General features: G+C 44.1%; 3 protein-coding genes across 4 annotated transcripts in view; 1 reads left to right on the forward strand and 2 right to left on the reverse strand.

Annotated features, from left to right (window-relative positions):
* Positions 1-6,366: 6,366 nt before the first annotated feature.
* On the reverse strand, positions 6,367-25,836 carry LOC137299576 (protein FAM174C-like). Of its 2 annotated transcripts, none has more exons than XM_067968420.1 (3): positions 25,469-25,835; positions 14,357-14,479; positions 6,367-9,885 (listed from the first exon to the last, which is right to left on the reverse strand). In XM_067968420.1, the coding sequence occupies exons 1-3, from the start codon at positions 25,735-25,737 to the stop codon at positions 9,882-9,884; spliced, it is 396 nt and encodes a 131-aa protein (XP_067824521.1). In that variant the 5' UTR covers positions 25,738-25,835; the 3' UTR covers positions 6,367-9,881. The 2 variants fall into 2 exon arrangements, with proteins under 2 accessions (XP_067824521.1, XP_067824520.1); XM_067968419.1 differs by lacking the exon at positions 6,367-9,885 and adding an exon at positions 12,729-12,810 and having other exon boundaries at positions 25,469-25,836.
* Positions 25,837-37,009: 11,173 nt separating this feature from the next.
* On the reverse strand, positions 37,010-42,071 carry LOC137299789 (WAP, Kazal, immunoglobulin, Kunitz and NTR domain-containing protein 1-like). Its single transcript, XM_067968727.1, has 2 exons — positions 41,802-42,071; positions 37,010-38,500 (listed from the first exon to the last, which is right to left on the reverse strand). The coding sequence occupies exons 1-2, from the start codon at positions 42,069-42,071 to the stop codon at positions 37,010-37,012; spliced, it is 1,761 nt and encodes a 586-aa protein (XP_067824828.1).
* Positions 42,072-68,313: 26,242 nt separating this feature from the next.
* LOC137299790 (WAP, Kazal, immunoglobulin, Kunitz and NTR domain-containing protein 1-like) overlaps positions 68,314-71,848 on the forward strand; it is a 4,620-nt gene continuing 1,085 nt past the window's right edge. The window contains exons 1-2 of the mRNA XM_067968728.1: positions 68,314-68,580; positions 71,368-71,848. The exon at positions 71,368-71,848 is cut by the window's right edge and continues 1,085 nt beyond it. Coding sequence (XP_067824829.1) covers positions 68,320-68,580; positions 71,368-71,848 — 742 coding nt within the window. The 5' untranslated portion in view covers positions 68,314-68,319. The remainder of the gene's footprint in view (positions 68,581-71,367) is intronic.

Raw genomic sequence — 71,848 nt, forward strand, 5'->3', positions numbered from 1 at the left:
ATGTCAGTTGCTGAGGGGTACTCAACTCCAAATAACTTCTAAAAGCTGCTGCCTGAGCGACACCACAGCAGATCACCTCATTTATAATCTATTGAAATCCTTGCGTTATTTTTTTTGGTTTGCTGCAACCGTGACATCAGTTCACCGAATATCAACACAAGACACTGCGACGCCCTCGCGGTCCATTGAACGTCATGGGTAAACGATGTAAAGGTAACGCCCGTTAATACGTGCTTACGCCAGGAGGTGGCGCTGTAATCTCTCGGCCTGTTCAACATGGCTGACCAATTTCCTCCAACTAACTGCGAGCAACGCCACAGGGGATTGGCGAGTCTAACTAAACACATGGGGTGACAGCATTAAGTTGAGACACATGAGACCGGCAGTGAGGCAGCCCGTCAGAAATTGGTATTAAAAAACCCAATGTCTTGCTTTTAATAAAATAATTTATTGATCATGGTTGAAACTCAGTTACCGAAACACATTATATACATTTCACAGCTGATAATTTTGTTGGTTCATGTTTATAATATGCTTTTTTCCAATCACAGCCCAAGAAATAGTCTGAGTACATAAAAGAAATTATTCATTTAAATCAAGGAGGGGAGGGGAGGCTGAAATCATAACACGTGATATTAGTAGCAAACGTGTTTGAATGATGTTCCTTTGTCTGCCATTTTAACAAACGGTAACCCAAAAGTCTTTGTTAAAATGGGGGACAGAGAGTTGATATGTTCCCATTAACACCTGTTATTCATACACAATTTCAGACCCAAGGTGTCATTTAGCTCCACCCAAGGCTGGAATATCTCAAGAGGTTTCAATGAGGAAGAAACGCATTTCAGCATCCTACAGACCTGCAGACACGGGAAGAAAGCCGCTGGAGTCAAGTTTCCAAAAGGATCCCGTCGGAGAGCCAGAAAGGAAAGTCCAGTAGTCTGACTGGGAATTTCATACAGTATGCTGAAGGGTATATAGCTGGAACGTCCTGGTGCTAACCCCTATATGCATTTGACTAAAGAAGCAGCAAAGTGCTAATGGCCAATATCCAATGAGAATCCAAATATCGACAAAAAAAAACCCATCAGAAAATACGCAGGTCGGTCAGGCAGCATCTAATACATAAAATACTTTAAGTGGATAAAACTTTTTTAGTGCTGGGGCAATTAAATCGTGAACTTGCTTTTCTGTCAGACGCTGACCGATTGGCCTTTGGTGTAATTTCTACCATTTTGTTTTTTTTGGTTAAGGATTCAAGTATAACTGATCTTATATATAAAAAGGTACATTCAGGAAACCTGTGTTTTCAGAACAAATAACTGAAATGAAGTTAACTGCTCTCATTGAGAGTAAGTGAGAATGAGAGAAAAGAGAGCAAGTGTGATTGAGAGGGAGATAGAGAGAGAGAGAGCGCGCAAGGGAGATTGAGAGAGAGAGAGAGCGATGACTCTCACATGCTCTTAAGTAGACAACAACAGAAAACATGACTGAAGGAACTCAGTATAGTACTACATAAAGACTATAATATATAAAAGGAACCAGCCAGCCGTCACAGGTTGTGGTGACAGGAGCTACAGCAGGTGAATTCTAAACTGAGAGGAAAAGGACAGGTTGACCATAAGCTTCAACAAACCCTCAGGGACAAACCGATGAGTTCTCACAATTGGGCTGCTGGTGTCAACCGGGGGAACTTGTCCAGCAATGGCACTTCTGTATGTGGTGAGTATAAATTATGTCAAAGAGTGACCTGGTCATGTCTATAACCTGGGGGGAAACCCTGAAACCTGTCACTTAATAGTGCCATGAATACCTTGCTGAGTCAAGAAACATCAAACTCCCAAAAGATGTTCTAATGATCGAAGCAACCTGCAGCTGCAGCAAAAAGACCATTTTCCACACAAATAGATACAGATGAGGGAGGTCATTTGGCTCCTCCTACTGCATAGAGCCATCCATCCTATAGTTCCCCCCTCTCCTCTCCCATCAGAGCATCCAACTGTTTCTTGACCGAGTCTACAGTTATCAGCTCCACTAACCTACCCAGGATTCCATGCCACCCATTGCCCACTCGATGAAGAGCTGCCTGACATTAGTCCTGAAAATGCCTCTCACCAGTTTCAAGCTGCAGCTCCTTGTCCCCCTCTGTCTTGGTTTAGCTTGAAGCTGTGTTCCAGATTTCCCTTTTCTGTACCAGTTACTTTCTAACGCGCAGTCAATTGTTTTCATAGTTCACGAGTAAATTTGTCGGATATTGTAGCAGTAAGGTGATTAAACACTTCACTGCTGCAGATCGAAGCCTCACCAAGCTGATTTTCACCTTACCTGTCATTTGCGTGGAATTTAGAAAGGGAAGGAGAGGGGGAAAGTGGGGGCTTTTATTGAAAGTAGCATCCTCACATTGGAAAAAAAAATTCTACTTTTCCATATAAATACAGAGACTCTCTTAAAAAGTTAAATCTTTTGCACTGAGTTCTATTGAGGTCGCCTCTCCTCACTGCTGGAGCCTTTCGGGGGTCAGGGGAGGGGAGGGAGGAGGGGGCACTGATTGGCTCCAAATGCAATTGAAAAGTGGCGAGGGGAAGATCCTAACTTCGGACCATTCCCAATCTGGAACCAGGAGCAGTCCGATCCCGCGACAGCAGGGTGCTAGCTGGTATGTGGAGCACCGAACCTGTAAAGATTTGGCTTTTGAAGAGTCACTCGGTATTTCTGTGCTTTATTTTTTCTTCTCCCCCTCGTCCACATAAAATGTAGGAATACCTCGGATTAAAAAAAAATACTGCCCCAAATTTTCCTTCCCCTTTAAATAATTTGCAGGCTACTGCTGATAGAATGACGGTGAATCAACCTGCTCCCAAAATATCAGACAAGACTTCAGACCCCATGGTGCCCACATGGGTTGTTGATCAGTGGATTCTACCTTGTTGCCATTCTTCAGCGCTAGTATTTCAGGGAGGCAGGACTGCTAGAAACTGGGTCTGTACAAGTCCTACACAGGTACTGGTCATGACAAGCCCATGAAGGTACACTTAAGATTTTGTCTCCTCCGGTGGTATACTGGTTAATACATTAGAGTAACATTCTTTCGTGCACTACTTAGCACTGCCATTAACAGATTAACAACTGCATTAAACTGAGGTGTTTAAGATGATTAAAGGATTTGATAGGATAGATAGGCAGAAGCTATTTTCTCTGGTGGGGGAATCCAGAACACGGGGGCATAACCTTAAAATTAGAGCTAGGCCATTCAAGAGCGATGTCAGAAAGCACTTCCTCACACAATGGGTAGCGGAAATCTGGAACTCTCTCCCCCCAGAAAGCCTTTGAGGCTGGGGGTCAATTGAAAATTTCAAAACTGAGATTGCTAGGTTTTGTTAGGCAAGGGTATTAAGGCAGGTAAGATGGAGTTAAGATACAGAGCAGCCATGATCTAACTGAATGGCAGAATGGGTTCAAGGGGCTGAATTGCCTACTCCCGTTCCTATGTTCCCATTAAAATGTGACAGCAGTACGCAGTATTCCATCAGTAGAAATTAACCCCCAATGTGATTTTCATTCTATGCACAACCTCTTGAAGCACTGCAGTGAAAAGGTTTCACAATTCTTGTGGTGGAAAGGACTTGGTCCTATTTGTCGTTAGCCTTCCAATCCTGTAAAAATGCTAAACAAAAAAAAAAAGTTTGAATAAAATAGAAATGCTGGAAATCAGGAACAAAAATAGAAAATGTTGGGAGACACTCAATAGGTCAGGCACATCGGTTGTGAAAAAGGAAGTCAGTTGATGTTTCAGGTAAAAACTCTTCCTTAGAACGGAGTGCTTACACAAAAAACGTTTGTTCGAACCCTGATTTCCTACCATCTCAGATTTAAGATCAGTTTTAAGCCTTCGCTGCTTATAAAGCGACACTTCACCAGACTTCTTTTGTTTGATTCCCAAAGACAGCCTTATGGAAAAGGGGCATCTATTCTATTTTATACACGCTCACACGCGGCCCTGCAGATGAAGATCATTTACTTTCTAAATGTATATCTCAGGCCCCAATCCTTGCTCACTGTCCGAATCTGAAATAGATTCGCACACGAACAATTAAAAAGTAAAATGCCTATCAAATTTATCCACGGATTTCTCTCGACTCTCCTGCTTTGATCAGGGTGTCTCGACGTTACACAGTGCCGTTAACCAAAGGAATGACAGCGCACAAGGCTCCGAAACAGCAAAAACACAGCCGATTCTACAGAAAACCATGCTTCCCCACCGGCCCCCCCCCCCAAACCCCTACAATCCAAAATACCAGCTCTTCAATACACTGCAACTCGACAAGTACACTGCCAAGTTGCAGACAGATCTGAATTTGATAAACCACTGGGGCATCATATGGACTACTTAATGTCCGAGATCACTTCACCCCAAGGCCATAACATATTCTTATTTATATGACGTGACTTTTGCTACCCCAGTTTCAAACACTATTCCTCCTACAATGTGGAATGATTATAACAAATGCACCAGAGGGCAAAGTATTCAAACCTACGGTGTTTACCTCACGTGCCAGCACCCTCAATGATTGTTGAGATGTTCAATCACTATTATTAACGTTCTTCCTTCTTCTCACTGAAGGGATACATCCTGTTCCACATGCATCCTCCTGCATTCATCCCAAGTGACCATTCTAGTGGAGGCTAGCAACTGCACCAACCCAGCTGTTCAATCAATGGGTGAGGGGAGGAGGAGAGGGGCCAGGAAGTCGCAGTCAAGCCTGGTCCTGTCCCTCACCCAAATGAGCACACAGGCACTTCCCAGCAAGAGTCAATAGAGAGCAATCAAGAGCAGGAACCTCAGCTGATATTGCCCCTCCTTAACCTAAGGGGTTCTGAGCCCAACAGTAGCAGCCATATCATTACACCAGCTGAGATCAGCTAATTCGTGCATTAGCATAAGAACATGAGACAGCGTTTCTATCCAAAGGCTCTTGCTGTCGACTAGCATTCAGGTTCACAACAGAAGAACATTTTCCCTCTGAACATAGACAGCATTTTACGCATCAAAAACAAAAAATAAATTATTCTATGCATACTGAAAACAAACATCTGTCTATGCTGAGTCCTATTATATTCTCCAAAACTCAGCATTAGGCATTTCAGAATTACACAGGCAAACACGAGAGTAGAAACTGGTATTGTCTATGTGCCTGAAACTAAAACTGCTTTGGTTCTCTGAGGGGGAAAGTGGCTAATGTAGCATAAAAGTGATCCATTATACAAAGTGATTTACTCTTCTGTCAAGTGCTCAGATTTTACTTTTGTTTTTTTTCCCCCTCAATTAGTACAAGGACATAAAACAATCCATAAATTTTTAAGACTGACTAATGTCCCCACTCAAACACAATGCGAATGCTTAACTGCATCCATAATGTCGATGATATTTACTGTAGCTCACATTTGCTGGTTTTACACGGTCAACCGATTGCAAGAATGGAATGTACCACCTGGGACCAAGTGCTGCAATTTTTGTAAATAAGCATATAAATGAAAGAGCAACCCGACGTGTGTTTGTCCATCTTGCGCTTTTCCCTGCTCCTTGCCGGGGTACCGGCAGCTCTCACGGTGCCTCGGCCAAGGTGAAAGAATTGCGCTGCTCGCTGTAAATGCGTTGAAAATGTGCTTACGATGTCACTCCACAAAGAGACCAGAACGATTCCACTCTCTCTTCCTTTTCCTCCCCTTCCACCACTGCATCCGATTGACCAATCTTCTTATGAGCGCTTAGATGGCGAGTACAGGCAGGCTATTCAACCATAGAAGTCATGACAGTCACACTCATTCCTGTCCCCGTTTGCACGCTATCCAGAAGAAACCTTGGCTAAGTTTTCTCCTCTATTCCTTTTGCCCAGACCTGCTAAGGTCGACTGTACCAGTCTACTGTTGCCTCAGCTAGGATCAGCTAACTGCTAAATCTATTACAACTTTGATGTGGAGATGCCGGTGATGGACTGGGGTTGACAAATGTAAAGAATCTTACAACACCAGGTTATAGTCCAACAATTTTATTTGAAAATCACAAGCTTTCGGAGGCTTCCTCCTTCATCAGGTGAATGTGGATTTCCACATTCACCTGATGAAGGAGGAAGCCTCCGAAAGCTTGTGCTTTTCAAATAAAATTGTTGGACTATAACCTGGTGTTGTAAGATTCTTTACATATTACAACTTTACCATGGGTGTATCCTGGGAACTGTAGAGAGGCTTTCGACATCTCCACACGCAATGGTTGGTCGTACAATTAAACAAGATAAATATTTTCCAGCCACAGACTTCTCAATGTGTAATCAAAAAACTCAAATTAAAGTCGCTTCTCCATCCAAAAAGACATTGGCATTTACAAAGTTTAATCGATTAACAAAAAAAAACTACACAGGAAAAAAAAAGGAAAATTGGCATTGGTGTTACAAAGTTTGTTCCAGTTATAACAGGTTCTACAACACAATACAAGTAAAACAATGTCAGGGGCTGGAAATAGGAACAGAAAATGCTGGAAATACACAGCAGGCCAATCAGCATCTGAAAAAACGAAGAGAGACAGGCCAAAATGTCAGTCAGATGCTGACTGACCCGCCGTGTGGATCTAATAATATCGAGTTGCGATACATATTTTGTGATTAATGCGTGCCCAGCAACAATGCGGACTAATTCACCTTGACTGTCCGTATCTTTGGAAAGCCAGTCTGGATATATCTGTGAATATTAGTATCATGAGACTGTCACGTTTCAAAAATGATGGTCAAAGACAATAAAGTTGTGCTTTGGCTATAAAGGAAACTGTGCTACACACACTGGCTCAGCAGCACCAGACACGTGGTGCGGAATGGACTAGCCCCGGTGCTTCTCAATCCAGTGCTGCTTCCTCACAGGGAAGAGGGGGAGAAACTGGAAAGAGAATTAACTCAGCTAACGTCGTGGGAATTGGACAGCTGCCTGCCTACTTGTCTGAAGGATTCTGTGACCAGAGGGGAAGAGCAGAAAATGACATCATTGCAATAATTAATTACTTTAAACACAAGAGTACACAATAGTCAGTTTCATGGGGCATTTGTGGACTGATCTGTAGGACGTAAAGTGACACTTTAACCAGCTGCTCTCCCCTACTCAGTTTTGAGCACGACTATACTCGCTATTTTAAACTATGTGGGGATTTGAACCTAAAAATGACTGCTTCTGGTATTAGTGAACAAACACGCAATGCATTGGCAGGTGTTACTTTGGCCCCTATTTTAGCAGAGGATCAAACCCAATTATGGGAAATGGGTTAGGGACGTCATTAAAACAGCAGACAAAAGCAGAGTGATCCGGACATCTTAAAAGCACTTGTACCTCTGGGCCCCGGGTTTAAATCCAGCTCAGAAAGATGGGATTAAAGATTTCCTCTGTTGGCTGTAAAGGGTCCTGTGTGGAATGAGCTTGGGCCGTCTCAGTCCAGTTCCTAGTACATACAATAGGCCCACTGCACCAAACTATCCCTAATTTGGCACCGGCAAGCGATTTCACTCAAGAGAGGTCACAGGGATGGCTTGTGTGTGAAATGGGAAAAACAATGTCACACTGGTGCACTACGGGGGTGCTCCTCTATAGCAGGGGGCTGGGGCTCGTTGTTGGGGGGGGACAGATTAGAGGGCGCTTTACTCTGCGTCTGGCTGCGGCCTACCCGACTTGGAAGTGCTTGATGCTGCCACTGGATGCTTGAAATGGGAAGAGTTCCATCCTTCAGAACTAACATCCCTCCCCTTGAGCACAAAAAAAAATTAAGAAAAAAAAAATCAGTACATGACGACAAATAATTATGAGGCTTTTGGTCCCTTAAAAATAGTTATGAAAGAAATAAATGCTATTTTGTATTTTCAAAATTCCCGCACCCATTGCTGTTTTCTTTCTATACGATATAACTTTATGCTGCATTTAACAGCTTGGTGTACTACACCGTGGCCTGAACCAACAGCTACCCGTTCATACAGGACAGCTTTCTACGAAATGGATTAAAAGAAGCACTGCCAGTTTTCTTCCCTCAACCTACATTTTGAGAGGGAGCTGTTTTCCAAGAACTTTTTTTTTTTAAAATGGCAGCGGCAGTATTTTTGGTTTGAATTCAATTTCTTTCCCCCACGTTTTTTTTTTGAAACATCAATTTTCCTGCAGCGCAAAACAATCAAACCCAACCCTAAGCTTAAGCAAAGACAGACTACAAGCTCATTTTGGCCATCGCGTAAAATTCAAAGTAACATCGGCTCTTTGGTACGCTGCTCTAACTGTGCGCATTTTAATATAACTCCCGACTTAAGTTGAAATATCTAGTTTCTCGTGGATCGGAGAGATAAGTTACTTGTCCTGTCCAGGGCTGTAATCTTGGAACCACTCTAAGCAAGTCTATTAATCATACCTTTTAAGAATGGCTTCGCTGTCTCTAAAAATGCAACACAGCCATTCTCCTTCCAACAAAAAAAACCTTTTACTAAACCATTAAACAAAATGGATGGCATTCAATTGTATCTTTTTTGTTGTTGTTGCTTAAAGGGCATATAAAAAGCTTCACAGTCCCGACAAGCTGGCAATATGTACAAGCATGGCACGTTGGCCTGAATTCAACTCCCTTAAGCCAACAGAGATCTGAGCCTTTAGTCATGCTCTTATTGCATAGCTGATGCCCACACACTGGAGGATCCTTACCATCTGTAGATTTTAAATGCAGCGTTTACATTTTAAAACCTGCCGCCCAACGGCAAACCGACGGTTCTCTCACCGCCGCCTGAAGTTAGTCGCCTAAACTCGCTGACTTGCCACGTTCGGCAGCAGCCGAGGTACACTTGTCGTTTTTTTAATTTGCGTGGGGGGGGGTCTCAGGAGTTGCCGCCAGATTCACCAGCTTTGCTTCTACTGGCGCCGGCGGAGAAGTGCGTTTGTCCAACTCTTTCTTCCCACGGAAGCTTTGCGGTGTACAGAAGCGGTTAGGACTGCGAGTGCAAAAGGTTAAGTAGCATTCAGTGTTAAACAATAACCAAAGACACCAGGTTAATTGCTCCCCTGCCTGGTTTAAACGAGCGCTGATACACGACAACTGTGTTTAAAAATTAACGTTCCAGTGAGCGGTTAGCAGAGACTGTCTAAGTAAAAAGGTGCTATTAACATGATAGTCGGGCACAGGGGAGGGGGTTGCAGTGTGCTGTGGGTCCCTATCGTCCTGTTGTTGGGAGGATCAATGGACCACATTTTACCCTGCCTCTGAGGGCTGCACTCAGGACCCACGATACATGGGGTTCTGGGTGCCGCTGGAGGAAAGATGGTCTCATTTTTCGTAGAGTACTTGGTGCCTGCCGGCCATGGCACATTTATGTAACGTTCACCATATCAATGTTGTATGTAAATAAGCTTATCCGCTTAATGTGGTTTTAAGAGCAATCATTCCACTAAGTATCTAAATAGCAACAATGTCAAGGTAAACACTTTCATTACAGCAAATTAACTATGTACGTTTTTAAAGTTTGCAAGCCCGACTTGCTCCGAAGCAGAGCTTTGTGAAAAAACGATTATTCCAGGCGATCTTTAATTCATAACCCGGAACTTCTTTCGGAATGATTCGCAGGAAATGATACAGAAATCACAATAACGCTGAAGTAAAATTTCCCCAAAAGCGAAGAGTTTCAGCAGCTTCTGCTGCACGTACAACGAAGAGTTTGGGTGTGCTGGAATTATTACCTGTCCAGTTGCGCACACACAAAATTGTACAAATATATTCAGTCATTGGAAAGTAATTAGCAAGTGAGAGGAAGATTGAAGCTTCTGATAACTGCACGACAGATAACACGTCACATTCACCGTATGTCCTTCACGTGCTTTTATTATCTGCAAACAAAAATAAATAAAAGAAAGTTAATAATGTAATAAACTCAATCTACCATTTTGCGATCTCTGGTTAAGTGGCTGCAGCTTGCCTAACAAAACCAGATTCAGATTCTAAGAGTTTGGACCATACGAAAAGGGACAAGATTAGACAGTTATTGTACAGATACTGACGCAGAGCGGCAGATCAGAATCATACTGCCGACTCCGTGCCATTTAACTGGTCAGAGAAAACAGCTCGTGTATGAATGCAAGCAGGGACAGAGCCCGATCACAGCACAATGGACTCGCTAACATTATAAAAAGGTGAAAATGAAGTTCAGTTAAGTACCCAGGTTGACTGTTGGGCCTTCTGGCAAATTGTTAAAAGTTTGCGTTGCACTGGTTGCAGCTATACAGCAGTCAGTGCAGAGCTGAACTGGTGCGAAAGACGATCTCCTCGAGTTTGTTCTCACACCCCTCGCCTACATTAGACTTGGGAAACTTGGCACCAGAGACATGCTCATCATCAATCTGGAGTCAAAACCAATAAAACATGCAGTACAACTGGCTGATTGCATTTCCCAAAAAACTGGCATGTCTTTTCACTCCGAAATCTAATCTGTTTGAATAAAATGAAAATACGCTAAGCAATGGAACGTTTTTAAGGATCTATTGTAGGGGTGCAAGAGAAATGCATACAGTATAGAAGGTTAGTGTACAAACACTTAATTGATTGAACAGGGAGGTTAAAATTGCATGAGAAAAACAATTAAGATTTAAGCAAGACAAAATATATAAAAAGGGAGGAAGGAATCTGGGATGAAAAGGAGGGAAAACTGCCAGGAATGTTTAAGAGTTTGTATGAGCATTCAGTAAAATATATTCCATTTTAAAGCTGTTGGTCCCGGCATTAAATGTTCAGTGAAGAGACATTATTTAAAGTGAAGTCGGGGCAATTTCACTTAGGAATAAAAAAAAAATCAAAAATACTGGGCATACGCAACCTCTGAAAAGAGAAACTGTTAATGTTTTGGGTGTACACCATAAACATGAACCCAGCCTCTCCCTATCCAGAAGCTCACTGACTCGTGTACTTCCAATTTCTTCTCCTTTTTATCTGTACTGCTATTTAGCCCAGTTGCTACTGGAGACCTGTATCAATGTCACTTCAACACGGTGGTGGCTTCTGTCAAGGACCCACTCGTATAATGCAGGGTTGGGGCCAACTCGTCAGCAGAAGTGTTCTCCATGTAGCGCAACAAGTGGATGTTTGTGGCTGGAGACTGTCCTGTTCTCCTTGCTGAAACAGAAAATGTGTTGCAAAGCAGTAGAAGGGAAAGAAAAGAGCAAAGATTGATGAAAAAAAAACTCAGTAATTAATTTTATGCCACATTTGCAACAGCTTTGTGGTTCTAGGTCACAGTGACTGAGACTCTGTCCCTGGATGGTAAACAGTAACCTATGCTGAACCACTAAAATCAATATCCAGGAATGAGACGGATGTGGGTCCTCGCTGGGTTCAGTAGCAACCGGCTGGAGACAGACCTGTCGGAAAAGGTCTGCTCAGGTGCAAGTATCCAAGTGGGAAATCTGACATGGTTTGATTTCCTGGGGAACAGAGGGCATCTCATTTAGACAGTGAGGAAAAGGAAGTTATCTGTGACTTTATATTCCCCAGCTTCACCTGTGGATACGTTAGATAACAGTACTTTCCCCCACTTCAGTGTCATTCTTCTTTAATTTACCCAGTGTATTAAGGTTTTTAAATTACATTCTCTAGTATTATACTTCACCTCTTAACATTTATATTATTTTAATTGGGTTTGACCATCAGCGCCCATTATCACTGTACATTTTAAATACAGTATATGATTTTGTTTAAACAGCAGGAAATGACACTATCAAGGGAGCTCAGTAATCCAGCCATAGAGCTCTCCACGTGGACCAGCCAAGAGCCTCCCACTCCTTTCCACTCCCCGCCACCCCTCTCACCGCACAGACGAGCACTATTCAAATTACAAACCTGCCCGCAGGAACTGATCTACTGGATTTTGAATTTAATCAAACAGATAGCGCTGCCAACTCTCTCACAAGAGTGCATGTGACTGATGAACAAGTCCCATGTGCAGATGGAACGGCAGAAACATTTTCTGGGACAGGTTGCAATCAGATTTTGAATGAACGTTCTTAGATTCCGATTCAAATTATACCATCTTCATGCATTGCGCAGTGTAAAACCAGGAGGGTCCTGGGGTTCGATCGCAGAGCTGTGCTGAATCAGCCAGGGCAATGGTCGGGGCACTACAATTTTCCTCAGCACCCCTGAGCTTGGGGGGGGTGGGGGGTGACAGAATTGAGCTCAGCTGTCTTACCTTCACACAATCCAACAGACTGCCCACACTTGCTGCCTAGGTTCATGTATGGACACTTGAAAAGGTAATAGGAAAGAAAGACTTGCATTTATATAGCACTTTGCACAACCTCAAGGTGTCCCAAAGCGCTTTACAGCCAATTAAGCACTTTCCAAGTACTGACTCCTTACTTCATGAACCTCTTCTCTCCTACTCTTTGTAACCTTGATACCACTCTAGATCATTGGCCTGACCCTTCACCCAGGTCTCACCATAAATCAAAAGTCAAGCTTCCCTGCTGTCTGTTATTTTTTCTCTCTCAACAATACAACACTCTAAAGCCACAGAAGAATTTCCTTCTGAATTGCATGCCGGCATATTTACAGCAGGGCCAGTTGAGGAATTGAGAAAAGGGACTGCATTAATGGCGGCTGACAGAAGCTGGTAACAAGGGGGAGGAGGTAGTTCAGAGGATTGCGGGAAGAAGGATGGGAACACCTATGAAAACTCACAGCGAAGCGGTGGAGAGAGTGTCTCGAAGCATTTGTAGTGGCTGGAAAGTCAGCAAGATTGTGAGGCGGTGTAGTTAATGCTCCTGTGAAGATTGAAAGAGAAAGCAGGAGAACAGCATGTCAGCTCACTGTAATTAAAGCAGACTCACCCTTTTATCTAAATGTTAAGCTAAGCACCGATACAATTTCGCTGTGACTCTGTGCTCAACTGTGTGAGGGGAGATTAATACTTGTAAACAGAACCCTTTCCATTTCAGGCATCCAGTGTCAGCAAAAACTTTTCAGGTCAGGTACAGGAATATCGGATGGACCATAAAGCTCCCTCTATTCTATCCCAACCCTAAGTGTACCCCTAATTGCACCAGTGTGACATATTTCCGTTCCTCACACTAGATGTCCTATAGCCTCTTCAAGAGAGATTTCCCCTTAAGTCAAAATCCAGGGGCAGAGTTGTGCTGTGGGTCACTGCCCACTAGGAACTGGGCTGAAGCTGCCAAACTCATTTCACAAAAGGCTCCTACAGCCAGGAGAGATTATCATCCCATGATTCTGGACTGGAATTAAGCTTTGTCATTTATAATATGAAAACTTTTAAAAATCAATCTGTGCGTACCTCTGTAATTTTTGCATAGAAGTGCCTGTAAGTCAATTTATCACATCCATGCACACAGGAGGCTACAAGGGCAGGTGTAGTGTGGCATCACCAACACTCTCAACCAGGGAAATTTTAACTCCCCCCTCCCCCACCCCCCATAAAGTATAAAATACATCACAAAAGTATTGCAGACAGATATATGCATCTGAACAGATTTTAAATACCCTCTGAAAGTGGGACAAACTGTTCAGTGTGTCAAAAGTCAATATTTTTAACACTTTCAAAGATGAGGTCAGATGATTAGTTCGGATGATAAGGGCCTTTCGGCCCATTTGATCTCATCCTTCTAGAACGTCAACACCATCGTTTCAGCATCTGTTTCTTAAATGAGTCTAATGTCCTGGCCTCTGGCACCCACCCTGGAAACCTGTTGATCAAGGTGTAAAGAAACACCTGGTGGCATTCATCTTAAACTGTTCCCTTCACAACCCTGAACCCGTGCACTCTTGTCCTGCTGCCATGGCAAATCTGAAAGTATTGTTCTGGGTTTAACTGTCTCTTGTCCCATTAAGTATCTTGTATACATAGCTACGGTCCCCTCGGAATTGTCACTGGTAAAGAGTCTTAGCTCATTGCAACTCAATCCCTCTCACATCACAGATCAGCCTCAATACTCTCCTCTGCATCTACTCTAGAGCCTGGATGGCCACTTGTGTCACAGCGAGCAGAACTGAACACAGTAACCCAAATGAAGCAGTACAATAAGAACACTACAAATGCTCCAAAATGAAAGGAGGAGGTGAGTTTACGAGACTTTGTATTTGTTCAAAAAAAAAAGTTGCTGTCTCTCACCATCTTTATAATCTTGCTTGATATGTGCAGCATTAGGAGTGTTTAGAGATGAGAACACTTTGAAGAAAGCACACACTGCACAAGTATTTGAAGGGTCAACCCTACAGGGGCTGGGCAGACCATAAACATATTACAAACACAGCGGGTGAGGACTGAGCACTGCGCGCCCCCACAATCCTCACCTCCTAATGCTCTTCGCTTCGAATAAAGTTGTATCGTCATCGTCAGTATCCATCGGAGCCATCTCCACATGGTCGTCGTATGAAGAAAGCAGGCCGTACTTCTTTCTTTGAGTCTTCTTTAATCTAAGAGGTAAGGTTTTTAAAAGTTATGAATGAAGTGACATCACTGGCTTTCTGCTCTGAGATGACATTGGACAGGATATCCTGTGATGGAATTTTTCACTTTTTTTTTGCAGATGGATACTGAAATCTGTTAGGATTCATTTGGGTATTTTTGCTTTAATAGAATATATACACATACAAAGCAATGTCGGTATTGCTGTAACATCAATACCATCTACAAATGTAATGAGTAAGAATGTGTCATTTAGTCACATTTATTCCAAGCTCCATATCACTCTTACTCCTCTTGGGGATTGAAATCAACACATCACACCGTATCCTTTTCTTTCCCAGGAATTTCTTAGCTTCTTTCATTTTCCCTACTTCCTGCAATCAGCCATGTCTCAGTGGGTAGTAATCTCACCTCTTAGTCAGAATGTTGTGGGTTCAAGCCCCACTCCAGAGACTTGAGCACAAAATCTGGGTTGACACTTCAATGCAGTGCTGAGGGAGTGCTGTACTGTTGGAGATGCCGTCTTTCGGATAAAACGTTAAACCGAAGACCCGTGGCACTATTTCAAAGGGAGTTTTCCTCAGTGTCCTGGCCAATATTGATCCCTCAACCAAATAAATTTGATTATCGGGTCATTATTACATTGCTGTTTGTGGGACCTTGCTGTGCGCAAATTGGCTACAGTGTTTCCTACATTACAACAGCGACTACACTTCGAAAGTACTTCACTGTGGGCTTGGATTTTGGGACCTGAGATTGTGAAAGGCACTATATAAATGCAAGTCAGTCTTTCTTTTTACATGATGTGGAGATGCCGGTGATGGACTGGGGTTGACAATTGTAAACAATTTTACAACACCAAGTTATAGTCCAGCAATTTTATTTTAAATTCACAAGCTTTCGGAGGCTTCCTCCTTCGTCAGGTGACATAATGTCACATCGTTCACCTGACGAAGGAGGAAGCCTCCGAAAGCTTGTGAATTTAAAATAAAATTGCTGGACTATAACTTGGTGTTGTAAAATTGTTTACAATTTCTTTTTACAGGCTTTTTAAACTTAGGCATACCATCACCCAACCACTTAATCTATCTTTCTGTTCTTTCCTAGGCTTTTCAAACATAGTGCTGTCCCACACTATGGGTCTTGGCCTCTCACACTCGTTTCTCAAGTTAAAAAACCCCGAGAGATGCCAGCAGTTTGAGATAAGAGTACCAGATGGCAATGTAACGCATGACCGGTAACATTATGCTACCTCCGTCTCCCTGTCTCGCCCTGATAGAGCAGCAACAGAAGTCTTGGCAATAGATCCAGTGTGCTGCATTACCTTCTTTTGCTAAATGCAATGCTAATGGCGTGGACTGCAGGTTAAAACGCAGATGTTAAACAGGTTATTTAAGTGCTTCAATTGCCTCATTAGGGGCTTCAACACTTGGGGTTACTTAAGCCAAATGGGCTCTTAATTCATTTTTAAACGCTTTCACAAGGCAATATAACAAATTGAATAGAAATGCATTGTTAGACAAGGTAAATTAAGGCAGTTCCTCTCAATTACTAAAAAAATGCAACACAAAGTTAAAGTGATGATAGCTCTTTCAAAGGTCCGGCACAGGCACAATGGGCCGAGCGGCCTCCTTCTGTGCTGTAACATTCTATGATAGTAAAATCTGATATAAAAAAAAATTGTTTAAGATGTTGTGAGTTACTAGGCCAGTGAAGGCCTACTTTTCTTTTACTATAAATAAACAAGCTGTAATGCCCCAGTCCATTGTAATAGTAATTGATGTCTGTTCTTATTTTCTCCATAGCTGACACAGCCACCTCTTAAAAACAATGGGGCAAGAATGTCTGTTATTCTTACTTGTTCCACAGGGGGTGCTGTAAGCTCCCTCAGCCTGTTACAACAACGCAGCTAAAAGACATACCATTTCCTGACTAACCATGAGCAAGTCCATGAATCATGAGCTTCACTAGTGTTATAAAAGTTCTAAGAAACATCAGTTACTCTTCAGGTGTCACACATGCAAACTTCTGCAAATCAATTCAATAGGAACTTCCTTACCCAGAGAGTGGAGAGAATTTGGAATTCGCTACCACAAGCAGAAGTTGAGGCGAATAGCATAGATGCCTGTAAGGGGAAGCTAGATAAACACATGAGGGAGAAACGAATAGAAGATTATGCTGATAGGGTGAGATGAAGAAGCATGGGAGGAGACTTGTGTGGTGCACAAACACCTGTTTCTGTGCTGTAAGTTCTATGTAATTCTATATATAAAGCTGTGTGTCACTTTCAAAGAGTAAATTAAAAATAATCTTCAATGTACAGAAAAGCAGCCCAATTATACCTTCTAATTGAGGAGTCTTACTTAAAAGTATTAAGTAAAAAAAAGTCTGATCTCAAATTGACCAGATCAAAACAAACAGCCTCTAACTGATCCAGGAAGGTGCAAAGATTACACCTTGTGGCCTTAAAAGGGTTGCATGAGGATGATTTCACAATGCAGCTACTGGTCTTGCTCCAGATTCCAGCCAGGCGAGTCCCATTTACATTGCTTCGCTCCTGGCTGGCTGTAGCTTTAACTGTCCTGTTTAGGAGGGAGCGCTGGACGTGCCTGGGGCTGCAGTGTCTCCCAAAAGTTAGAAATTTGAACGTCTAGAGTTCTTTCACGGTCAGGTAGGTTTACAATAACAACTTGCATTTATATAGCGCCTTTAACGTCGTAAAACATCCCAAGGTGCTTCACAGGAGCGCTATCAGACAAAATTTGACACTGAGCCACATAAGGAGATATTAGGACAGGTGACCAAAAGTTTGGTCAAAGAGGTAAGTTTGAAGGAGTGTCTTAAAGGAGGTGACAGAAGCAGAGAGGTTTAGGGAGGGAATTCCGGAGCTGAGGGCCTAGGCAGCTGAAGGCATGGCTGCCAACGGTGGAGCGATTAAATCAGGGTGTGCAAGAGGCCAGAATTGGAGGAGCGCAGAGATCTCGGAGAGTTGTAGGGCTGGAGGAGGACATGAAGTGTCCAAGGAATCAAACTCTGCTTCCACCCCCTTAGCACTCCATGTTCTGTCAAACCAACACTAAGGAGTCTCACACCACTTCTCTCCGGATCCAGGTCAGGGCGGCTTTGCACTGATACCAAACTTTCAGCGTAAATGTATGCAGAGTTACATGCCAGCTGCACTTTAGCGGTACAGTAACACATTGTGCTTCAGGTGATATAATGTTCCTGTCCTTATAAAATAGCACACTGTCCAAACTAAGAGCAGTAGTGAGGGAGATCCACTAGTATTTCAGTAAAAGGCTGCACTGGTGCGTTTCCCAGCTCAACAATTTAGATATAACATATCAAATTAGAGACCCAAAGTTCTTGTGATAGCCTCAGGAGGTAATGGGCCCCTTGGTAGTGTAGTGGTTATGTGACTGGACTAGTAATCCAAAGGCCTGGACTAATACTCCAGAGAACGTGAGTTCAAATCCCACCATGACAATTTGAATTCAGTTTAAAAATAAATCTGGAAATAAAAAGCAGATATCGGTCAAAGTGACCATGAAGCAGACGGACTGTCGTAAAAACTCAACTAATTCACTAATGCCCGTTCACTTACCCAGTCTAGCCTAATGTGACTCCAATCCCACACACACCACAGTGTTTTACTCTTAACTTCCCTCTTTTGTGGCCCTCTGCAGCACTGTGGAAGCACCTTCACCACACGGACAGCTGCGGTTCAAGAAGGCGGCCAGCCAACACCTCCTCAAGGGGAGCCAGGATGGGCAATAAATGCCAGCCTTGCCAGCAATGCTCACATCCCGAGAATATGTGAACAAAAAACAGAAGAGATGCCCAGCATGTGTTGAGTTAGCTGACCTTTAGCCAAGAGTAGCAGCTGGCGCACTACAATTAGTCTCAGAGTCCATGGGCTAAGGATGAGAAGGGAGAGAAAAGAAAAAAAAAAAAAAATCGATTAGGGTTTCTACAGTGAATCTTGCGGGAAGGTCCATATTAGGACTTCAGGATCGAGCTTGGACGCGATGCCCACTGTGACTGAATAGCCAGCTGACACGAACTGTCCCGGATCACCCGAAAAATGGCTACTTATAGTCAAGGTGAGCTGCTGCTGTCTATGGAAATGTTGTAAAGTGAGGAAAACTGAAGGAAGAAAAGAGAAGTTGGAGATCTGTACTGGGGGCACAAGTGTCTCTCTTTGATGGGACATTTCTTTTGGAGTGTAGATGCAGATGTGGATGTGTAGAGCAGCACAAGAGCAGGCTTCAGAGTTCACTTCCTGATTCAACCAAGGACTTTGAACAGAAGGGCGATCAGACAACTGTGGCCATTCACTCCCCCACACACTGCAAGTAGGCGTGTGATTATTTGTTTACTGCTGGCCAGATACACATGGGGAAATTCAGATTCTCAGGTGACCCTTCTCAGTAGTGGTGAACGGTTGTTTTTCGGACTGGAGGGAGGTGTACAGTGCTGTTCCCCAGGGATCGGTGCTGGGGCCACTGCTTTTCTTGATATATATTAATGACTTGTCACCTGCAATTTTAAAATTTGCAGGTGACACGAAACTTGGAAGGGTAGTGAACAGTGAGGAGGATAGTGATAGACTTCAAGAGGAAATAGACAGGCTGGTGGCACGGGCGGACACGTAGCAGATGAAATTTAACGCAGAAAAACGTGGTGATACATTTCGGTAGGAAGAACGAGGAGATAAAATATAAACCAGAGGGCACAATTCTAAAAGGGGTACAGGAGCAGAGAGATCTGGGGGCATATGTGCACAAATCGTTGAAGGTGGCAGGGCAGGTTGAGAAAGCTGTTAAAAAAGCATACAGGATCCTGGGCTTTATAAATAGAGGCATTGAGCACAAAAGTAAGGAAGTCATGATGAACCTTTATAAAACACTGGTTCGGCCACAACTGGAGTATTGTGTCCAGTTCTGGGCACCGCACTTTAGGAAAGATGAGAAGGCCTTAGAGAGGGTGCAGATGAGATTTACTAGAATAATTCCAGGGATGAGGGACTTTAGTTTCGTGGATAGACTGAGGAAGCTGTGGTTGTTCTCCTTGGAACAGAGAAGGATGCGAGGAGATTTGATAGAGGTATTCAAAATCATGAAGGGTCTAGACAGAGCAGATAGAGAGAAACTGTTCCCATTGATGGAAGGGTCAAGAGGGCATAGATTTAAGGTAATTGGCAAAAGAACCAAAGGTGACATGAGGAAAAACTTTTTTTTAAACACAGCGAATGGTTATGATCTGGAATGCACTGCTGGGGGCAGGTGGTGGAGGCAGATTCAATCATGGCCTTCAGAAGGGAACTGGATAAGTACTTGAAAGTAAATAATTTGCAGGGCTTTGGGGATAGGGCGGGGGGGGGGGGGGGGGGGGGGCGGTGGGACTGGCTGGATTGCTCTTGCATAGAACCGGCATGGTCTCAACGGGCCGAATGGCCTCCTTCCGTGCTGTAACCTTTCTATGATTCTATGATCCAACTCAAACTGTACAAACTTCCCGATATGCGACAAGACAGTTAATAATCAACTTTATGTAGTACTGTGTGACTCAGAATATACGACAGTTTGGTAAGTCAAGGGCAACAGCATGGATTTCTCCGGGTGCAGATACACTGCCACTTTGCTATCGATGCGATGTGGTTTTAAAATCAGGTCCTGCTCTCAAAATTGGGCTTGGCTCAGTTTGGAGTATAACCAGGTTTATGAAGTGCTTGGGGAGTCCGCTGGAACTCTCCGGCATTTTATTAACATTTTCCCCAGAGATTTTTACAAGGAAACAAATGCAGCTAACTGCCAGTCCTTAAAATATTAATAGTTCATCGGCCAGGAGCGAAGTGCCCATTTAGGCACCAAGCTCTCTCTGGCAGGCAAATTGCGATTCACGGCCTCTTGCCGGAATCAGCAGTATGGTATAACTGCAGCCTTTATGAGTGACAGTAACATCTATACCGACTGGATGCAGAACAGGCCTATGTTTGCAATGACACGATAAGGAGGTTCTTGCAAAACTACCGCCATACGTCCTCTTTAAATGAACATCTCAAGACTACCTTTGAGGGGAATTAGTTGCTTGGAAAAAAAAGGACTATTACAGGATATGGGGAGCGAGCAGGAAACTGTAGGTTAGACGAGGAAGCTCATGGAGAAAAACACTGGCTCGATGGGCCAAATGGCCTGTTTCTGTGCTGTGAAATTCTATGTTCCTAACTCAATATTTTCTTCTTACAATCTCATTTAAAGATGGATTTGTGTGACTATATTCCAAGAATTGGTTTTTGCGCTGGACGAGCATGATCTGGGTTAACAGTAGAGGTCAGAAGTTTTTACATTCATTTTCTCCCCTTCCACTACTGGAATCCCCCAATATCAGGAGGCGGCTACAGCCAAGGGAGCAGCAAACCTACTCACAGGCCTCTGCCAATCCTATTCTAATGGGCACTTTGACATTTAAGCTTGGGATCACAGGAGCGTGCTGTGCAAACGGAGGCCCATGACTTGCGTGTGCTGCTGCCGTGCCTTATCTTTACCTCCTGCTGCCATTAATTGGTAAAAAAGGAAGAGAATCAGTGGGCCTGCTCACCTCCCTCAGCCTTTCGGTGTTAAGTGGAGACCTGATGACAGTTGGCAGGACCCATGGCAATGGGGGCCTCTGGAGTTCGTTTTCAACAATGGAGGCACCCCACATCAGGAGGAAAAACAGCCTTAAAAATCACCTCTGGAAGACTCAAAAAAACAGATCATCATTGCTGGCCTCAAGCGATCCAGCCAAGATCTCAGCTGCTTAGGAAAAGTTGTGACTACGAAGCAATGCTCCACAATGCACCCATTCCTGCTCCAACATGCTCAGGGTTGTCACAGACTGACCCTTTCAAACTGTTATCGTATTTATCTCAGTGACTGAATGAAATGAAGGGCAGTCCAATCCTCGTCTGTGGTCCTGCTGCGCCCCTTCATTCCCCTATAGGCCCAGGACTCAACCCGACCACAAGCCCTCCGACAGCTTCCAGCCTTTCCGTCCCTTTTCTTTTTGGTACACGTTGAGAAAGCAGAGCCAAAGTCCTCTGCGCAGTCAGCGCCAAGGCTGAAAACATCAAAGCAAATAAAAAAAGGTGGCTGCTAAATAACAACAAGCTTGGGACTGAAAAGTATGAAGATTGTAAGAGGAAGGAAAGGCTGAGGGAGGTGAGCAGGCCCACTGTTTAAAGAACTTGGATAAAAAGGATTTAAAGTAACACATGGTAAGCCTTGCTCAGGCCCTCCTTCACCTGTACTAACCCCACCTAAGACTGGGAAACAGACCAGCGACTTGTATCAGCTACCTTCTGGCTCTTGAGCAGTACGTATGAAATAATGAACTACATTTGGATTGCTCTGTATGAAATATTTCAGTTCCCTTTTACCTAAACTCTGATCTTCCTTATTTGCACAATACAATATGAATGCAGAACTTAATTGGTGCAAGGTAACAAATCCTATATTTCACTCTGAAATCAAGTTTCTCCACTGAGACCCAACACAAATGAATGTTCACATGAGCACAAACACTCAAAAGATAAGCGACAAATGCTGGAAATCTGAACTAAAGACTGACTTGTAGTTATGTAGTGCCCCAGATCTCAAAGTGTTCCACACAGAAGAAGTCATTTGAAGTGCAGTGATTGTTACGTGGGTAAACATGCAACCATTTTGAACACAGCATGGTCTCATGAACAGCAATGAGATGAAGAACCAGTTAACCCGTATTTAATAGTGTTGATAGAGACAGGAATTTTGGTCAAGAGAGGAATGTTATTCAGGACAAATAGAATAACGGAATCTTTAATATCCACATGAATTACTGGAGCAGATTTATCATTTCAACTGAAAAAAAATAGCACTTCTGACAAATGCAGCACTCCCTCAGTACTGAGGGCTCTGGTCCTGGAATGGGGCTTGAAACCACTAGAGGTGAGAATGCTGCCTCAAATTAAAAGCAGAAAGTGCTGTAAATACACAGCATTAGCATTGAAAAGAGAAAAAGATGGGCAAACGATCGGGTGGGAATCTGCATCGCAAGGCTCCCCCTTAAAAAGCTAACCTGTTTTTCTCTTCCAGGGCCTACACTGAAGCATATTTACAGCATTTTCTGTTCAATAGTGGTGACTAATTATTTCTTCATGGTTAAATGTATGCCGTACCCTTATGGATTACAATCCTGAATATAATTAGCAGATTAAAGAGGAAGTAGATTCATCTAAATTACCACAAAATGCTACTCTGACTGCTGTCTCTCCTGCTCGTCCTTTGTTCTTATGCTTTAGAACTGCTGGTTAGAGGTAGCCTGGGAGCAGACATTTAGTGTGCAATCTTTTTCTAGTGACATCAAGGAGGGACTGTTTCCCACAGCTCTGCATTCCCTTTCAGAATGTCATTGAAAATGAAATATACCAGCACCGACTTCAGCAGCATATTCCCCAGAAACATAGTTTAGAAAGAATGACTCTGTTAAGTTTTACCTTTGAAATTGCTCTGTCGATTTTGAAGAACTAAGTTAGCTTACCAGTCACAGTGTAATGTCTTCCAAATGGGGGCACAACAGCCCCCGAAAAGGGATGGAAAGTTGAACACTGCACTGAACAGTGGGAAATGTGAACAGGGAGATTGTATATACTGACAGAGAATACAGTAGAGTGTAAAATTAGCACCAGCAGCCGTTTCCCCTTACATCTGCCTGTTCCGGTGGCTCGGGTAGATGTTAAAGATGCCGTGCACTATTCAAAGCAGAACAAGAAAGTCTCCCGGTGACCGGGCCAACATTCCTTCTTCAACCAGCACCGCCAGAAACTGATTAACTGGCCGTTCACCTTGTTGCTATTTGTAGGAGCTTGCTGTGCGTTAAAAAGCTGCCCTCTGAATACTTAACACGTTACTGCATTTCAAAGCAATCCATTCCGGAGAGTCCAGAAAACTGAGCATTACTGTCTATTTACACAGGGTAAAGATAGTCAGACAGAGCTGCCATGTTCAATAGTCCTTTTTAATGATAAAAAAAATGTTCACAATTAAAATGGAAAAGCCTGTAGTGACAATCGCACAGAGACTGCAATCACTTTAATAACGCTTAACCGGTCAGTCACATTTTACCTTATAGTTAATTAAACATCAGCTCTGGTAACTAGCTTATCTTAAAAATAAAAAATTTTCATTGTTACTTTATCACACGACGTGTCACGAAGGGTAATAAGGGACAAAGTTTAAATACTTCAGAATCCAGGCAGAACGAGCTTTGTTTTTTTAGTACGAATTGGCTACATTTGATTTGTGCAAAAAAAATTGGCTTTCAGAAGAGGTACTGATAATTTCATGAGAAATTTTAAGCAAAAACTTTTAGCTGAGGTGTGTAATGTAATCATTTTAAAGTTGTTGGCTCACAAACGTTTTTGAGTGTCACCACCTGTCCCTCAGGACGATCTTTGTGATAAGTCATCAGTTTTATGTAGAGAATAAAACAGCCAATAAAATGGGGGGGGGGGGGAAATATGCAAGTGAGGTCACATGCTCTGAGATGGCAGTTAAGCTTCCAATTACACTTAACAAAACGTGCGCTGGGTATAAACTGTCAGCTACAGGGAATACGGTGCGAGATGGTACGTGAGCTCCAAGCAGTAAGACAAGCTGTTAATTTCTTGCCAATGTGAACTGAAAGAAAGGCAGACTTTTAAAACAGGGTGCACACACCAGGAGAAAGATAGATTTATAGTGTCTTGCGCCTTCTTAGAACAAATCAAAGATTTCACAACCAATGGATTACTTTTGAAGTGTAGTCACTGTTATGTAGGCAACACAACAAGGTCCCATAAACAGGAGTGAGATAAACAACCAGTTCACCAACATTTGATGCGGGGATCAAAACAAATGCATGATCCACATGAAATCTCAAAATTAACCCTAGAGTCCCTTCAAAAGCCCCCTCTCAACCTCCCTATCTTCTTCCTATGACTCTACATGCCCTCTTTATTTCCTCCTCTTCTCCAAAGCTGCCTCCAGGAGCAGACCTCCCAAAACTCCCTAATTTCTAGTGCAACACCCTATGAGCAATTCGACGTGCATCTATGTCACACGCACTATAGCTAAGTTTACTGGTACACTTTGCATTAAACAGAAGAGCAGAGCTGTCAAAATCAGGGAACTTTGAGGTATGAAATTTATGAACAAAATAGATTACAAGCCCATTTAAACACACAAAGCTTTGTTTATGTTTAAAAGTAAGGCGTCAAAACAGGCGACAGCCTCAAACTAAAATGCACATCACATTCAAAATGAGTGACACTTAGAAATACTTCAACATTTGGCCAATTCTTCTATTTTTTGCTGTATTTGAGGTGGTAACCCTCCACCTCCTTTTCCCATTTTCTCTGCTGCCAGACCGACCCCCCTCTCCTCCTATTTCCCTCAAACCCTTCACCCCAAATCCCAAACCTCCCCAATGCCCCCCTCCGCTCCCACCCTCCCTCTCCCTCCCTCTCCACCACCTCCTTCCCTCTCCCCCACCACCTCCTCCCACCCACCCTCCTCTCCCCCACCACCTCCTCCCACCCTCCCTCCTCTCCCCCACCACCTCCTCCTCCCACCCTCCTCTCCCCCACCACCACCTCCTCCCACCCTCCTCTCCCCCACCACCACCTCCTCCCACCCTCCTCTCCCCCACCACCACCTCCTCCCACCCTCCTCTCCCCCACCACCACCTCCTCCCACCCCCTCCTCCACCACCTCCTCCCACCCACCACCACCTCCTCCCACCCTCCCTCCTCTCCCCCACCACCACCTCCTCCCACCCTCCCTCCTCTCCCCCACCACCACCTCCTCCCACCCTCCCTCCTCTCCCCCACCACCACCTCCTCCCTCCCTCCTCTCCCCCACCACCTCCTCCCTCCCTCCCTCCTCTCCCCCACCACCTCCTCCCACCCCACCACCTCCTCCCACCCCATTGCCCCATACCTGACGCTCCTGATGATGAAGTACACCACCCCGAGGCCGCTGATGCCGAGCAGCACCCACAGGGCCCGGCGGATCACCGACTTGTCGGGGTATCCGTCATGGGGGTGCGTGGTGCTGTGCCCGGAGCCGCTGCTGTTGCGGGCCGTGGTGTTATTGAGGCCGGGGGCCGGCTGGCCGGCCTCCGATAGTGAGAGGGACAGGCAGAGAGCGGCGGCCAGCAGAAGAGACGCGGGGCCAAGAACCGGGACCGAGCCGCCGCCGAGTTTCATCCTCCAGGTGCTTTCCGTCAGATTCCTGTTTCTGGGCCCGGGGGAATTTCACACCGTGACACCCACGCCACAGGAAAGGCGCCACACACAAAATCCTCCGGGCTACAGCAGGCAACCAGGAAACTGGGACCAGCCACAGGCACAACAGAGACCAGGAATTAATGAATCACTAATCTGAGCAGCTTTTGTTTTTAAGTATAGATTTCATGGCCTGGACAACTAATCTATTTTTTTGATTAGGATCAAACAGGGTTGGTGGAGGTTCTGCACCTTGACTTTTACAAAGTTTTTGATGAGGTCACTCACATGGAGACTTACTGACTGAAACTAAAGCTCATTGTAGAATAAATTCCAATGGTCCCTTTTTTATTTTTGCTGTGACTCGGTTTACTTTTGTAAACAATTTTACAACACCAAGTTATAGTCCAGCAATTTTATTTTAAATTCACAAGCTTTCGGAGATTTTCTCCTTCCTCAGGCAAATGTTTCAAGATCTCCTTGAAGCCTACGCATTTATACATATTGAACAATAATAAATGGTGTTTACAGACTGCCTCTGCAACTGCCCGTTGCCAAGGCAATCACCGTGTTCAGACAGAGAGGTGTTACCTGCAGAACCTCCGAATACACATTCAATAAAAAAACAAACAGGGAAAAAAAAAGGAGAAAAAAAACACAGAGAGAGGCAGAAACATCCGGAAGGCAGAGAGAGCCAGCAAATGACCCATTATATTAAAAACAGATAACATTTGTTCGCTGGTGGGGTAACGTGTAGCGTGACATGAACCCAAGATCCCGGTTGAGGCCGTCCTCATGGGTGCGGAACTTGGCTATCAATTTCTGCTCGACGATTTTGCGTTGTCGTGTGTCTCGAAGGCCGCCTTGGAGTACGCTTACCCGAAGGTCGGTGGATGAATGTCCATGACTGCTGAAGTGTTCCCCGACTGGGAGGGAACCCTCCTGTTTGGCGATTGTTGCGCGGTGTCCGTTCATCCGTTGTCGCAGCGTCTGCATGGTCTCGCCAATGTACCATGCTCTGGGGCATCCTTTCCTGCAACGTATGAGGTAGACAACGTTGGCTGAGTCACAGGAGTATGAACCATGCACCTGGTGGGTGGTGTCATCTCGTGTGATGGTGGTATCTGTGTCGATGATCTGGCATGTCTTGCAGAGGTTACCGTGGCAGGGTTGTGTGGCGTCGTGGACGCTGTTCTCTTGAAAGCTAGGTAGTTTGCTGCGAACGATGGTCTGTTTGAGGTTGGGTGGCTGTTTAAAGGCGAGTAGTGGAGGTGTGGGGATGGCCATAGCGAGGTGTTTGTCCTCATTGATGACATGTTGAAGGCTGCGGAGAACATGGCGTAGTTTCTCCGCTCCGGGGAAGTACTGGACGACAAAGGGTACTCTGTTGGTTGCGTCCCGTGTTAGTCTCCTGAGGAGGTCTATGCGATTTTTTGCTGTGGCCCGTCGGAACTGTCGATCGATGAGTCGAGCGTCATATCCCGTTCTTACTAGGGCGTCTTTCAGCGTCTGTAGGTGTCCATCGCGTTCCTCCTCGTCTGAGCAGACCCTGTGTATTCGCAGGGCCTGTCCATAGGGGATGGCCTCTTTGACGTGGTTAGGGTGGAAGCTGGAAAAGTGGAGCATCGTGAGGTTGTCCGTGGGCTTGCGGTAGAGTGAGGTGCTGAGGTGCCCGTCTTTGATGGAGATTCGTGTGTCCAAGAAAGAAACTGATTCTGAGGAGTAGTCCATGGTGAGCTTGATGGTGGGATGGAACTTGTTGATGTTATCGTGTAGTCTCTTTAGTGATTCCTTGCCGTGGGTCCATAGAAAGAAAATGTCGTCGATGTATCTGGTGTATAGTGTTGGTTGGAGGTCTTGTGCAGTGAAGAAGTCCTGCTCGAACTTGTGCATGAAAATGTTGGCGTATTGGGTTTACTTTGCAACTGTTCTTGCAACCTCATTGAATCACTCAAATTCAGCCCTCTCTAACAGATCTGAGTTTGTAAGGATCCTTTATGAAGAGTTTAGTTTGTCAATATGAACAATCAGCTCAAATGAGCTGATAGTTTCTGAGGATCGTAATTACAGATGTTTTTATTTAAAGCCTATCTCCCAAAAAGTTATATGCAGCATATAAGCTGTTACAGTACAGCTTTTTACAACAGCAAAGGACCATTCTGGGGCGTGCTCAGCTGTTGCTTTATAGGAAGGTGTATTTTCTTCAAGACCACTTGGAGCCACTTTTTTGAGACAAGGAGAATGTTCTCTGGTGTGAATCCATTAACTGGCTTTTTTGAGCATTCCCGTCACTCCATTGGTGGAATTGCCATGGTTTGGAAATAAAGGGCGGAGCAGAAATGGGGACGAGCTTAACTTAATTTAAACAAATTACACTGAGATTTATACTGCAGTGATATACGATGCAGATAGTTGGCTGGTTTGTGTGAGACACAATGCACCAGTTATGTTCTGTAATTTTAGCTGTTTTTGATTTGTTTACACACACATGGTTGTGACCATTTTGTGAATTGCGAGCAGGAGACTTGGCTGCATGCCACTGACCACTCCATATTGCGCTTTAGTTTCCGTCCCGATGTCTCCTTCTCTGGGTTCTTGTCTAATGTGAATAAAAGTTTGCTCTTGCTTTTGTCTCGTGTGTTTATTCTGGTGCAGTGCACGAGATAAAACCAAGACAAACTTTGTCCTTATCTGTAGGTAAAGTTTATCCACAGATATGAGCTACAAACTAACCGTGGACAAATAAAGGAATGGTCATAACAACCTTCCTGACTGTGATTGAAGCAGCAGTGAGAGGAAGGCTCATTGATACTGATATTATACCTTCAACAATGTGCCAATTCAATTTGTCCAATGAAGATGTAATTGTTACATTAATTTCCAGATAGGTAGCATTATTACTATTGGGACTGCCATTTTCAATATGAATATGCTGCTGATATTATCGATATACTTTCATTCCAATCTGTCAGTTTATTCCTTGTGAGCTCACCTTGATGGCTCAGTTCATAAGTGCACTGCCCTGTTGGAAAGAAAGAACTTGCAAATACATAACGGCTTTCACATCCTCAGGATAGTTCTACCTCTGCAGCCTTGAGTAGCTCTTTAAAGACTCTCAGTCTATACATAAATACAGATTGACTAACTCATCTAATTTCCTTGCCCTTTCTGCTTACCCTTTCAATGTTTTTCCTTTTCAAAGCTTAGGAATTGCTGTTTGACAATATATTTTTTATCCCTCAACAGTCTTGTCTTTTTCAAATATTTTTCTTGCTAAGTCGAAAGTTTGATTAACACGTTCTTATGACATTACTCTGTCCACTATATTAATGGAAGTGTTAGCCCGTTTATTTTGAATAAGGAACGAGATCATGCACAGCTGTAATGCCCTCCATGGTTAAGTATCCGGCCAACACTCACTGTCTAAATTAACATGTGTAGGGCGAGTTATTGGAGGACGATGATGCTCAGTGAACTGTACCTCAGCAAGAGCCTACACTTTTGGAAGGGGAGGGGGGAGAAAATTGGGGTAAAGACAACCTTCCACCCCCTTCTCTGTCTCCTTAATCTCAAGGAGGGTGATGCTCCCCTTTCTTAGCTTCTACAATCCTTTCCTGCAGATCCACCACAGCAAGTGGGTAGAGGAGGAGGAAGATGAGGATAAGGAAGAGCAGCTGGGAAGACATTTCTTTCTTGTCAACTATCACAATGATGAAGATGACAAGGAAGAGGATGATGAGGACCAGGCCACACAGGAGTCCCTGGAGTACGATCCTGCCCTATGTGTCTCTACTCCAACCCTTTCAATGTTTAGCCCCTGCCGCACTTGCTTCCTTACTCCCAGGCCCCAGGTACTTTTACCTGGGACAATTAGAGAGTGTTCGTGAGGATGTGTTACTGAGTGATTCACAGAGCATAAGGATGAGGATGCATCATCTTCCCAACCCAGACTGAGGAGAAGACAGCCTATGGTTTTGGAGTCATGGGACCCTGAACTCATGGGTACTCGCCTGAAAAGAAATATGTCCAAGGAACCTCGTACCTACATGCAGGCTCTGAGGTCATGCTCCGATATTGTATGGCAGCGGACAGGTGTGGCTCTCAAGTCTACAGCTGTCCTTTGCAGCAACATCTCAGAAGCTTTGTCTTTGTTGCAGGAACCAATGGAGCAATTGGCAGGGGCCAGTCAGTGCCTCCACCTCCACAGAAACACAGACTGCAGCTCTGATAGTGGCAGGGGAGAGAATGGAGGGCAGCCTGCATAGTGGCTTCCAAACCATGGCAACTGCGATGTATGCCACTGTCCATCAGGGCTTTCAGGATCAGATAGCTACCATTAGACCAGCCATCCTACTGATGAGTGGGGCCACAGATGCCAGGCCCAGTGGAGTCCACCTGCCTGATATTGATGTCTCTCAGAACAGCAGCACATTCCGGGCCTCCGGTCTTCCCCCTCATACCACCATGCCAGTGGAACAGAGGAGGCGTTACCAGACTGCCCAGGGTCAAGCACTGGGGATTCAGCTCCCTGTCAAGGAGCAAGTTGCCATGAGATGAGGCTACCTCAGTCTCATGGACTCTTTTGTAGAGCATGAGGAGACAACCATCTGCTGCGATCCTAGCCCTCAGATTGCACCTAGAAGAAGCACTAGGACAGGTGACAGAAAGGCACGTGTAGACACAAAGGGAAAGAACGGTGATAAGCAAGAGTGGATTGGCTCATGTACGTGTTGCAATTGACTGTGCACTGACATGGCACCTTGTTATTCATGGAGGTTAGAGTCATACCGGAAAGGGGGCAATTATTTGGTGCTGACACGCTTATGTAGAGACAAAGAGGGCTCGTGTTTTCAGGTTGTAGGTTGGGTAGTAGATTAAGGGAATGTCCCTTTAATGGAAGTGGGGGAGAAGGAGGTAAGGTACTGGTGTCAAAGGTAGACTGTTACATGGAAGAGAAGACATCAGTGATGCTTTGTGTTCTGATGCCCCTTGCAGGAGTCCTCTGAGTGATGGACGTCATGGTGTATATCTCTTGCATGTAGTTCTGACTCCAGTGTAACCAGGGTCTCCTCATCCGCAATGTCAAAGTCCAGCCTTTTGTAAATGGCAAAGTAGGCTACAACTATTGGTGATGCACAATCTGGAGTGTGCTGCAGAGCCCCTCCCGACCTGCCCAACGGTCCTCTCGATTGGCCATCTAATAGCGACATGCGTCTCATTGTAACACTCCTCTGCTGCTGTTCAGGACACTCTCAGTGGCGCCATTGGGCCACTGGAGCCTTTGCCACCCACAAGAGGTCAAAGAAGGCTGGGTTTCGAAGGAACGAAGACATCATGACAGCATATTGGGCTTTTAGCAGAGTTCCTTTAAATTAATTCTAATCCAAAATTCAATAATGAAGGACAATAAACATTAGCACTAATAGATTTAGCACTGACAATTAGCACTGTAAAAAAAAAATGCTTGCATATTATTGTGCGGCAGTCATTGTATTCAGTGAAGAGAGGTTCTGCTGTCCCTGCTACCACCCGGAGATGGCAGTGTAACTCACCATTCATTAATTATACATTCATTCTAAAATCAGGTATAAAGGTTCAGGCGTGATTTACACACTCCTGTATTTATCAGTGGTGAGGACTAATTAGAGCAAACAAAACTGCCCAAATCAATCGGGGGGTTGCCATGCTGGAACTGTACCAGTGCTCCAGTCAGATCGCACCTGGAGGACAGTGTCCACTTTTGGACACCAAGTCACAAGGGAGACATTCAAGTTTGATGAAGAGACACAAGACTGATGCTGAGTGACAGAGGACTGAGTTTATATGGAAAGGCTGGGGAAACTTGGCCTTGAAAACACAGAAGCTAAATCTGGAACATAGAATCATACAGCACAGGAGGAGGCCATTCGGCCCATCGTGCCTGTGCCAGCTCTTTGAAAGAGCTTTCCAATTATTCCCACTCCCCCGCTCTTTCCCCATAGCCCTGCAAATTTCTCCTTTTCATGTATTTATCCAATATCCTTCTGAAAGTTGCTATTGAATCTGCTTCCACTGCCCTTTCAGGCAATGCACTCCAGATCATAACAACTCGCTGCGTAAAACAATTTCATTTCACTACTTCAAGTTAAGCTGTGACAAGGAGCACAGGTTTATACTTACGAAAAGCAGATTTAGGACTGATGTTGAGAAGTTCTTCACAAAGAATCACCCAACACCTAGAATGGATGATGGATGTGAATCATTTAAGATTGGACTCAGTGATGGGGCTTGGTTGCAGGTTTGTTGTGAATGGCAGCACCAAATGACCTTCCCCCATCCGTGTCTGTCTTGCTAAGTCTCGAGGTACCGTGATTGTCCTCAGTGCCATTTTGGGCCAGGGTGGGAGAAGTTAGCCAGGAGTCCCAATTCCGGTCACTATTCAGTGACCCCCCCCCCGCTGGACTTGCACGGGTAGATGTCGGGTGAGGACAAATAACTTGCCGACAGTGACTGTCTTTAGCCCCTGGATGAAGAACGGCCATTATGTTGAGGTACTGGAGCACAGCGTCTGCCTGTGAACCCCTAACCCAGCACGAGTCGCTGTGTCTTCAGAGAATGTAGAATAAGAGGAGCAAAAATGTTGTTTTTAACATGACACAGTGAAAGGGATAATCAGTTGACTATCAAGGAATTGTCACAGATTTAACAAATATCAAACATAAGCCTTTATATATTTATCACCGTTTAATTGTAATATCTAATCCTTGCTGCCCTCTCCTCTCCCTTCTCCCGCACACAAACACATTCCCTCATTTTTTTTTCCTCTCTCCAGCAGAGGACAGACAGTTAACACACTCCATTGGCTTCTGTCAGTGCCATTCTTAAACTGGTCCCCAGGGGCTCTGTGAGAGGGACGTGGATTGACTGCTCCTCTGCCTGTCAAACCCCCTCACCCTGCAAACTCAGTTGAGATGAGTAGAGTTTTGGATCGATTGGTGTAATCCTGCACCTTGCCATTGGGTGGCACAGCACTCTGGTATAACTGCCATGCCTGCAAGGAATGGACACGTTTCGAAGTTTGTATTTTCCTCAATATTCCGACCCTGCTCCAATTTTCTCCACCTCCCCTGAAGGTGCTGATTCTTCCCGGGGTAAAGTTTAACAGGCATTTGCAGCCGCTGGTACCTCAACTAGGTGGTTATTGTGTCGGTGGTAACACTTTCGCCTCTGAGGTAAAAGTTTGTGGGTTAAGTCCCACTCCAGAGACTTGAGCACAAAATCTAGGCTGACACTCCCAGTGCAGGACTGAGGGAGTGCTGCACTGCTGGAGATGCCTTCCTTCGGATAAGATGTTAAACCAAGGCCCCGTCTGCCCTCTCAGGTGGATGTAAGAGATCCCATGGCACTATTTTGAAGACCAACCAACATCACTAAAACAGATTATCTGATCATTAGCAGATTGCTGTATGGTCCAACAGGTAGGTTTTGAAAAAAGCATCTAAAGGCAGAAGGAGCGAGGCAGGGTGATACAGTGACCATCAGGCCGAGACAGCTGAAAGCTCTGTCGCAGATGGTCGAAAGAGGAAGGGTGCACGGGAGGCCGGAGAGTGAACTCAGGGGAGGGCGTAAGGGTTAAGGAGGTCACAGAGGCAAGATGTGGGGGACGTCATGGAAGGACTTGTAGGTGAGGATGAGGATTTTGAAATTGATGCATTGAGGAATAAGGAGCCAATTTGTGCTAGTATCATGTACAAAACAAGGAATGGATCAATACACTACATTGAGGGTAATCTACAAAACAAGGACTGGATCAATACACTACATCGAGTGTCATATAAAAAATAAGGAATGGATCAATACACTACATCGAGTACCATATACAAAACAAGGAATGGATCAATACACTACATCGAGTGTCATGTACAAAACATGGAATGGATCAATACACTACATCGAGTATCATGTACAAAACATGGAATGGATCAATACACTACATCGAGTGTCATATACAAAACATGGAATGGATCAATACACTACATCGAGTGTCATATACAAAACATGGAATGGTTCATTACACGTTGCATAGACTAGGCTTATATTCCCTTGAATATAGACGATTAAGGGATGATGTAATTGAGGTGTTTAAGATGATTAAGGTGTTGATAGGATAGATAGAGAGAAACTATTTCTTCTGGTGGGAGAGTCCAGAACAAGGGGGCATGACCTTAAAATTAGAACAAGGCCATTCAGGGGTGATGTCAGGAAGCATGTCTTCACACAAAGGGTAGTGGAAATCTAGAACTCTCTCCCTCGAAAAACTGTTGAGTCTGGGGATCAATTGAAAATTTTAAAACTGAGATTGATAGATTTTTGTTAAGCAAGGGTATTAAGGGTTACGGAACCAAGGCGGGTAGATGGAGCTAAGATACATATCAGTCATGATCTTAATTGAATAACGGAACAGGCTCAAGGGGCTGAATGGCCTACTGCTGTTCCTATGTTCTTACACTACATCGAGCATCATATGCAAAACATGGAATGAATCAGTACACTATGTCAAATGTCATATACAAAACATGGAATGAATCAATACACTGCATTAAGTCATTCAAAACATGGAATGGATCAATATACTGCCTCATGTATCATACAAAACATGGAGCGGATAATTGCACTATATCAAGTATCTGATGCAAAGCATGAAATACATTAATAAATTACAGCAGATACAAAAAAAATCTTTGATTTTCTTCTCAGGAATATCAAGGACCATTTGATTCAAGATGTGTTCAGCTGCAAGGAACGTTCTGTATTTATACATGTGACAATGTTGCAGTCAAGCTGCAGATATAATTATTTTAAGATTCTGAACATAATGCATTTTATTCCTTCGAGACATACTTCAAAGGCCAAGTCTGAATATCCCACGCCAGATCATTTGTCACATGTAAATTTCTATGACAGGACACTACCAAGGTTGAAAAGAATGAAAGAAAAGCAGAGATAAATCAGGAACTAGTGATTAGACGATGCCAACTCGAGTTTTAAAAGCCTGTAGATTGCAGGAGGAAGGAAAGACTGAGGGAGTGTTTCACAGTTTTGAGGCTCTGGGAAAGAATTAGAATGGATGGGTTTTGATTTCGATACAACGAAGACACAGGGAGGAGAAAGCGCATGTAGGGCAAGTGTATGTCGGAGCTAAAGAGGAACAGGAGAGGAAAGGTCAGACGTGTTAGTGTTGAGAGAGGCAAGAAAGGTTGCAACAGGGAGGGTAGAAGTAAGATGTTTTATCTTCTATCCTGACCATTAGCGCAAGAACCAGGCTAACCCTTGCGGTGGTGAGAACCACTGACTGGAAAGGGCTGTCAAAGACAAGGTTGGAAAAACCTATGAGGATCAAGTCAAAACAATACCCAGGATTTCCAAACCAAACCAAATCGGAACCTTCCGTGAATGTTACAGCATCGAAACAGACCATTTGTCCCATCGTGTCTGTACTGGTGACCACCCCCCTGCCCCTCCCCCCCCTGCCAGTCCCCCACCCCTCCACACACACACGACCCACCCGGTCTAATCACAGGTCTCCTGCTCACTCCTCATATCCTTTTTGGCTCAGATTATAATTTCCTAAAACTAAGGTGTAAATCATACATGTGTGAGCCATGTCTAATATCCAACAATGCTCAATACGATCTTGGATCAAGTCTCAAAATGCTGCCTGTGTGGGCCTGAACTGAAAGTCTGTGCATATATAATCAATGTCACTCAACCTAGAACCCAACTTGCTCCCTCATAAAAGAAATCGGTGAAGCAGGTGTACAAATATTTTCAAGCTCAGTCTTCAAAACGACTTTTGAACAGAGAATATTTCATTGTTCGAAAGCAGCATTTTTGCCCCCACTTGCCTCATCCTCTCCTGAAGGTGCAGACTCTCAGCTGAAAAATGGAGCAATATTTTTACAGAAATGAAAATAGATTTATTGGTTGGTGGGAATATAGATTCTCCCTATAATAAATCTAACCACACACGCGAGGGGGACCCTTCCTGGTCGCCATTGAGTTTGCACAGAGCATTGCAATGGATAGTTAGAGCAGATAAATGTTAATCAGTGACCTCTCTCAATGGCTTGGTGTAGTGTTGCCCAATAGAAATCGCTGACTAGCCACAGGTGTGGCTTCGGGGAACACCGTTTTAGCCATAGGCATTAACTTTAGTAGAAAATGGCTTACACACACTCACACAATGCAGGTAAATGTACTTCACGTGTGTACATTTATTAACAAACATCGACTGCCATTTAGTAACCAAAGAAGTAAAGTACTCACAATGATCGACAAACACACTAAAAGGTTAAAGTTCACAGGCACACGCCATGCGTATATGAGTATTGAGATCACTCGCCCAACGACGGTGTCCATTACTCATTTCTTATTTACTAATCAGAAATGCAATTAGCCACATCTCGATTCCCAATTAGCCACATGCGGCGAGCGGTTAACGTATTGGGCAACACTGCCGTAGTTGGTGAGTGCACTGCCTGGTGTAGTACTGAGCAGTACACAGGAGGAAGTGGCCAGCTACAGTCCTCTGGTCAGTGCTCAGCTATTTGATCTTAGCTGGGCCTTCAGTTGGGATGCCACAATTAGCTTCAGCATTCCTGGGCTAGGGAGGTACAAAAATCAGCCACTGTCTACTGGAAAGTGCACCTGGCCATCAGGTGAGGACAACGTCAGATTCAACTGCGATGCCCTCCGTGGTAAAATAGCATACTGTCACGCATGAAGAATGGCCAGTGAGGTGAGGAACTGGATGGCTGCTAGTATGTAGCCCAGTGAGAGTCAGCGTTTCAGGAGAAGAAGGAGGTAAATTGAATATTAAAACAAATTATCAGCAAAAAAAAAGGACTGAGCTCTCCTGTAAATCTCATACCTACACCCTCTCACTCTCTGGGCTCCTCTGTAAATGACGATCTCTCCTTGCCTGTCTTTGATATATTCTGTGCTTTGATATAGATTAGAGGTCGAGCAACTTAAAGTTCCGCAAATCAGCTCAGAAGGGACAAACCAGGTTTAAAAAAAATAACAATATTATACAGCTCTTATAAAACCAGCATTGTGGACATGGATTGAATTGTTTGTACATTTTCTGGGACACAGTGTCAAGAAATTCACAGAAATACAAGAGTTCTCATGAAATACCAAATCTTGCATTCTAGATGTAAAAGTATGTCCTATCAGGATCTTTCTTGATAGAATTATCTGTGGGTCATTCAGTTTAATCCTGAAAGCGATGCAAGAGTTCACAGGTCTTTGTCTCAATGATTTCGTACATTTTTTTAATGCGCTTGTCACTTACAGTCCGCACGTAGCTCTCAGCATCCAACACTGCCATTCCATCATGGACGTCGCCCATTATAAGGAGGGGCCCGTCTGTCAGGGTTATGTTTGGACAGGGGCAGTTCCAGTCCATGTTTATCATTATCACCTCCAAATGCTTGAAGTCAAAAAACTTAAGCCCCATTTTCTCGTCCTTTAGCACCTCGTCCAGTGTAAATCTGGCAACTCCAGAATCTTGTTCCTCAACGATCTCCGTCACCCTTCCCACAATAACGTAGTCACTTCTGCAGAAGCTGGGAACGATCTTGTGACGAGGCTTGCAGGCTTTGCACAGTTGGTTTTTAGGAAAAGGACAGGTTTCCTCACACACCTCCTTGCTCTCAAAATTATTCTTGTTCCCCTCACAGCCGCCGTAAACAAAAGCGTGGCATTGCTTCATCAGGGAGTTGTAAGCCCACCGAGCCTCCCACATCTTGCAGGGACCCTGCACCGCGGGGAAAGTGCAGATATTGACTGTCTCATTGATACAAGCCAACCTGCACTCTTCATACGTCTCAAACCGGTTCTTGCTCCCGTCACAGCCTCCAAACATGAATGTTGAGCACGTGCCCTTCTTATGGTCATAGAACCATCTAACATGTTGGCGGCCACATTCCCTCTTGTCCGGATCTTTGAAGCACTCTCCAGATGGTAAAGGCTTGGTCTTGCTGGGTGTGCTCTCTCCTGAATGTTCTCGTTTGATGACTGATAATGGGAAGTCTGCTCTGAGAAGCCCGGCTGCATTCCTTGCAGTGCACGTGTAGATCCCTGCATCCTCCTGCTGGGCGTTGTAAATAACTAGCTGACCGATGTTGGTGACCACCACGTTAGCGTACATTTGATCAGGTCTCATGATGATATTTTCGTGGTAGTCGCTCTGTTTCTCCCATGTGATGTCTGGCCTAGGACGCCCACTGACGTCACAGTGAAAGCTCACCGTGCCTCCAATATAGACGGACTGGTGGAACGGGTTCGTGTAGAGAGCTGGAGGGATGGAGTCTTCCAATGAGGTTGTTGAGATTGGGTTTATAGTGGTTTCCAAAGGCTGTGGGCTGGTGTTGGGCCAGGTGATGTGATACCTGCAAGTCACAACGGTCAAGCTAATGCCTCTGATGCAGGCCTCTGCATCCATGTAACATTTGTTGTAGTAGGTCAAGCCGTCCGAGGCACAGGTGAAATTCGGCTCCTTCTCGCACCTGTCCTTGCACTTACAGACGGGCTGCCCGTCCCAGATATCGCACTCCGAACCTTGCTGAGTGCACACGATCCTCTCACACGTCGCCTCTTTGGGAAGGTCCAAGGACGCTAAGCTGCCATCTGCAAACCTTGCTGCCACACAGCTCTTCAGGCCACACACGTTCGTGCAGCATTTCTCAAAGTTCTGACAATCCTGAAATCACAATGGACACAACAGTTACTTCAATGGGAACGGGCTGATTACCGATCTCTGATAGGTTCCTAACCTTGCTTTTTAATAAGGCACTTCATTGATCTACTGAAATCAACATACAAATCAAAAGCACCGCACGTTGTTTGACTATCTACACTAGTTTCAACGATGTTGTCAACATTATTTAAGCCACAAGAGGGTGGAATTTCCTGTGTATTTACACCCAGAGACACATTGCAATTGGGCAGTAGCACGCAGAGTAAAAGGTCGAGGAAACTCGGGCACAAGTGCATTACACCTGAATTTCCTCGCTCTTTCACACCCATCAATGATCCCTGCACCTGAACATATCTCAGCTCATTATATTGGCTCCGCCCCTAGGCTAAAAAGCTGTACACACGGATTTCTTGCAGTTACACTGGTTCAAAATGAAACACCACCCACTGTTTGAATATATCTACAATAGTTTCATCTTCTGAACATTATTTCATTCCTATTTCCCCCAATGACTGGGCGCAATAAATCACTGCCCCTTGTAGTTCCGAGCCACAGATACCAGGAAGCCCCTGGGTTAGATCCTCAGTCAGTGCATTAGTTGGGAGACTACAATCGGCTTCACTTAAGGAAGGGGGAAAGAAAATCACAGGGACAGGAGTAGGCTATTCAGCCCCTCGAGCCTGTTACGCCAGTCAATTAGATCATGGCTGATTTGTACCTCAAACTCCATTTACCTGCCTTAGCTCTACATCCCTTGATACCCTTACCTAACAAAAATCTACCGATCTCAGTCTTGAAGGCTTCAGTTGATCCCCAGCATCCACAGCCTTTTGGGGGGAGAGAATTCCAGGTTTCTACTGCCCTTTGTGTGAAAAAGTATTTCCTGATTTCCCTCCTAAATGGCCTAGCTTTAATGTTAAGATTATGTCCCCTCGTTCTTGATTCCCCTATCAGAAGAAATAGTTTCTCTGTATCTATCCTATCAAATCCTTTTAACATTTTAAACACCTAGATCATATCATTCCTCAATCTTCTATAATTTGACGTCCCTAGGAACTTCGCAATCAATGAATTACTTTTTAAGTGTCGATGCCATTGTTTTGTAGGCAAACGTGGCAGCATGTTTTCACACAGCAAGTTCGAACAAAATTAACCCTAATCAATTTCGTCCATTAAACTTCAAGTGAGCTGCAAATTAGACACGTGTCCAACAACTGAAAAGGTGGCGGAAGCAGACTCAATAGCAACTTTCAAAAGGGAATTAGATATATACTTGAAAAGGAGAAATTTGCAGGGTTATGGGCAAAGAGCAGAGGAGTGGGACTAATTGGATAGCTCTTTCAAAGAGAGACACAATGGGCTGAATGGCCTCCTTCTGTGCTTTTTGATTCTAACTCCCTCAGTACCGAGTTAATCAAGCTGTCATTTCCACATTATTAAAGATATCGGGTATGGAATCTCTCTGTTACACAGTTAAGTGGAATCATCGATGACCCAAGTCAACAATTTAATGCTGGAAAACAATGACAGAAATTCTAGTCCTTCAATCTTCCCGGCTGTGCAAACATCCACTCGCTACACACCAGCGTCACAGGATACTAACAGATGTACAGAGGAAAGCCAAAGCTGTTTAAGCAGCATAATCAAAACGAATGATCTGGATCTGTGTTTTGTGGAGAAATGGTGGGGTAGATGTTTCGTCTTCATGGCCTGGACGGTAACCTGGCAAAGCCTTTCTAGAACCTACCCGGTTTTCATCCCTTTGATTTTAATGGCTTCTATAAAGTGGGAGGGGGTGGGTGCTATTCGCTCCGCCAGGTTATCACCCAGGCAGTGAAGGTGAAAATCACATCCCATACGTTCACGATTTCGTTATGCATGACACACAACAACAACGACAACTTGCCTTTAAATAGCGCCTTTAACATAGTAAAATGTCCCCAAGGCGCTTCACAGAAGCGTAATCAGACAAAATATGACACAGACAAAATATCTTCCCCTCCAGTGACTTTGAACCACAGATCACATGAGCTGAAAGCTGGTAAATTTGTTGCCCCATCAACTCTTTCCTGATATTACATTTTAATCGGACTGGACAGCGATATTAAGCTGGCGGTATAACTCGGGTCCAAGTCGCTGTAAGCGCAAAAGAGTCTCAAACTGCCTTCAGTTCTGATGAAAGGCACACTCTCAAAACTTGTGTCTTTTTCTCTTTCCAGATGCCGTTTGTTCCCCAGCAATTTCCTCCCTTTATTTCAGATTCCCAGCGTTTGCAAGTTTCCTTTAATCAAACTCGGTATATGTAATATCACTGCACCCTTTGACCAGAGAAGATTAGATCCCTACGGTCAGTCAGCTGTGGTTCAGTGGTCAACACCATCGCCTGTGAATCAGAAGGTTGTGGGATCAAGCCCCACTCCAGGGACTTGAGCACAAAGCCTAGGCTGACATCTCCAGTGCAGTACTGAGGGAGTGCTGCACTGTTGGAAATGACGTCTTTTGGATGAGACGTTAAATCGAGGCCCAGTCTGCCCTCTCAGTTGGACGTAAAAGATCGCATGGTACTATTTCGAAGAAAAGCAAGGGAGTTCTCCCTGGTCAATATTCATCCCTGAACCAAAATCACTAAAACAGATTATCTGGTCGTTATCACATTGCTGTTTGTGGGAGCTTGCTGTGCGCAAATTGGCTGCTGCGTTTCCTACATTACAACAGTGACTACCCTTCAAAAGTGCTTCATTGGCTGTAAAGTGCTTTGCGACGTCCTGAAGGCGCGATATAAATTAAAGTCTTTCTTTCTTTTCCGTGACTTGTCCCATATTCTAAGCACAACATTGGTAATAATATTCAAAAAGACCGAGTTCTATTATTACTGAGCAGCAAGAAATTCCACTGACCGAAACTGGATAGCTCTGTCACACCTGGCATTGCTCAGTACACGTTAATGTAATCGGTAAATTGCTCAGAAAGCGCAAGGATCTAAACTGGAAGCTTACTGCAGAGCTGTATCTAATGTGTGGCAGATCAGATAAAAACTCTTCCGTTTCGACAAAGTGCCCTTATTCAAACTGAGTTGCACAAAAGCGAAAATTAATAAACGACAATTTTCAAGCAGACATCTCCTCTTTAAACATTGAAGGAAGCCAAGCTGAGAGAGACGACTGTTTGACGCTGAAATTTATGCTGAAAAGCACTTTAGAAAAGGATTCTGCAGCCTTACAAACAAGCAATGGCTTATACTGCACTGCTTAGATCGCAGTAATCTGTTAGGATAGATGTATATTACAGCACTTGTACATTCTACCTCATCAACGTTGCATTCCCTCTCGCAGGTGCTCTGTGCGTCCACCCACAGTCCTGGATTGAGATGATTTGGGCAGGCGCTGGGGTGGGAGAGCTTTCCTCGGGGGAGACCAGTGCCCTGAGTCAGACCCAACAAAGATAACAACGCCAGCACGGTCACCAGAGTCCTGGGCTGAATTCCGAATCTCCTGGTTTTCCTCACAAGCATCAATCCCGATCCACTTCTGCTGCACACCAAGAAATAAACACATCCACGCAAAAACCCCGGCATTTTTATGCCCAGTGCAAAAAGGTCCCCCAAACTGTGTTCTAACTTTTTAAAAAAGTTTACTAAGTGAGTGGAAAGTCAGCAATCAGGCAGTTAAAAAAGGCTGTTCATTGGGTAATGAGGCATAGAGGACAGTCTGTAACCCGAGTAGTGTCCATTGAAATGGTATAAAGTGGAAGTGTCAGTGTGAAACTTTTTGACCCAAACCTTTTAGCCTGACAGTCAGGAAAGCCAGAAAAAACATACCGGGGATCTAGCAAATCAAACAGAGGATCCAGTTTCTCATTCAAATAATAATTAATGGAATGCATCTCCCAGAAATACAATATCAAATATAATTGTTTTGTAGCTATTTTTAATTGTGTACCTAAATCTAAGATATAAGGTCATATCCAGATAGAATTTAAAGCACAGAAACAGGCCACTCGGCCCAATTGGCCTATGCTGTTGTTTATGCTCCAGACATGTCGCCTCCCTTTCTATTCCTTTCTCCCTCACGTACTTATCTAGCTTCCACTTAAGCTTCCCCTATGGTACTGAGCCGTGCAGATCTATTACAGATTTAATCCATTTACATCTGCAAACAATTTCAGTAATAAAAATAACTGAGGAGGATGTTGGAGGCAATAGGAACATTTTGTGCAGCGTCCGAAATGACTTACTGGGTAAAGGCGCCAGATGCCATGGTACTGAGTCACACAGGCTGGGCAAGTCTCATGGGTGGTCCCTGATGTGCGGTGAGTGAAAGGGCACTTAAGCTACAAGTCTAGCGTTGGTGCAATGCAGCATCACTTCGATGTTGTAGTGCTAGTGAATATGCAGCCTAAATTACGCTCCCCCATGGGGAAATGGATGTAATCACAGCCTGATAAATTTTACATAGGTAAATTCTATTATGAAGTGGATATGGGAATTTATAACGGAAAATGTTAACAGGAAGCGCAAACAGATGTAAGATTTTTACTATAGAAAAACAATTGCATTTATATAGCACCTTTCACGACCTCAGGACGTCCCAAAGTGTTTTAGAGCCAATAAAGTACTTTTGAAGCGTCACCGTTGTAAAGTGGGAAAAGGGGCAGCCAATTGTCGCACAGTAATGTCTGTGATGTTCGTCGAGGGATAAATATTACATAGAAACATAGAAAATAGGAGTAAGAGTAGGCCATTCGGCCCTTCGGGCCTGCTCCGCCATTCAAAATGATCATGGCTGATCATCTAACTCAGTACCCTGTTCCCACTTTTTCCCCATATCCCTTGATCCCTTTAGCATTAAGAAATATATCTATCTCCTTCTTGAATACATCTAATGACTTGGCCTCCACTGCCTTCTGTGGTAGAGAATTCCACAGGTTCACCACCCTCTGAGTGAAGAAATTTCTCCTCATCTCGGTTCTAAATGGCAGACCCCGTATCCTGAGACTGTGACCCCTGGTTCTGGACTCCCCAGGCCATCGGGAACATCCTCCAAGCATTTAGTCTGTCTAGTCCTGTTAGAATTTTATATGTTTCGATGAGATCACCTCTCATTCTTTTAAACTCTAGTGAATATAGGCCTAGTCGACCCATTCTCTCCTCATACGTCAGTCCTGCCATCCCAGAAATCAGTCAAATATTGGTCAGAGCAGCTCCCCTGCTTTTCTTCAAACAGTGCCATGGGATCCTTTACATCCACCTGAGAGGGCAGACAGGGCCTCAGTTTACTGCCTCATCCAAAAGATGGCACCTCAATCAGTTCAGCACTCTACTGAAGTGTCAGCCTAGATTGTGTGCTCAGGTTCCCAGAGAGGGGCTTGAACCCACAACTATCTGACTCAGAAGCATGAGAGCTACCACTGAACCAGGGCTGACACCTTATATATAAAATTGTAAATATGTAGATAGGTAGGACCTTGTATGGTTCACATTGTTGTTAATTAGTATAAACCTTCTTGTGGGTTAAAAAAAATGTATTTACCCTATTTGCAGGGCTATGGGGAAAGAGCGGGCGTGGGGGACTAATTGGATAGCTCTTTCAAAGAGCTGGCACAGGCATGATGGGCCGAATGGCCTCCTTCTGTGCTGTAAGAGTCTATGATTCTATTTACTTGACTTTTGTTTGCCATCGTATATTACCCGGGGGACAGGAATATGAACTTCTCCATCATCTCTTCAGGACCAGTTTGCCGAGTAATGGTTCAAAATAGGGAAAGGTAGAGTCCAACAATGTCATTTTTCATTGTCTCCTTCCCACCATATTTCTCAACCTGCAAAGTGTTGAATTTGCGTCAGTTTTCTGTAGCAATTCAGTTGCCTTTTCTGGAGACTTGGGTGACATGATTACGTTTATCAACAGCTCTGATTAACGTCAGGATGTCCTGATCAAAACAGAACATTTAGGAGGTGCGTCCTCCCCTTATCAAATTTGCTTCCTGCAACAGTGCATCTCATTTCTGCATCACGCACACTCCTTCCAGTATTCTAATAAGAAATGGGTGTAACAGACAGCCCCGAGCCTGATTCTAATCAGCACTTGGCTGTGTGGTCTAACTGCTTCATTTGCACCAATGAATTGCACATTTGATTTATTCAGGAGTAAATAAATGAAGCAGTCACAAGCCATAGTTTGTCTGTACATGCACTGCCACAATGTGCACGCAGCGTGCTTCAATAATACAGCCTGTCTGACAGTAATGTTTTGTGAATGAAATCTTTAAAAGAGACAGCTCTACATGCAACAGTTAAAGGAATATTGCACCTGTAGTAATAGAGTTTGCTTTGATTAGAAAACTCATTTGTTTACATATTCATTGTCAGGATGTGGGCGTCGCGGGCAAGGCGGTATTTATTGCCCATCCCTAGTTGCCCCCGAGAAGGTGGTGGTGGGCCTTCTTCTTGAACCACTGCAGTCCGTGTGGTGAAGGTTCTCCCACAGTGCTGCTAGGTAGGGAGTTTAAGGATTTTGACCCAGTGACAATGGAGGAGTGCCGATATATGTCCAAGTCATGATGGAGAGGTACTCTAGAGTTTTGACTGATTTAGCTACGGGGGAATAGGGAGAAACTAGCAAAGCTTTTCATCAGGAGATTGCATGGATTGGATAAAGTCCCAGATAGAGTCAACTTAATGCGTGATTTCTTATGTTCTTACTGTCATCCTAACATGCATGGCTCCTTAAAAGAGATGAACGGAGAGGATATACTAATCAGGAAAGGCTGAACAGGCTGGGGCTCTTTTCTCTAGAAAAGAGGAGGCTGAGGGGTGACCTGATAGAGGTCTTTAAGATTACGAAGGTGCTTGTTAGGGTAGATGTAGAGATGATGTTTCCACTTGTGGGGGTGTCCAAAACTAGGGGCCATAAATATAAGATAGTCACTAATAAATCCAATAGGGAATTCAGGAGAAACTTCTTTACCAAAAGGGTGGTTAGAATGTGGAATTTGCTGCCACAAGGAGTGGTTGAGGTGAATAGCATAGATGCATTTAAGGGGAAGCTGGATAAGCACATGAGGGAGAAAAGAAGGATACACTGATAGAGTGAGATGAAGAGGGGTGGGAGGAGGCTCATGTGGAGCATAAACATTGACATAGACCAGATGGGCTGAATGGCCTGTTTCTGTACTGTAGATTAAATGTAATTCTATCTAATTCTATGAATACAGAGCTCTAAGGAGGAATGTATCAATTGAGATGTGTACAAACATAGTTAATACATTTTTTTAAAGAACAGAAGAAACTTGGAAAATATTTAAGAGTTAGTTTATGTTTGTGATATCACTTGCCACTAGCTGTGTCTGCTCCTTTAGTGTTATATGTCAAATTGAGGAAATCTGTACTGCAGAGGATTGGATCCCATGGAGCTCAAACTTCAACCATCCTATTGCGTGTCAAACCTTCTGCTTAAATCGCTGCAGTGCTTGTGCTGATGGTGATGGGAATAAGAAACGAATATTGGGCCCAACAAGTTTCTCCCATTTTTGGAGGTCAACCCCACACGGACTGCAGCGGTTCAAGAAGGCGGCTCATCACCACCTTCTCAAGGGCAATGAGGGATGGGCAATAAATGCTGGCCTTGCCCACATCCCACGAACGAATAAAAAAAAACCTATTCACCTGCTCGCTGTGCCTCCCAATCCTTTCGCTCTCCAGAAACACGTCTAATCATCCCTTGAACTCCCTGATATTCAATGGCCTTCTCTGGTAACTTATTTCATACTCCGAGAGTGACTCAAAATTCCACTTAATTGGTTTCTTAGCATTAACGTCCCTATTTTAAGGCGTGTTTATTGATACTTGACTGTCTCGCTTCAAAATCTTGCCAAGTACACACAGAGATGCCAATTTTTAATTTTGTGAATCTACCTTCTTTTTTACGAATAGAGGAAAAGATGTAACCTTTGCAATTCCTCTGGTGAAGACAAGAATACGCCCATGCATTTGCATGCAATTTATTTGTGTCTTGCTTTAACAGGGCTGTTAATCCATTTGAGATAAGATTAATGCGTTAAGGCCTCCATTAAAACAGCAAAGGAATTCTGATGAAAGGTCTTCGACCTGAAACCTTAACTCTGTTTCTTTCTCCACAGATGCTGCCTCATTTGCTGAGCTTCTCCAGCCTTTTCTGTTTTTATTTCAGAATTCCAGCATCCGCAGTATTTTGCTTTTGAAAAGGAATTGCATACAATTGTGTTAAATCATTGAACGCTAATCTTTGTACGGCAAACTTCAAAGCTTAGAATTTATTAAAAGGTGAAATGTTTAGAATTGGGAACAGGTGATTTTTGGGTTACCAGGCAACATCCTATTTCTTTTTTAAGTTTATAAACATGGGACAGGTGTGCTTTTTTGAGTTTTTAATCTGTGTCCTTAGCTAATCTTCAATGAAAAGGCTGACGGTTTTGCTTGGAGGTCAGCGTTTTGACCCAGATATTTGAAATGTCATTGCGTCTCTGCTCCATTCCAAGGTTCTAACACCTTGTTGCCCAGACAGTATTGAATGGCACGGAACTGCCTGATGACCTTTTCCCTGACCTTTTTGTTCTGCTTTTGTGGTTTTCCCCAAAGGTTCTCTGGTAACCAGATACCCCGATATCCTTCTCGTATTTCTCACAGTGACCTGAAATCTTAGTTAAGAAAGATTTCAGACGCAGTTCACTTTGTTCAGTATTGCCCGGGAGACAGGCGGGAGGAGTCAGCAGAAATGGATGGAATTCCACAAATGAAGTGTAAGTGTGTTTTCTTTTGCATATTAGATTGGCATTAGGACAGGGTGCAGCCAAAGGCAGCTACAACTGAACAGTTATCTCACACATTTACTCCTGAGAGTGCAGAGAGGTTTGAGGGGGTATTGTGGTACCAATTGGCAAATCACAGATTTCCCATGGTCCTAATGCACACCTCACCAACTCTTGAGCTTAGCTTTTCCGATTGTTTATTTTGTCGCAAGTGCTAACAACAACAACATGCATTTACATAGCGCCTTTAACGTAGTAAAATGTCCCAAGGTGCTTCACAGGAGCGTTATCAAACAAAATTTAAGTCTGAGCCACTTAAAGAAGATATTAGGGCAGGTGACCAAAAGCTTGGTGAAAGAGATAGGTTTAAAGGAGCGTCTTAAAGGAGGAGAGAGAGGAAGAGAGGTTTAGGGAGGGAATTCCAGAGCTTGGGGTCTAGGCAGCTGAAGGCACAGCGTCAATGGTGGAGCGATGAAATTCAGGGATGCGCAAGAGGCCAGAGTTGGAGGATTGCAGAGATCTCGGAGGGTTGTAGGGCTGGAGGAGGCTACCCATTTACTTTAAAGCTGGCAGCAACCCATTTATTTTAAACGACTTAGTGCGAGCCTTGAAATACAGAGATTGGAAAATCCAGACCTTGTTTTGTGAATGAGGGCGAACTCTCGTTTAAAAACTCCTACATTTGAAGGACAGTGCTTGAGGCAACTGTACTGTTGGGAAGAGAGTTCGACAGGCAGGAGAGGCATTGCTCGATGTTTCTTGGCTGGTGTTCTGCAGACATTTTGGATTAATGAAGCACCGAGTTGCAATCGGGATGGCCCTTTGTGTTCCGGGGATGTGGCTAGAGGTCTGGCATTTCCAGCTGCCAATTCTTGTGATGCTGCATTGGTCATAACCTTGAAGAGGAATGACAACCCGGCCACTTTTCTCCACTCTTGTGGAATTATGAATTTTGGCCGGGAGTAGGGCCATGCTTATCTGGTACATTGCAGTCCAAAGCCATGCAGACCATTGAGTCTAAGAACAAAAGATGAGGTGGCAGAGCTTTGCATGACAGGAACACGTATTGGAAATTTCAGAGTGGAGGGCAACTCCCCTGGTTTGTGACCTGATTGATTTTTCCATCCGTTAAACGGTCCAGGATTCTCCCATTAGGATAAGGAAGCGGTTTTAGTAATATAAATACAGGGGACCCACCCATTTGTCTTAGACTGCCTATAATAGTGGAGCCCCTTGCAACTAGAATCATAGAATCATACAGCACAGAAGGAGGCCATTCGGCCCATCGTGCCTGTGCCGGCTCTTTGAAAGAGCTATCCAATTAGTCGCACTCTCCTGTGCTTTCCCTATAGCCCTGCAAATTTTTCTTTCGGAGATTAGCGCCACAGTCTACATGTAAAAGCTCAAGATAAATGCATGAATTTTGCTCTCCTAAAACTGGATGAGGTACAATATAATATAAAAATGGAAAGGTCATCTGGTCACAAGGCCACAATATGGCGCAGAATTTTTGTGGTACTGTATTTGGGATTAGCTGTATTGGAGTTTATCTGCATTCATCACTGTCTAGGACATAACCTTAAAATCTTAAAATCAGAGCCAGGCCATTCAGGAGAGAAGTAAGGAAACACTTCTTCATGCAAAGGGTGATAGAACTGTGGAATTCTCTCCCACAAAAAGCAGTAGATGCTAGCTCAATTAATAATTTTAAATCTGATATTGATAGATTTTTGCTAACCAAGGATATTAAAAGATATGGAGCCGAGGCGCGTGGATGGAGTTAGGAATCAGATCAGCCATGATCACATTGAATGGCGTAACAGGCTCGAGGGGCTGAATGGCCTACTCCTGTTCCCATGCCTTCATATGTCTTCTAACATTTGAACAATAAAAGCTTTGGTCAGAGGCTACGAGTACTTGTTTGCTCTTCCATTTGTTTCTGTCACTCAGGGAGACACATAGATTCCCCCGCCCCCACTCAATTAGTCTCAGTCGTCCTTCAACTGAGCAGCTTGATGTTGGCAGTTTTTGAAATGGCTCCCAGATCACACAGGGAGAGTCATTCAAACAGCAAAGAAATGACTTGACCGAATCTTTCTTTCTTCATAAAAGATCAGGTGTTACGTGTAATTCAGATCTAAGTAATATTGTGAGCCAGTAACGTGAATGTATTTGGATTAATGTTCAAAAACCGTAAGCATTTAAAAGAATCTTCTTCCGAATCAATGGGAATAAATGGGATCTGAGGTGGCAGAGACTCGGATATATATCACATGCAGCCTCCAAATACCTTCTGTCAGTGCAGGGCAAGATCAAAAAGCAATCGGTGCTCATTTGCTGTGATTCCTTTCTTCTAAATCTTCAGGGGACTGCTGGAGGATGCAAACATAAGCCTTATTTCCCACCCTTTGATCCTTCCTGCTATACTGTTTGACCTTCCTGTGAAGTGCTTTATGTTCTGCAAAGTCCTCCCAACACATGCCCAAGGGGCAGAGTGAGTTTAATTACCCCATTAGTTTGCCTCATCTCTTCGATATGAGTTTGCGCTCATTAGGGCAAAGGATTAAGTGATGGCAATTGAATTGATCTTCCATCCTGCAAGTAGCGATGATTTGAAGGACAAGGTATTGGCATAAAGCAGCACGGACGGTTCTCCTCAGCATCCTAAGAATGTGTAAAAAATTCATGCAGCATTTCGACAACATAATGATGGCACGCCCCAATTTCAGCAACAGAACTGGCATATAAATGAGGCTGCGCTGGTGTCCCTGGCAACATGGGAGGTGCCAGCTTATAAGGTGTTTTAGCTCCAGTGCCCCCCAAAAAATGTCAATGGGTTCTCAAGAAAGTACATTCACATTACAGTCACGTGTATTTCAAAGAAACATAGAAAATAGGAGCAGGAGTAGGCCATTCGGCCCTTCGAGCTTGCTCCGCCATTCAATATGATCATGGCTGATCCTCTATCTCAATACCATATTCCCACTCTCTCCCCATACCGCTTGATGCCTTTTGTGTCTAGAAATCTATCTAGCTCCCTCTTAAATATATTCAGTGACTTGGCCTCCACAGCCTTCTGTGGTAGAGAATTCCACAGGTTCACCACCCTCTGAGTGAAGAAATTTCTCCTCATCTCAGTCCTAAATGTCCTAACCCGTATCCTGAGACTGTGACCCCTCGTTCTGGACCCCCCAGCCAGGGGAAACATCCTCCCTGCATCCAGTCTGTCTAGCCCTGTCAGAATTTTATATGTTTCAATGAGATCCCCTCTCATTCTTCTAAACTTGAGTGAATGCAGGCCGAGTCGACCCAATCTCTCCTCGTACGACAGTCCTGCCATCCCAGGGATCAGTCTGGTGAACAGTTATGAAGCCATTGTACAATTAAGGGTACTTTCACATATATATTTTGTCAGATCATTACATATTGAGGTGTACGATCCTACAAATTTCATGTGTACATTTCCATGGGTGTCAGCCGAGGTTCAGTGGGGAGCACACTTGCCTCTGAGTCAGAAGGTTGCAGGTTCAAGTCCCACTGCAGGACTTGAGTATAAAATCTAGGCTGACATTCCAGTGCAGTGCGGGAGTGCTGCAGTGTTGGAGGTGCCGTCTTTTGGATGAGATGTTAAACCGAGGCCTCGTCTGCCCTTGTCGGTGGACGTAAAAGATCCCATGGCATTATTTTGAAGAAGAGCAAAGGAGTTCTCCCCATTGTTTGGCCAATATTTATCCCTCGACCAACATCACTAAAACAGATTATCTGGTCATTATAACATTGCTGTTTGTGGGACCTTGCTGTGTGCAAATTGGCTGCTGCATTTCCTACATTACGATAGTGACTACATTACACTTCGAAAGTACTTAATTGGCTGTAAAGTGCTTTGGGACACCCTGAGATCTTGAAAAGCGCTATATAAATGCAAGTCTTTCTTTTTCTCATTGATATTTTATGAAATCACTGCGCATCTCGATTACCTGCATCCAGTCTGCTTGTACTGGGAGCGATGTAGGTTAGGGGGTAGGGTGGTGATAGTGTGGGACTGAGGCAGCTTCTTTGGCCCTGGATTCTAGGAGTAAGCTGGGCTTGGGGATATGGGGAAAGACGCCTTTCCCATTTGGCGGTCATGTTGGCCGGGGTCTGTGCTACTAATGGCCAGTGGGTGGGTTGTTGCGCTAAGGGTGGGGGGCAGTTTGCGTTGAGTGGGTTTCCAAGAACGGGAGGTCAGACTCTTCCGGAGGGCAAACTTAATTTGCTGTCATTGGCCGTGCTCAAGCCGCACGCTGCCTTCTGTTCTCAGAGCTCAGCCCTTCTTTATAGGCAGAAATTGCTGGCCTGTATGAACCTTCCCCAGCTAGTGAGGAAGCTCCATGGCCACAAAAGCCAAGATAGCAACTTTTAAACAAGTCCTCACAACATATAGTGGTACTGGACCAACAACATGAGTCATGAGTTCAAGTCCCACCATGGCATTTTGTGAAATTGAATTCAATAAACCTGATCATGTGTGGCCAGGCACCAGAGGGGAATGAAGTGACCAGGAAAACTGCCAGGTTGTCATAAAAACCCAACTGGCTTACAGGGAAGGGCACCTGCCATCCCTACCTGGTGTGGGCTACATGGACTACGTGGTTGACCCTAATGCCCTCTGAAGTGGTGCAGCAATCCACTCAGTTGTAGAAAGAAAATCACTGTGAACTAGAAGGCCCACCACCACCTCAATAGGGCAACAAGGGAAAGACAATAAATGCGGCCGAACCAGCGTCACACATCCTGAAAAAAATTAGTACTGTTGTTTTTGTTGCTGTCGAATCCACCTTGAACTGATATCAGAGAAGAACCCGGAACAATTCCACTATGTGCGCCACTAGACTCTACTTGAGGGTCTTTGTCTCTATATTTCTCTCATATTTCTGTCTTTCTTCCTCCCCCTCTCTCCTCCTGTCTTTTCTCTTTTTCGCTCTTCCTTTGTTTCAGTCTAGCTCTGTTTTGCCTCTGTTAGACTCGAATTTTTGGAGCAAAACCAAACGGAGACGGAACTGCTGACAAAGTTAAAGTTTATTAGAAAGTTCCGTCTCCGTTTGGTTTTGCTTCAAAAATTCGAGTCCAACACCTCATAATACATTGAGGGGTTTAAATGAAACTTTAAATGATTCAAATGGTTGAGTGGTCTATCAACATCTTCTCAACCTGGAGATGTAATTATGCCCTTGAAACAAACAAGACTGCTGCAGTGAATGAAGGACACAAACATGCTTAAATAGCTTGAGTATATCGAGCATTCCATACTGCTTATTCAAAAGACAGTGCAGCGCTCCCTCAGTACTGCACTGAGGTGTCAGCCTAGGTTTTGTATTAAAGAAGTACATGCACGAAAGACATGATTATCAGATCCAGGTCACAAGTGAGTTTTATTGTTACGCTTCCAGGTTACGCTATTGTGTGAGTAAGTAGAGGGCAGTGTACCTTAACTTCCCATAAAAGTAAGATGCCCAGACCGATTGATGTCACTGAAGCCAAGTAGGTATCTACGGAAGTCTTGAATTCGTAACATCTGTCTCTTGAAAGTAACAACAACTTGCATTTATATAGCATCTTTAATGTAGTAAAATATCCCAAGGCACATCACAGAAGTGTAATCAGACAAAAATTCACCAAGCCAAAGAAGGATACGTTAGGACAGATGGCCAAAAACTTGGTCAAAGAGGTAGATTTTAAGGAGCGTCCTAAAGGAGGAGGAAGAGGCACAAAGGTTTAGGGAGGGAATTCCAGAGCTTAGGGCCTAGATGGCTTGAGGCACAGCAGCCAGTGGTGTGGCGATGAAAATCGGGGATGCACAAGAGGCCAGAGTTGGAGGAACGCAGAGTTCTCAGAGAGTTGCATGGTTGGAGGAGGTCACAGAGATAGGGAGGGGCGAGGCCATGGAGGGATTTGAACACAAGGATGAGGATTTTACAACTGAGGCATTGCCGGACCGGGAGCCAATGTAGGTCAGCGAGCACAGGGTTAATGGATGAATAGGACTTGGTGCGAGTTAGGAGACGGACAGCAGAGTTTTGGAGGGTGGAAGATGCAAGGCTGGCCAGGACAGCATTGGAATACCTGTAAAGTATTTGTGCCTATGTGCAAGTGCAGTGGCACTTAATGTGTTCATTACATCTTTCCTGTAGTTTTACCACATTGGGAATGAGGAGAGGTGCTACAGTTTGTGAATGGAACCAAAATACCAAAAGCAGGGTTCAAAAAAATCCTGCTTTTTTTTCATTTCAAAGAGCAAGATGACCAATTACACGCACCCTGCTCCTCAGGAATGTGTTGGGAGGACTATGCTGAACATAAAACAGTTCACAGGAAGGTCAAACAGTACAGCAGGAAGGATCAAAGGGTGAGAAATAAGGCTTATGTTTGCATCCTCCAGCAGTCCCCTGAAGGTTTGGAAGGAAGGAATCACAGCAAATGAGCACCGATTGCTTTTTGATCTTCCCCTGCACTGACAGAAGGTATTTGGAGGCTGCATGTGATATATATCCGAGTCTCTGCCACCTCAGATCCCATTTATTCCCATTGATTCGGAAAAAGATTCTTTTAAGTGCTTATGGTTTTTGAACATTAATCCAAATACATTCACATTACTGGTTCACAATATTACTTCGATCTGAATTACATGTAACACCTGACCTTTTATAAAGAAAGATTCGGTCAAGTCATTTCTTTGCTGTTTGAATGACTCTCCCTGTGTGCTCTGGGAACCATTTCAAGAACTGCCAACATCAAGCTGCTGAGTTGAGGGACGTCTGACAACGACAACTTGCATTTATAAAGCGCCTTTAATGTAGTAAAACGTCCCATGGCGCTTCACAGGATCGATTATCAAACAAAATTTGACACCGAGCCACATAAGGAGATAGTAGGACAGGTGACCAAAAGCTTGGTCAAAGAGGTAGGTTTTAAGGAGCGTCTTAAAGGAGGAGGGAGAGGCGGAGAGGCGGAGAGGTTTAGCGAGGGAATTCCAGAGCTCAGGGCCTCGGCAGCTGAAGGCTGAGACTAATTGGAGGGGGAGGGGGTGATCTATAAGTCTCCCTGAGTGACAGTGACAAATGAGCACTTGCAGACTCTGACTAAAGCTTTTATACTTCATTATCAATATGAAAGAGATTATGAACGTATGGACACTCTGCCACTCACACACAACAGGAAAGCAGAACTTAAAATCTCAAACTGCAATAGATGCAAAAATGATAACCTTTTTGCAGCCAGGGTCGATGGATGCCTTTTGTCTGCTGTAACCAGAGTTAAACTTTAGTTTCTACTCCCCTGATAGGGTAAATATATCACCTGCTGTTAAACTGAGTCCTACAGGCCTGAGTCTAGTTTGTACAGTTAGTCTGACATTCAAGGTGCTTCCCTCTCAGTACCTTAAATTATGAAAGGTTATAATCAGCTAGGCTATCCTGTTCTTCAACATTGCTAAGTAAGCCCTCCTGGAAAGAATGTGTAGATATCATCTGAGGGCAGGATTAGCTTTATCTGTTTGGGTTTCAGTCTGGCTGTCAAACTCATTGTTATGGTTACTTAATCCGAGTATTCATGCAGTGCTGCCTTTGGAGATAGTCACTTTACCCAAAGAGGTCAAAGGTATAAGCAATGTTGTTTTGGGAAATGACTTGACATAATTTCTCTTCATTTGTTGTCAATCATGTGATATAACAGTCCCATTGAGGTATATAAAAAAGCAGAAGATAAACCCTGATGGTAGGACAAGGAGGAAAAGGTTCAAGTAGCGAAAGGCAAGTTTAGGAATTAAGATCAGTAGTTCTTTTTCAAACAGAGTTAACAACATGAGGAATGGAGCCCAGGTAGGTGAGTAGAATTCAACGCCTTGGGGTCAAAACAGTTGGGTGCTGTGGCAGGGCGATTGTAGGTTCCTTATGGATGGATGAGCTGGGATTGGCCAAAGCCACTTCTTATCGATACGTGTCCTGAGCTTGACTCCAGCTTTACTTCCCATGTCTGGGTAAAATCATCCATTTAAAAAAAAAAGACATTCATAACAGTTAAAAATAAAGTTTAGACCAGGAGATAGCCAAGACCTTTGTCGGTCTTTGTTTTTATAGGTTGCTCACATGCCTCAGGCACCATGGAGCCTTAGGGGCCACAGATGAGGTTTAAATCCACGTTCCCATGCCTTATTCATCCCAACCAGAGCCATGTAATCTCTTGGAAGAGGCAAAAAAAAAACCCCAGACCAATTAGGGGTAAAAAAAATCCAAAAATGTCCTCTCCGACCCCCTTAGGCGATCAAAACTAGTCCAGGAGACACTCTGGCCCTAATTAACGTCACAAGGTACTTACCTCCTGTACGAGGTGATCTCTGCCCCAGCCAGAAACAGGTCTAACTCTCGCTTGAAGGAATTCAGTGAATCAGCATTCACCACACGAGCTGGCAGCCTGTTCCAGAGGTCCACTATTCTCTGATGAAAGAAGAACCTCCAAACATCTAACCTAGTTCTGCTTTTACATAACGAGTGTGTGAGACCCCTGGTCCTCCCTATCCTATTCAGTTGAAACAATTTGTTTATACAAACACAATCTAATCCCTTCATCATCTAATAAAGGTCGATCAAATCACCCCCAAATCTAAGCTTCTCTAAAGTACAGAGACCCAACTCTTTGAGCCTATCTGGGTAACTAAGGTGCTTTAAACTGGGAATTAATCTTGTGGCCCTCCTCTGCACCCTTTCCAAAGCCTCAATATCACCCACCATGTGAGGAAACCAAAACTGGACACGGTATTCTAACTGAGGCCTAACCAAAGTCTTGAACAAGGACAAAATCGTATGTTTTGATTTATAGTGAATCGTCCTGCACCATATTTGCTCTAGCTATTGCTTCATGGCATTTGTCATGAACCCCATGCACTAGAACGCCTAGATCTCATTCTCTCATCTCCGGCTTTACTTCTTTTTCCTGAAGGATATTCGTATGTTCAGCATTTGACCTGCCCGCATGCATAACACGGACAATCCCTTTTTGGTGGCGTTGGGTGAAAGAGAAATGTTGGCCAGGACCCCAGGAGAGCTCCCTGCTCTTCTTCAAATAGTGCCATGGGATCTTTAGCATCCACCTGAACAGGAAGGCAGAGCCTTGGTCCAACATTCCATCTGAAAGATGACACCTTTGACAATTCAGCACGCTCCCATTACCACACTGAAGTATCAACCTGTACTCAGGTTCTACAGTGGGGATTTGAACCCATAACTCTCTAACTCAGAGACAGAATGCTGCCACTGCCACTGAGGGGCTAAAAGGATTAAATTATGAAGACAGGTTGCATAAACTAGGCTTATATTCCCTCGAGTATGGAAGATTAAGTAGTGATCTAATTGCGGTGTTGAAGGTGATTAAAGGATTTGATTGGGTAGATCGCGAGAAATTATTCCCTCTGGTGGGAAGTCCAGAACGAGGGGGCATAACCTTAAGATTAGAGCTAGGCCGTTCAGGGGTGATGTCAGGAGCACTTCTTCACACAAAGGCTAGTGGAAATCTGGAGCTCACTCCCCCCAAAAAGCTTTTGAACGCTGGGGGTCAATTGAAAATTTCAGAACTGAGATTGATAGATCTTTGTTAGATAAGAGTATTAAGGGTTACGGAACCAAATCAGGTAGATGGAGTTAAGATACAGATGAGCCATGATCTAAATGAATTGCGGAACAAGATCGAGGGGCTGAATGGCCTACTCCTGTTTCTATATAATCGTTACAATGTACAACTCTCTGGAAGTGTAAATTCTTCAGTGAGATGAACATCAGCAGAGAGTGAAAGACCCAACAAAGTGCCTTAACCTTCAACCTCAGAAAAACACTTCCCATTGCACCACTGTGAATTGTTCTGGTTTCCACCCCAGCTATCCCTTATTGTCTTTGAATGAATCCATTAATTTTGTGCTGAATTATGTTTTTTTTTTACTGTGGTCTTATTACAGTGCTTAAACTCATTTCATTTAAGGCTGTCACAGCCATCAGAGTAGACGTTCATCCCATCGGTCCGCAAAAGATTTGAACTCAGGTCCCAGAGGTAAAAGAACAATGTTCTAAGCCATTGCCTCCTCTCTGCAAAATCAATCCAGTCATTAATTTGCACTAGATTGATAGCAGTGTATCATTAGATCAATTGGACGCTTTTCAGGTTTGACAAGAGCAGTTTGGGGAGATTTCTCCAGGGTCCTGGTGCCATCCGTAGCAGTGGCCTGCTCTAAAGTACTCGCTTGCACTGTCGATTAAAGTACAATACTAAATTTTTAAAATTCTTTCAGATTGCATTTGGTGCTGTCCGCAACGTTTCGTAAAGAAAGAATTGTCAGGCGCCCCTGCGATCTAGTGAGTAAAAAAAGCATCCAGCATAACATACAGATCAGCAGGTCCCAGATTCAATCTCCAAGGGAGGCAGCTGGGAGCTCAGTACCACTGGGATACAGAGAACCAGAATCCCACTCGGACCACCCACTTACAGTCGCCATCCAGTGACCCCCTATTGGAACATGAAGACTGTATCGACGTTGGACGAGAAGGAAACTGGACTTTAGTGTGATGCTCTCTACAGTCGAAAGGCCTGCTGGCACTCACTGTCTAGGCACCTGATGCTCTTTTCAAGGGTGGGTTGCTAGCCTAGTAGGCCTGACTATTCCCACTGCCTGACTTAATCAAAATATAACCTTGTATGAACTTTAAGCCTTCTAAGCACTGAATTACATGAATAAGTCATGTAAACTATAATGGAAAGGCCATACTCTGGTTTGCTGATATACAGTACCTAATGCTCTTTTGTGATTGCAGTCCAGCTAGCCCATTTTAGTCGCTTCCTGCTGGCTCAAAGGAGTAAAGGCTTGCCTCTGAGCCAGTACAGAACAGGAAAGTCCCCAGGTTCGATCCCTGGCCTGTGCCGAGTTAGTTGGTCTCAATGGGGCAGGAGTAAGAATGCTACAACTGGCCTTAGTGCCCCTGAAATAAAGATTAGACAGGGCTCCTGCTCGGTGTCTGACTGGAAGAGCATATACATGGGCATCAAGTGAAGTGAGGACCAGGCTCGGGCGTAATGCTCCTCCTCAAGCAGCTTGACACATTCATTGACAAGATGTACAGACAAACAATGGCCACTTGAGCGAGGTTATATAGTGTGACCTCTGCCACTAGGTGTATGTGTCCCAACGAGGAAGTCAACACCTGCAGGAAGGGGGAGGAGGAAATTGGAGGAGGGGAAAAACTATACCATAGCACCAGAGTTCTTTACACTGTGGGTGACTCAGTCAGAAATAACAAAAGCAGTAGCCTGGGATGACTCTTTATTACACACTGTGGTAATAACCTTTTATGCCCTGAATTGGCCAGTGAAAGCATTAGCTTTAAATAACCATGGTAGTTTGGCTTTTTGCCCCCAATCTGAATGTTATACTGCAGGATTAGAGCTCTTTGTTTGACTAGGATACCCTGAATCAAGAAGTGTTATATTACTTCTGTTAATGAGCTATAATGTTCATCATCGGAAACACGCAGGAGTTCATTTTGGGGGCAAATCGAAGATGGATTTTAAAAGCTGTGATAGATATTCCAAACTCAATTCAAGTTCCCTCTAAGCAGTGAGGGCCAGAAGCTGGTAGCTCAGGGAGTTGCTGGTTAACGTTCACCAGTATAAAGGAGTGGTGCGCCAGGCCTTAATTGGCATTGTTTCAACCAGTAAGATGTCATATTTTAACAATTCCGAAACCAAACAGCCCCAGAATAAGAGCATGAGAGTAGATGGGGAGAAGGACGGGAGAGGGGGTGGGAAACATGGCTTGACCCTGTGTGTGCTATTTTTAGTGGACTGCTCCCTGTAGTTGAATAGTCACTTACTTGGGACAGATAACAGAGAGCTAACATTTTTTGAAGAGGAGTGTAGCGGAGATAGGGAGAAAAATTATTTTTTAAAAAACCGCTTAAGAAACTTCCAGCAGTGTTGTCCGATACATTTAGCCACATGTGGTGAATTGTCAATCTAGATTTGGCTAATTAGATTTCTGATCAGTAAATAAGAGCCATTGGGCATGTGATCTCAATACTCATATGCTCACCGCATGTGCATGTGAACTTTAACCTTTTTGTGCGTTTGTTGGTAAAACTGGAAGATGAAAAGCAGAGTGTGAGAGAGTTTTTTGATCGTTCTGAGAGCATTACTTCCTTGGTTACTGATAAGTAAATATACTCACATGAAGTACATTTACCTGCATTGTGTGCGTGTGTGTGTGTAGCTGTTATCTACCAAAATTAGTATATGTGGCTAAAACGGTGTCGCCGTAGCCACACATAGAAACAGGAGTAGGCCATTCAGCCCTTCGAGTCTGTTCCACCATTCAATTAGAACATGGCCGCTTTGTAACTTAACTCCATCTACCCACCTTGGTTGCCCAACTCTTAATACCCTTGCCTAACAAAAATCTATCAACCTGTGGCTAGTCAGCAATATCTATTGGACAGCTCCAAAATATAGACCCAATTCGGGGTGGGAAAGGAGTGGGTAAGCTCCCCACTCCATTTTAACTGTCACACGCCCATCCCCCCCCCCCCCGCCCCCCCATCCCCCACCCCGGCCTGGTTTCTGCCAGGCGATGGGGAGTTGAAATCGAGCCCAATGTGTTTAGGAAGGAAAAACACAGGTGGGAAACTATAGTTATAAGGAGAGACTTGAGATACTGGGAAAGAGTAGGGGAGTGGGACTAATTGGGTAGCTCTTTCAAAGAGCCAGCATAGGCACTAGGGGCTGAGTGGCCTCCTTCTGTACAGTATGATTCTATGATTCTATTTCCACTGGAGCAGCGAAGCTAAGAGGAGATTGAATAGATTTACCATAGTGCTTCTAAAGTACTTAATTCGCTATAAAACGCTCTGGAATGCCCTGAGATCATGAAAGGTGCTATATAAATGCAAGTTCTTTCTTCAAATGTATTTAAAATTATGAAGGGTTTTAGTAGGGGGAATAGAGGAAGATTGTTTCCTCTGGTTGGGAAGTTAAGGGCTCGGGGTCATCAACTTAAAATCATCACTAAGAGAATGAGGAGAGAAGTTCGGAGAATTCGCTCTATGCAGGGGGTTGTTGGAGCGTGGAATGGAGTCATTGAGGTAGAGACCATTGTGTCTTTTAAGGGGAAGAGTAGATAAGCATTAGTAGCAGAGAGTTACGCGAAGAGACCAGGGCCGTAAGGTTAGTTTTGGATATCACGAGAAAAGAGCCCGCACAGACATGAATGGCCTCCTTCTCTGCTGTAAACTTCCACTGTTAACAAAATTACAATATAGTCAGTAATTAACTATTAAATTACAGTCTAGCATTAAAAACAGAGGAAAGGCAACATCGATGGGTCGCCATGATAACCAGGACTAAGTGCTGTATGAAGAGATTCTGCATCACCTTTGGGGGAGGCAGTGACTCACGCTGGGGTACAGTTCCATCGGCACCAGTTACCCTCAGAATCGTGGTGAGCCGAGGCAATGCATCAGCTAGCTTTTCAACCATGAGGGTCACTGTGGTCAAGCTCGATCCTGCCACCCCACTCCCTACAGTACATCTGCAAATACACACTAGACAGCAATTGTAAACAGAAAAGAGAGAGGGCAGGGGTTAAAGGAAGTTACTCAGACTGGCAAAAGTGGTGATCCAGAAGGATTGGTGCTGGGACTACTGTTGTTCACCATTTACATAAACGATTTGGATTCGGGAATCGGAAATACAACTTCAAAATTTGCGCACGACACTAAATTAGGGGATATAGTTAATACCAAGGAGGACTGTGTCAAAATACAGGAAGACATTAATAAACTTGCAGAATGCAAGCGTAATTGGCAAATGAATTTCAATGTAGATAAGTGCGAGGTATTACATTTTGGTAGGAAGAATAAGGGGACCACATATTGCTTGGATAATAAGAGTCTAAATGGGGTGGAGGAACTGAGGGATCTGAGAGTACAGATACACAAATCACTAAAAGTAGTGACATAGGTTAATAAGGCCATAAAAAAGCATTGGGGTGCATTTCCAGAGGGATGGAATTGAAAAGCAGAGAAGTTATGTTAAACTTGTATAGAACCTTGGTTAGACCACACTTGGGAGTGATATGCACAGTTCTGGACTCCATATTACAGAAAGGATATAGAGAAGCTGGCAAAGGTGTGAAAAAGATTTACCAGGATGATACCAGAACTGAGAGGTTACATCTATCAGGAAAGACTAAACAGCCTGGGGCTCTTTTCTCTAGAAGTGGAGATGCCGGTGATGGACTGGGGTTGACAATTGTAAACAATTTTACAACACCAAGTTATAGTCCAGCAATTTTATTTTAAATTCACAAGCTTTCGGAGGCTTCCCCTGAGGGGTGACCTGATAGAGATCTTTAAGATTATGAAAGGGTTTGATATGGAGCAGATATTTCCACTTGAGGGGGAGACCAGAAATATAAGATAGTTACTAATAAATCCGATAGGGAATTCAGGAGACACTTCTTTACCCAGAGAGTGGTTAGAATGTGGAACTCGCTACCACATAGAGTAATTGAGGCAATTAGCATAGATGCATTTAAGGGGAAGCTAGATAAACACATGAGGGAGAAAGGAATAGAAGGATATGGTGATGTGGTTAGTTGAAGTAGGGAGAGAGGAGGCTCGTGTGGAGCATAAACACCGGCATGGACCTGTTGGGCCGAATGGCCTGTTTCTGTGCTTTACATTCTATGTAATTAGGTGAGTGATTTTCACCTACCTAGCCTGCGGATGCTGAGGACAATTGTGACAGCAATTTTGTCCATGTGATCTCCTGGACTGGTTTCAATCGGCTGAGGGGGTTAGGGAGGAATTTTACAGAGTATTTTTTCCCTTTTTGGCCCTGTTTTTTTTCTCTGGTACTTTTCCTCTCCCAGGAGAATGCATAGTATCATAATACAGCACAGAAGGGAGGCCATTCGTCCCATCATGCCTGTGCCGGTTCTCTGAAAGAACTCTCCAATTAGTCCCATTCCCCTGCTCTTTCCCTATAGCACTATAAATTTTTTACCTACAAGTATTTATCTAATTCCCTTTTGAAAGTTACTATTGAATCTGCTTCCTCCACCCTTTCAGGCAGTGCATTCCAGATCGTTACAACTTGCTATGTAAAAAAATGCTTCCTCGTATTGCCTCTGGCTCTTTTGCCGATCACCTTAAATCTGTGTCCTCCGGTTACCGACCCTTCTGCCACTGGAAACAGTTTCTCCTTATTTACTCTATCAAAACTGTTCATGATTTTGAACAACTGTATCAAATCTCCCCTTAACCTTCTCTGTTTCAAATGCCTCCGTGGCCTCGCTCCTCCCTATCTCTGTAACCTCCTCCAGCCCTACAACCCTCTGAGACCTCTGCGCTCCTCCAATTCTTGCCTCTTGCGCATCCCCAGTTTTAATCACCCCACCATTGGCGGCCGTGCCTTCAGTTGCCTAGGCTTTAAGCTCTGGAATTCCCTCCCTAAAACCTCTCCGCTTCTCCACCTCTCTCTCCTCCTTTAAGACGCTCCTTAAAACCTACCTCTTTGACCAAACTTTTGGCCACCTGTCCTAATATCTCCTTATGTGGCTTGGTGTCAAATTTCGTTTGATAATCGCTCCCATGCAGCGCCTTTGGACATTTTACTACGTTAAAGGTTCTATAGAAATGGAAGTTATTGTTGTTGAAAGGACAACAACCTCACCTTCTCCAGTCTCTCCATATAACTGAAGTCCTTCATCCTTGGTACCATTCTAATAAATCTCTTCTGCACCCTCTCTAAGGCCTTGACATCATTCCTAAAGTGTGGTGTCCAGAATTATAGAATCATAGAAAGGGTACAGCACGGAAGGAGGCCATTCGGCCCATCGAGTCCGCGTCGGCTCTATGCAAGAGCAATCCAGCTAGTCCCACTCCCGCGCCCTGTTCCCGTAGCCCTGCACAGTTTTTCCTTTCAAGTACTTATCCAGTTCCCTTTTGAAGGCCATGATTGAATCTGCCTCTGCCACCCCCTCGGGCAGTGCATTCCAGATCCTAACCACTTGCTGTGCAAAAAAGTTTCTCATCTCACCTTTGGTTCTTTTGCCAATCACCTTAAATCCATGTCCTCTGGTTCTTGACCCTTCCGCCAATGGGAACAGTTTCTCTCTATCTATTCTGTCTAGGCCCTCCATGATTTTGAATACCTCTATCAAATCTCCTCGCAACCGTCTCTGTTACAAGGAGAACAACCCCAGCCTCTCCAGTCTATCCACATAATTAAAGTCCCTCATCCCTGGAATCATTCCAGTGAATCTCTTCTACACCCTCTCTAAGGCCTTCACATCTTTCCTAAAGTGCGGTGCCCAGAACTGGACACAATACTCCAGCTGAGGCCTAACCAGTGTTTTATAAAGGTTGGCTGGGTGGGAGGTGTTTAAGGAAGTGTCTGTTGATAATGCTCCGGCCATCGTAATGTGGGCAGCATGCTTGGTGGACTAGCTGGTCTTTTCCTGCCCATCAGTCTGGTGTGTTCGTAACCGCAGCAGAGATCAACCAACTCTGCAAGGACTGAGGGTTGAAACTTGGTCTTCCCACTGCACAGCTTAGAAGCACGCTGGGTATTACATTCACTCCCTGAGCCTCTGGAGAAGCTTGCAGGTGTCAGCGTTACCTACAAACTGTGAGTGCCTCTTTAAAAAAAAATCGAGTGTTACTTATAAAGGTTACAAGCTCCATTGAATCTTTTCCCAGCAAAACGGAGAACTAGAGAGTTGCTTTCAGAGTCAATTTGCAGTGAATTTCAACCAAACCCGGCAAGCTTGAGGCTTGAGGCCTCCCGCGACCAACAGGGACTGCAGGGAATGGTGCGTATACTTGGCACAGGGAATAATATTATTTAATTTTATAAGTTTCCTTTGTTTTATGGTTTAATTCCTTATTAATTGTGCCACGCTAAAAAAAGGGGGCACCTTTGTTTGTTTTTTGTTTGGAGTCTCCTCATGAAAGAAAGACTGATTTGCATTTGATGTGGAGATGCCGGTGATGGACTGGGGTGGACAAATGTAAGGAGTCTTACAACACCAGGTTATAGTCCAACAGCTTTATTTAAAATCACAAGCTTTCGGAGGCTTCCTCCTTCGTCAGGTGAGTGTGGGATTCCATAAAGGTACAGCATATATAGTCAGAGAACAATGCCTGGTGATTACAGATAATCTTTCCAACTGCCCGTTATCAAGGCAATCAAAGGAGTTGAATAGTGTTCAGACAGAGAAACATTACATACAAGACTACTGAATACACAAACGGTCAGAACACAAAGACAGAGAGAGAGAGAGAGAGAGAGAGAGAGAAACATCCGAAAGGCAGAGAAAGAGAGAGAATGACCAGTTGTATTAAAAACAGATAACTTTTTTTTGCTGGTGGGGTTACATGTAGCGTGACATGAACCCAAGATCCCGGTTGAGGCCGTCCTCATAGCGCTTTTCATGACTTCAGGACGTCCCAAAGCACTTTACGGCCAATGAAGTATTTTTTGAAGTGCAGTTGCTGTTGTAATGTAGGAAACGCGGCAGCCAATTTGCGCACAGCAAGCTCCCACAAACAGCAATTTGATAATGACCAGATAATCCGTTTTAGTGATGTTGGTTGAGGGATAAATATGGGCCAGGTCACCAGGGATAACTCCCCTGCTTTTCTTCAAAATAGCGCCGTTGGATCGCCACCTGAGAGGGCAGACAGGGCCTCGGTTTAACGTCTCATCTGAAAGACAGCACCTCCAACAATGCAGCACTCCCTCAGTACTGCACTGGAGTGTCAAGCCTAGATTTTACGCTCAAGTATCTGGAGTGGGACTCGAACTCACAACTCAGAGGTTGCAGTGCTACTCACTGAGTCACAACTGACACAATGAGTTTATTTAGAAAAGCATAAAAAGAACACTTGTGTTAAAACATTAATATTTAGCAATTTTCTTTTTATGCAATGAAACATTTTAGCCAATTAATGGCAAAAGCAGCCTAGAAGAAGCAGCTGCGAATAAAAAGTGGGCAAGAAAGGGTTAAAGAGCATAAAACACGTGCACTCTGATTTCTTTTTAAATGTGTCAAGAGAAGGTTTTCAGCCACAGTTTCAACATCTATCGACAGAATAATCTATTTAAAATCTTTCACACCTGATAGCTTTGGAGAGCCATCTCCGGCCAGACATGTTGAGTCTGGCACACTAGAGATAAGAAATTAATGCCGTCCAGGATTTAACCCACAGATCACAGTCTGTCACAATCAGCAGCTCCGTTAATGACACATCTCCGAGTCGATCAGATGTGAAATTTTTTGAACTGATTGCTTCAGCTGATCAATACTGCAAACTATACTATAGGCAGCAGTCATTCAAGAAAGAAGGGAAGAATTCGAATTTACACCGTGCCTTATCACATCTCTTGGAAATGCTCCAAATCGTCTCGCATACAGTGAATTGCTTTCTGAAGTATAATCACTGTTGTTGTGCAGTTGAGCGTGGTAACTAGTTTATGCACAGCAATGTCCCCCAAACCGCTATGAGATGATTGATTAATCATCGACTTTGGTGGTGTTGGTTGAGAGAAGAATGTTGGCCAGGACACCGAGAGAGACCCCCCCCCGCCAACTCTTTTTTGAATGGTGCCATGGGGTTGTTAAAATCCACCTGAGCCGTCGGAACAGGCAGATGGGCTCTTGGTTTAATGTGTTTAATCAAAGGGACATCACCTCAGTCAAAGCCACACTTCATTAACACTGCACTGGAGTGTGAAATATTTTGAACTGATTGCTACAACTGATCAATACTGTAAACTATACTTTGCAGCCCTGCAACCCTCCGAGATCTCTGCGCTCCTCCAATTTTGGCCTCTTGTGCATCCATGATTTTAATTGCTCCATCATTGGCGGCCGTGCCTTCAGCTGCCCAGGCCCTAAGCTCTGGAATTCCCTCCCTAAACCTCTCTGCCTCTCTACCTCTCTCTCCTCCTTTAAGATGCTCCTTAAAACCTACCTCTTTGACCAAGCTTTTGGTCACCTGTCCTACTATCTCCTTATGTGGCTCGGTATCAAATTTTGTTTGATAATTGATCCTGTGAAGCACATTGGGATGTTTTACTACGTTAAACGCACTATATAAATGCAAGTTGTTTTTGTTATTACCTTAAATCTTGTACTCAAGTCGTGAAGTGGGGTTTGAACTTGCAATCTTCTGGTGCAAGTGCTACCAATTGAGCCAAGCTGAAGAAAACTGTCCTTAAGATTATACCCAAGCTGCAATGTGGTAGCAAACAAGGGCAGCAGACTGCAAGTTACCTCATGGCGTGTCAGTGCATAACCTTTACTAACAGTGCAACTTCGTAACGAAAGGGGCAAAGTTCAACACATTGTTCTCTTTGCTACTCCAATAATAGAGAAACAATTTGCCTTCTGCTGTCTGGCAGCTTAACCCCGAGGGGTTTCATTTCGTATGGGAATGAACTCGGTACTCGGCTTGCGAAAAATTCTATGTTGCTAACCCAAAAGGGCTAACAACTGAGTTAAAATAGTGCAGGAATTTAAAACAAATGCTTTAAGCCAGTGCACTATCAGAGAAAATGAAACCCCTCAGTGTCAAAGGTTCCTTTTTTGGCGTCCCTGGGTTAAAGAAGGAGAAAACAATCAGCCAAGGTTGAAAGTGTGTGTATGTTGGGTGAGGACACCACAGCAGGGCTATGGGGAAAGAGTGGGACTAACTGGATAGCTCTTTAAAAGAGCCGGCACAGGCACAATGGGCCAAATGGCCTCCTTCTGTGCTGCATGATTTTATGACAAGATTGTGCTCAACTGTCATGCCCTCCATAGCCAAAAAGCTTGATGTCTAGGCCCATGTAAGAAGAATGGGCTCTTGGGGAGCACCGCCCTAGTACCCATGGATTGGATGGAGAGACGGACAGACAGACAGACTTGCAGATATATTGCGCCTTTCACAATCTCAGGGCATCCCAAAACACTTTAGAGCCGATTAAGTACTTTTTGAAGTGTTGTGATTAGGGTAGATGATTGCCAAAAGCTGCGTTGTTGGTGCGTAACCCGTACTAAACACATAACTCACCAACTAAAGGAACAAAATTCAGATCAATAATTCAATTATCATTTCACTATCGCAGAGTGCCTAAAAACATAACACTCATTAAATTGTGTTAAAGAATTTGACAAAAGGCAATATAATTGTAATGTTTGGGTAGGAGAAGGTCACTGGCTATCCAGTCTACACTTCCAAACCTCCCCATAGCTTCCTTACTGTGATTCTGGAATTAACAGCCCTGATTACCATTTACTTACAGGAATTCATCCAGACCTTCTTTGCAAAAAGTTGTTACAGTTTTCTGTTGGCCGGTAATCAGTTTCAGGTCTCCATCATTCTTACTGGAAAAAAAAATCCTATTTTATTTTGACTTTAAACTGTGGCCCTTATGTTGTGTCTGAAGCAAGAATTTTCCTGAATCTAATTTCTCCACACCCTTAAAGGCCTCTACTAGTTTCCCCCTTCCTCATGGTCAAGAAACGCCTAATTCTTTTTTTGTGGTTTTGCTACATATTTAAAATATCCACACCTCTGAATTTAAAGTTCCGGTCTAATTGTTATGTACACTGATCTCCCCTATCCCGGCTATCGGTTTGTTTGGTTAAAAACTTCTGTTTGAAATGCCGGGTCCCCCCCCCCAGCTCATGTTTGCCCAGTTGCGTTGACCAGACGGGGATGTAGTCTGGGTCAAAAAAAGTTTTTGATGTTGAAACGCAGACACCTCCCACTTCCACCATGTGAACCGAGTCTGCTCGGGTTACAGACTCTCCTCTATGCCTCATTACCCAATGAATAGCCTTTTTTTACTGCCTCATCGTTAACTTTTCAATTCTCTTAGTAAACTATTTTTTATTTTTTATTAAGAAAAGTTTTTTTTTTTGGGTGGGGGAAACTTTTTTTTGTTGCTGGATTTAAAACCAAAACCAAAAAAAAAAAATGCTGGTTTTTTTGCATGGATGTGTTCATTTCTTAAAGCGCTGCAGAAGTGGATTGGGTTTGATGTTTGTAAGGAAGCCCAGAACAGCCAGAATTCAGCCCAGGACCCTGGTGATCGTGTTGGGTTTGTTGAGACTGACTGAAGGCGCCAGTCTCCCCCGAGGAAAGCTCTCTTACCCCGGCGCCTGCCCAAACCAACTCAATCCTAACCTGTGGGTGGACGCACAGAGCACCTGCGAGAGGGAATGCCACGCCGACGAGGTAGAACGAACAAGCGCTGTAATGGACATCTACCCTGAAATAATTTTATTTGGTTTCATCAAAGCGGCGATTGATCACAAGTGGGGAATGGGGGGGGGGGGGAGAAGAGTTAATAACCTTTCTTATTCATTGTGTAGCCAAGAATTACTTGTCTGTAAAACTCCAAATTTCATATTAAGTTCCACGAAACCAGATTCTATTTGGGACTCACTCACGGTCGACTTGGTATTTTTTTGGTGTATGAAACTGACAAGGGCGTCAGTTTCTGCCTCAGTGTAACTGAGCACATGCCTTCTCTTTGTCTGGTGTTTCCCCCTACCTCGAAATGGAAGAGTTTTATACCTGATCTGACAGATGCTGTTACTGGATACAACCGTTTTAGGTGGATCAGGATTTCAGTGTCACTTTCAGCAAGCGGAACACGCGTGAATATCGCCAAATGCTACACTTTTTGGTGAACTTAAAGTTTCTTCTCCATCTGTGAGACTTCTCAATTGTAGTTCAATCACATTGTGCAGCACAGGGTCATCGGCGACTGCCCTTTTGCGAATGTTATTCTCTGCACAGTAGCATTGAGGGGAAGACTCCCAGACGGGTAGACTTCTGCAGAGTTTAAACCCACACTCACGTTCCTTTCATGTTCCAGAGTTATCCCACAGTATGAAACCAATTGACCCCAATGCTCTTGCTGTCACAGACAGTTAAATCCTCCCGCAATTGGGAATTTCGCTCCCTCCCTCCTCCCGGCGCTTGAAGTCATCGCTTTGTGTCTGGTCACCAGTTGGGCTCAACTTTCGCCGGTCGGATCTTTTCCTGACACCAGCGATACAGCCACGAGAGGATGGTAAATCACTCAGTGATAACTTCCTAACGCGAGTCAAGCCATAGCAGGAAACTTGGCTGGACACCCCCCCACCTCTAGCCCAGGTGGGCCGAGGCCAATCGTAGCGCCTCACCTGCTGCCCTAGCTAACTCAAGCCAAACCTGAAGCCTTGGTGCTCTGGCTCTGTACCACAATGGACATTGCACGTACACACTGAGCTTCCAGGGGATAAGACGGGGTGTTTCCTGATCCAGATAGCTTTGCTACACTTGTTTAACGTGCTCGTAACAAATTGTTGTCTGCAATTTATGACACCCAAAATTACACCCATTCGTGTACTCTTTCTGCCTATGTCCATTTACACCCGAATTTCCTGCCAATCTCATTAACAAACACGAGAAGGTAAAAATGGGCCGAAACAAATGGAAATCCGTCTTGATTCATTGCAAATTAGATGGATTTCTTTCATAAAATAACTTTTTGGGATATAGGAAATGTGGTAAGTGTAACAGGCTTGGGAGCAACAGGTGACTTTGGACCTCTGGTTCCCAAAGCTCTCCACCACTGGGGGTTTTCCTCACCTCATGTCTGGGTCTGTTGTGGATTCATTGATAGAGATTGATCGCTACGATTAGTCAACAACTCCATTCTCATTGTATCATGCAACTACCAGGATGGTGGTAGGCGAACTAGAACCTTGCTCTTTTTTTGTCTAGCAATTCCTATGTTCCTAAACAATCGGGGCCCAAGGAAAGTTCTGAACTCTCACCATATATTCCTTTTTTAAGTATGGAAATTAAAGTTTCAAACCATCTAACCATTATTCATGCATATTAGGCACAGCATGCAATCGTGGCAGCTTTTCAGTTTTTAATGTGGCTCATGCTGAAGTCGTCAAAATGAATTCAAAGAAACAGAAAATACACAGAGCCGGTCTCAGTGAGGAGAAATTTTTTTTTAAAAATGGCTTAAAATTAAAAGCAATAAAATGCGAGAAAAAATGACTTTGTTTCCTTCTGCACCTGAAAATCTGGGCTTCATTTTACACCCGTTTTGAACAAGTATAACTGCAGGAAATTCACATGTACAGCTCTTTATAACGCCTCTGACCCCAGGCTAATGAGTCGAGATGGGTTCAGGCACAAGGATCAATAGATGGGCGTAAAAGGGCAAGGAAGTTCTGGTGTGGTGAAATTATGGACTGATCATGTGCTGGCCTTTATATCTAGAGAACTAGAGTACAAGGGGGCAGAAGTTATGCTGCAGCTATACAAAATCCTGGTTAGACCGCACCTGGAGTGCTGTGAGCAGTTCTGGGTACCGCACCTTCGGAAGTACATATCGGCCTTGGAGGGAGTGCAGCGTAGGTTTACTACCCGGACTTCAAGGGTTAAGTTACGAGGAGAGATCGAAGTCTATAAGAAGTTTAGAAAAGATTTCTACACACAAAGGGTGGTAGAAGTTTGGAACTCTCTTCTGCAAACGGCAATTGATACTAGCTCAATTGCTAAATTTAAATCTGAGATAGATAGCTTTTTGGCAACCAAAGGTATTAAGGGATATGGGCCAAAGGCTCATATGGAGTTAGATCACCGATCAGCCATGATCTTATCAAATGGCGGAGCAGGCTCGAGGGGCTGAATGGCCTACTCCTTTTCCTATATTCCTATGTTCCTATGACCATACTTGCGCCCGTGTTTCCTTGATCTTTTACTCTGTGTATTGCACTCCAATTGCACGTGTCTCTGGGCGCAATAACACAAGAAATTGCACCCCAATATGATGTTGACAACATCGTTGAAACTAGTGTAGATATTCAAACAACGTACGGTGCTTTTGATTTGTATGTTGATATCAGTAGATCAATGAAGTGCCTTATTAAAAAGCAAGGTTAGGAACCTATCAGAGATCGGTAATCAGCCCGTTCCCATTGAAGTAACTGTTGTGTCCATTGTCGATTTCAGGATTGTCAGAACTTTGAGAAATGCTGCACGAACGTGTGTGGCCTGAAGAGCTGTGTGGCAGCAAGGTTTGCAGATGGCAGCTTAGCGTCCTTGGACCTTCCCAAAGAGGCGACGTGTGAGAGGATCGTGTGCACTCAGCAAGGTTCGGAGTGCGATATCTGGGACGGGCAGCCCGTCTGTAAGTGCAAGGACAGGTGCGAGAAGGAGCCGAATTTCACCTGTGCCTCGGACGGCTTGACCTACTACAACAAATGTTACATGGATGCAGAGGCCTGCATCAGAGGCATCAGCTTGACCGTTGTGACTTGCAGGTATCACATCACCTGGCCCAACACCAGCCCACAGCCTTTGGAAACCACTATAAACCCAATCTCAACAACCTCATTGGAAGACTCCATCCCTCCAGCTCTCTACACGAACCCGTTCCACCAGTCCGTCTATATTGGAGGCACGGTGAGCTTTCACTGTGACGTCAGTGGGC

Source organism: Heptranchias perlo, chromosome 29, assembly GCF_035084215.1.
Source record: "Heptranchias perlo isolate sHepPer1 chromosome 29, sHepPer1.hap1, whole genome shotgun sequence".
NCBI classification, from domain to species: Eukaryota; Metazoa; Chordata; class Chondrichthyes; order Hexanchiformes; family Hexanchidae; genus Heptranchias; species Heptranchias perlo.

Excerpts from the sequence above, each read along its gene's own strand:
- LOC137299576 (XM_067968419.1), bottom strand. The coding sequence starts at position 25,737 with ATGAAACTCGGCGGCGGCTCGGTCCCGGTTCTTGGCCCCGCGTCTCTT. Across the intron at positions 14,480-25,468 it reads TTCATCATCAGGAGCGTCAG|ATTAAAGAAGACTCAAAGAA; the intron begins GTATGGGGCAAT and ends CTTACCTCTTAG. Across the intron at positions 12,811-14,356 it reads GAAGCGAAGAGCATTAGGAG|GAGCATTAACTACACCGCCT; the intron begins GTGAGGATTGTG and ends CAATCTTCACAG.
- LOC137299789 (XM_067968727.1), bottom strand. The coding sequence starts at position 42,071 with ATGCCGGGGTTTTTGCGTGGATGTGTTTATTTCTTGGTGTGCAGCAGA. Across the intron at positions 38,501-41,801 it reads GGGAATGCAACGTTGATGAG|GATTGTCAGAACTTTGAGAA; the intron begins GTAGAATGTACA and ends TTGTGATTTCAG.